The 69209-nt window shown below is 42.8% G+C and overlaps 13 non-coding genes and 35 pseudogenes across 13 annotated transcripts; 1 reads left to right on the plus strand and 47 right to left on the minus strand.

Annotated features, from left to right (window-relative positions):
• Positions 1-11952: 11952 nt before the first annotated feature.
• LOC136722915 (U5 spliceosomal RNA) lies at positions 11953-12067 on the minus strand. The gene has a single exon (XR_010806542.1). It is a non-coding gene; the product is annotated as a U5 spliceosomal RNA (small nuclear RNA).
• A 6459-nt stretch (positions 12068-18526) lies between these two features.
• Positions 18527-18645, minus strand: LOC136722955 (uncharacterized; annotated as a pseudogene).
• Positions 18646-18866: 221 nt separating this feature from the next.
• LOC136722893 (uncharacterized) lies at positions 18867-18985 on the minus strand (annotated as a pseudogene).
• A 209-nt stretch (positions 18986-19194) lies between these two features.
• LOC136722917 (5S ribosomal RNA) lies at positions 19195-19313 on the minus strand. The gene has a single exon (XR_010806544.1). It is a non-coding gene; the product is annotated as a 5S ribosomal RNA (ribosomal RNA).
• Positions 19314-19529: 216 nt separating this feature from the next.
• On the minus strand, positions 19530-19648 carry LOC136722956 (uncharacterized; annotated as a pseudogene).
• Positions 19649-19862: 214 nt separating this feature from the next.
• LOC136722908 (uncharacterized) lies at positions 19863-19981 on the minus strand (annotated as a pseudogene).
• Positions 19982-20197: 216 nt separating this feature from the next.
• Positions 20198-20315, minus strand: LOC136722958 (uncharacterized; annotated as a pseudogene).
• Positions 20316-20536: 221 nt separating this feature from the next.
• Positions 20537-20655, minus strand: LOC136722903 (uncharacterized; annotated as a pseudogene).
• A 221-nt stretch (positions 20656-20876) lies between these two features.
• Positions 20877-20995, minus strand: LOC136722883 (uncharacterized; annotated as a pseudogene).
• A 216-nt stretch (positions 20996-21211) lies between these two features.
• Positions 21212-21330, minus strand: LOC136722920 (5S ribosomal RNA). The gene has a single exon (XR_010806547.1). It is a non-coding gene; the product is annotated as a 5S ribosomal RNA (ribosomal RNA).
• A 215-nt stretch (positions 21331-21545) lies between these two features.
• LOC136722925 (5S ribosomal RNA) lies at positions 21546-21664 on the minus strand. Its single transcript, XR_010806551.1, has one exon. It is a non-coding gene; the product is annotated as a 5S ribosomal RNA (ribosomal RNA).
• A 210-nt stretch (positions 21665-21874) lies between these two features.
• Positions 21875-21993, minus strand: LOC136722945 (uncharacterized; annotated as a pseudogene).
• Positions 21994-22211: 218 nt separating this feature from the next.
• Positions 22212-22330, minus strand: LOC136722904 (uncharacterized; annotated as a pseudogene).
• Positions 22331-22550: 220 nt separating this feature from the next.
• On the minus strand, positions 22551-22669 carry LOC136722929 (5S ribosomal RNA). Its single transcript, XR_010806555.1, has one exon. It is a non-coding gene; the product is annotated as a 5S ribosomal RNA (ribosomal RNA).
• Positions 22670-22889: 220 nt separating this feature from the next.
• LOC136722882 (uncharacterized) lies at positions 22890-23008 on the minus strand (annotated as a pseudogene).
• Positions 23009-23564: 556 nt separating this feature from the next.
• Positions 23565-23683, minus strand: LOC136722947 (uncharacterized; annotated as a pseudogene).
• Positions 23684-23892: 209 nt separating this feature from the next.
• On the minus strand, positions 23893-24011 carry LOC136722935 (uncharacterized; annotated as a pseudogene).
• Positions 24012-24236: 225 nt separating this feature from the next.
• On the minus strand, positions 24237-24355 carry LOC136722937 (uncharacterized; annotated as a pseudogene).
• A 211-nt stretch (positions 24356-24566) lies between these two features.
• Positions 24567-24685, minus strand: LOC136722892 (uncharacterized; annotated as a pseudogene).
• Positions 24686-24894: 209 nt separating this feature from the next.
• Positions 24895-25013, minus strand: LOC136722884 (uncharacterized; annotated as a pseudogene).
• A 227-nt stretch (positions 25014-25240) lies between these two features.
• On the minus strand, positions 25241-25359 carry LOC136722962 (uncharacterized; annotated as a pseudogene).
• A 211-nt stretch (positions 25360-25570) lies between these two features.
• Positions 25571-25689, minus strand: LOC136722881 (uncharacterized; annotated as a pseudogene).
• Positions 25690-25904: 215 nt separating this feature from the next.
• Positions 25905-26023, minus strand: LOC136722909 (uncharacterized; annotated as a pseudogene).
• Positions 26024-26237: 214 nt separating this feature from the next.
• On the minus strand, positions 26238-26356 carry LOC136722964 (uncharacterized; annotated as a pseudogene).
• Positions 26357-26566: 210 nt separating this feature from the next.
• On the minus strand, positions 26567-26685 carry LOC136722931 (5S ribosomal RNA). The gene has a single exon (XR_010806557.1). It is a non-coding gene; the product is annotated as a 5S ribosomal RNA (ribosomal RNA).
• Positions 26686-26904: 219 nt separating this feature from the next.
• LOC136722957 (uncharacterized) lies at positions 26905-27023 on the minus strand (annotated as a pseudogene).
• Positions 27024-27239: 216 nt separating this feature from the next.
• On the minus strand, positions 27240-27358 carry LOC136722871 (5S ribosomal RNA). Its single transcript, XR_010806534.1, has one exon. It is a non-coding gene; the product is annotated as a 5S ribosomal RNA (ribosomal RNA).
• Positions 27359-27573: 215 nt separating this feature from the next.
• LOC136722879 (uncharacterized) lies at positions 27574-27692 on the minus strand (annotated as a pseudogene).
• Positions 27693-27900: 208 nt separating this feature from the next.
• Positions 27901-28019, minus strand: LOC136722896 (uncharacterized; annotated as a pseudogene).
• Positions 28020-28227: 208 nt separating this feature from the next.
• On the minus strand, positions 28228-28346 carry LOC136722918 (5S ribosomal RNA). Its single transcript, XR_010806545.1, has one exon. It is a non-coding gene; the product is annotated as a 5S ribosomal RNA (ribosomal RNA).
• Positions 28347-28571: 225 nt separating this feature from the next.
• On the minus strand, positions 28572-28690 carry LOC136722951 (uncharacterized; annotated as a pseudogene).
• Positions 28691-28899: 209 nt separating this feature from the next.
• Positions 28900-29018, minus strand: LOC136722930 (5S ribosomal RNA). Its single transcript, XR_010806556.1, has one exon. It is a non-coding gene; the product is annotated as a 5S ribosomal RNA (ribosomal RNA).
• A 215-nt stretch (positions 29019-29233) lies between these two features.
• LOC136722963 (uncharacterized) lies at positions 29234-29352 on the minus strand (annotated as a pseudogene).
• A 220-nt stretch (positions 29353-29572) lies between these two features.
• On the minus strand, positions 29573-29691 carry LOC136722939 (uncharacterized; annotated as a pseudogene).
• A 551-nt stretch (positions 29692-30242) lies between these two features.
• LOC136722933 (5S ribosomal RNA) lies at positions 30243-30360 on the minus strand. Its single transcript, XR_010806558.1, has one exon. It is a non-coding gene; the product is annotated as a 5S ribosomal RNA (ribosomal RNA).
• A 220-nt stretch (positions 30361-30580) lies between these two features.
• On the minus strand, positions 30581-30699 carry LOC136722924 (5S ribosomal RNA). Its single transcript, XR_010806550.1, has one exon. It is a non-coding gene; the product is annotated as a 5S ribosomal RNA (ribosomal RNA).
• A 221-nt stretch (positions 30700-30920) lies between these two features.
• Positions 30921-31039, minus strand: LOC136722895 (uncharacterized; annotated as a pseudogene).
• Positions 31040-31581: 542 nt separating this feature from the next.
• Positions 31582-31700, minus strand: LOC136722873 (uncharacterized; annotated as a pseudogene).
• Positions 31701-31910: 210 nt separating this feature from the next.
• On the minus strand, positions 31911-32029 carry LOC136722946 (uncharacterized; annotated as a pseudogene).
• Positions 32030-32238: 209 nt separating this feature from the next.
• On the minus strand, positions 32239-32357 carry LOC136722950 (uncharacterized; annotated as a pseudogene).
• Positions 32358-32585: 228 nt separating this feature from the next.
• On the minus strand, positions 32586-32704 carry LOC136722919 (5S ribosomal RNA). Its single transcript, XR_010806546.1, has one exon. It is a non-coding gene; the product is annotated as a 5S ribosomal RNA (ribosomal RNA).
• A 210-nt stretch (positions 32705-32914) lies between these two features.
• Positions 32915-33033, minus strand: LOC136722966 (uncharacterized; annotated as a pseudogene).
• Positions 33034-33260: 227 nt separating this feature from the next.
• On the minus strand, positions 33261-33379 carry LOC136722949 (uncharacterized; annotated as a pseudogene).
• A 211-nt stretch (positions 33380-33590) lies between these two features.
• On the minus strand, positions 33591-33709 carry LOC136722940 (uncharacterized; annotated as a pseudogene).
• Positions 33710-33934: 225 nt separating this feature from the next.
• Positions 33935-34053, minus strand: LOC136722885 (uncharacterized; annotated as a pseudogene).
• Positions 34054-34270: 217 nt separating this feature from the next.
• On the minus strand, positions 34271-34389 carry LOC136722880 (uncharacterized; annotated as a pseudogene).
• Positions 34390-34599: 210 nt separating this feature from the next.
• LOC136722938 (uncharacterized) lies at positions 34600-34718 on the minus strand (annotated as a pseudogene).
• Positions 34719-65199: 30481 nt separating this feature from the next.
• On the plus strand, positions 65200-65314 carry LOC136722914 (U5 spliceosomal RNA). Its single transcript, XR_010806541.1, has one exon. It is a non-coding gene; the product is annotated as a U5 spliceosomal RNA (small nuclear RNA).
• The last annotated feature ends 3895 nt before the right edge of the window (positions 65315-69209 follow it).

Below are 69209 nucleotides of genomic sequence, written 5' to 3' on the forward strand. Positions count from 1 at the left end.
TACAAAATTAAGTTATTTAAATAGGTCTTACGAATACAGAAGTTAAAAGTAACATGTTAGAAATGGAATTAGAGCCAAATTTAGAAATAGGAATCCGAGGCAACCACAAACATTCGGTGAAGGTTTCTTACATATTGATAAATAGATAACCAGATACTCCAGGAAATTAACGATGTGCTCATTTGGAAGCTATGAGTTCCACAATGAAGAGTTTTTAAATCCCTAGAAATAGATCCCTAAATACAATGTGTAGGTAAGAAATTAACTATTGATCAGTTCAATCTGGATTCGGGAACAGTTCTTCTGAACCTGTACTGGTGTAGATTGGACTTCAATAGGAGGAAGTGACACAATAAAGACATGAGCCGCGCAGGAGGACAGTCTTAGTGCCCACGCAGGTTCTTAGTTGGGGAAATCATTGACTGGACACATTTTTTGAAAATGTGCTTTCCTGAAGTACCTGGACATCATTATTGAGATCAATGAAAAGGCTTATTTTCCAAAGATTAAATACATTCATTAACTACAATAATGTAGTGAAATGTATATAAATAGTAATAATACAAATCGATCAAATATAACTTGCATTTTCTTGTAAGAAATTAGGAATAGGAGAAAGAACAGCTGTTGGGATGCAGTGCGATGTTATCCAAAATTGAAAGCGGTTGAGAAAGGAGAGTTTGTTCTGTGTGAGACAAATGTACTGCCACGAGAGACTCTGATGGTGATTGACTGGAATATGAGGGAAAATAATGAAGTTACTACAGGTATAACTAAAGGTGTAACATAACTAATTTAATGAAACATAGTCATGGCAAGTTATAAAACTGTTTGGAAATAGTCCTTTCACAAACAGAAATACCCTATCAATTAGGAAGAGGGGGGCAGGGGGCAAGGGCCGTATGTGCTCCTCTGCTCCCCCTGTTCGCCTGAGCAGACAAGCAGCCTGAGATGAGAGAGAGAGAGAGAGAGAGAGAGAGAGAGAGAGAGAGAAGTCAGAGACAAGGCAGAGACTGTAAGTACGTGTAAGGGTTCATAACTTATTACAAACAGAGCAAGAGTGTAATGAATGGTAATTTACACTGCTTGTATTAATAATGATAATAATATTGATGTTGATACAGACGAATACATCACATACTAGATGACAACCGCATAAAACTAATAATAATGAAAATAGGAATAATAGGAGTATGGAAATAATTTCAAATTATGGTTTATTGGTAAAAAATGAATTGAGAAACAAAGATTAATAACTGCCATCATTTACCCAACTACTATTAACTATGGTGTTGAAGGAGCTGCTGTAATAGTTATTGTAATGTTCTCAGGTATTTAAGTTAGATAAAAGGACAAAGATAAGCACATTGTTTTGAAACTTTGACAACTCCACACAAAAAGAGTATCTACACTAGGAAGTAAAGCTGATTCAATAAACACAGGAGATATGATGCTGCTGACGACAGCTGAGTGCTGTACTGAAATAATTTGATAAATGAGATAAATTGGAATCAAGATTATTATTATTTTGAATTGTCCCTTTACTAGAAACCTTATAGATTGTGCGAATGTCAACTAATGTGATAGAGATGCCTTTTATAAGGACGATCTCTGATGTTGTGTGAACCACACATTGTGTCTTCAGACTGATTTATTCCACATGGCAGATATGCATATTATGAATCGTGTCCTGAAGGAACCGATGTCTGACCCATATGGAGAAGATGCTGGTGTTCTTGTTGAGACACAGTAGGCCGAGGGCGCGGCTTTAAAGACAGCCTCACAGCAACTTGAACAGACCAATGCTGAGGTCCACTACGCTGAAGTGATGCTTGACTCAGTGGAGAAATAAGTTAAAATACTATAATTAAAGGTTTTCCAGATTATAGGAATCTACAATATATTGTGAAACTGCTCAGATGACGTCCGCAGTAGCACATATTCTTCTATTGATAGTTTAATTTATAATGTACTATTAGTGGAGATGTCACATTATTCAAATGAATAGAATGACAGCCATGAAGTCAGAATCAGTCCATTGCCCTTCACTTAAGATTTGTACAATGTATAATGTTTATAAATCAAAACGCAACAAATATATGTACAATACAGTTTACAAACTGAATTTGTAAAAAAGAATGTTTTGCTGACTTTTGTATTCTCTTTGAAGCAACAAAATGTATGTGTTATGTATGTCGTAACTAGGGTTTGACTTTTATGACCTGGGGCTGGATGAAATTTAATTTGAGATGCACTGTAAAAGCTCCAGGAAATTGCAACTGGCCACTGCACCTTCCATAAGAGAGCTCAAACATTTGCTAATGCATTGGTTGCCTCACAGGCACTCTTTCCCTGGTTTGCCCATGTGGCGCATGGTGTTGGCCACACGGGCAAAGGGGGGATGTGTGCATCAGTCTTTTAAATTGGTTTGCCCCAGGTTTTATAGTAACAGCTTAGCAATATTGTAGAACTTGCCACATTTGTCAAGCTCATAATCCTGCAATATGCAAATAGATTGTGTTCAAAAGCTTAAATGTTGTGGATATGAATATATACTTGTAATAATATATAGGTGTTCTAAATGGGTTGAAGCCTATCCCGTAGGAAGGCTGAAGTAGTAAAAGTAGCAAAAATACAGTTAAGGGATGTTATATGTAGATTTCGCATTCCAGGGAAATTTCCAGTGATAGGAACACTCACTTCACTGGGACAATAGTGCAGGAATTATGCAAAGCCCTGCGAGGTAAACAACATTTTCACTGCCCCATCAGGCTCAGTCAGCTGGAGCAGTGGAGAAACAAAATGGGATATTAAAGAATAAGCTGTCTAATATATGCAAACAAACAGGACTCAAACGTCCAGATCCCCTTCCTATAGTCCTAATGACAATGAAATCGTCAGCAAATTGAGAAAAACAGGTCTTTCTCTGTGTGAGATTATTATGGGATGACTTATGAGACTCTCCATCACTCCTCCATTGTCTGTAAGGGAAATGGACATCCACTTGATGGATGATGCTCTGTTGTCTTTTTGTATGGGACTAACACGTGCTTTCGAAGCTGTCCATTCACAGATGAAAGCCGCCCAGACTGAACCATCCCAGCAGGTTTACCACCCCTTCCAGCAAGGTGACTGTGTATATCAAAGCACACAAGAGAAAGTCCTCCCAACAGCCCAGGTAGACAGGGCCCTACCAGGTGCTCCTGACCACCCACACAGCTGTGAAGTGCCTAGGAACGACGACATGGATCCACTCCTCACACTGCAAACTTGCCAATCGAGGCAAACAGCACAACCCTGGTGGAGAACAGAGGGATAAAGGAATTGTTCTTCCACATCAGATTTGACATTACTGTATGTATGCAGGCCCTTGTAATTGCTTTTCCAATACTGCCAACTGGTTATTGATGATTGATTTCACATTGTGGTACGAGTATCGAGTGAAATGAGTGCTATCCACCTCAACAACACAGCGATAACATGGAGCCGGCACGTGATCCAGGTCACAATAGAGGTCAAGCAGTGGGAGGAGGAAGACGTGGTGGTCAAAGGTGTAGCGTAAGGTACACTTATAAAATTCAATTAAAGAAGTGAATTTATAGTATCACCTTATCACGAATCCTGGAATCTTGTAGAACTCAATTTCTGTAATAATTGGACGCAGACACCAATTCCAAAGATATAAATTGTCAAATTTATTCAAAAACAAAGACTAAATGTAGCACTACACTAATTATACAAAAGGGAAAAACTAATTAAAATTCAACTCTAGATCAACAAATCAAAGACAAATCACTTCCGTGACCAAATCAAAGACCATGGGATCGCATATGATAACACACAAATCATTAAACAAAAAAGGTTATAAACACATTGACTACAATACCGGTTAGTAAGACGAAGGTGAGTCTCTCATTAGTATTGTTAGTCAGACATTCAATAACTATGCAGGTTAGTATTTATGTCAGGTAACTTCTCGTTATATATATATCAGTCTCATTAACGTTTAGGTGGAGAGAAAGATCCTATCATTACTTGTTACCACAATTTCCCTTAACTGATTATTATTCAATGATTAAGGATAGGCAGGGCCACCTATAATCTGGTGTCTATTCACTTGTGTCAATTTCAGACTAAACAGTTAAACAGGAATGAGAAGATATTTCTCGGCGTTGACAGATTTTATTTCTAAAATTATCAACAAAACAGTTGAATGCAACACACATTTATATTTAAGAAAACTAAATGATATTACACATTCTAGAGTTATGAATCACAGATTAACATTTCTAATTGATTTCTCAAATGTCATGAATCACAAACTCCAAACTGTTAAACTTATGTGAACTTCGTCGCAGAGAGGCCTCTCTGGCTTCGGGCTCAGATAACAGCACACGGCACGAGGTCCGTGTGGTTTGGAACAAAGGCAGTCCGGTTCGGCTTTGTCCAAGAACTTCCACTCAGTCGATGCACCTGGAAGTTGGGGTTTCGCGAATGTAGAGTCTTTTCCAAACAGATTTTCCACTGGTTTGAAGGCTCCAAGGTTGTGCACAAAATCTTCTTTGTAAGCAGGGTTCCACCGTAGTTACTTGAAGACAAAGTCTTTGAGGAAAGCAGGGCCCTGTTCGTTCCAAGGGTCAAGTTTCTTAAGACTCAAATAGCTATTTAAATGACTTTCGTATTCAGTCGACTTAGTCAATTGTCCAGCTGGATGGCTGGGCACAGGCGGGCAGCGCAGTCTGTAAAGTTCTTTATTTAATAAAGTCCTTTAAAAGAATTCTTCGTACGGCTCAATCTCCTTCTCCCAGTTTAACCCTTCTGTTGCTGGTAAAGACTTAGTTGGTTTCTGGTTCCGGTTCTGGCAACAGAGATACAAGTTGAGCTGTGGCAGCGAGTTACTGGTTTAGGTGAGAGAGAGAGAGAGATGCCGTGCGTTACCCTTTATACGCCTGTCAGATCAATAGGTGATTGGTTCTTTAGTTTGTGAGATTGGATTTCGGCTTCAGCCCCCAGTGTCCTATTGGAGGGGGGCTTGATGTATGACTGATGTCAATCCATGCCATCTTTTGGAAATGCCGGTTGGCACGGGTTCGTAGCTCTGTGTCGGGATTTCGGCTCTCGTCCATTTCAAAGAGTTTTTATTTCCTACAGGCCCCCTTCCCCAGACATCTCACAGCAGGGATTCCAAGCTATTTGGCCCATTCTTGGTGCCATCCTCCCAAGACTGTCACTTTGATGTAAACCAGTTCACATGCTGATGAGTTAAGGAAATCTGATAAATTTGGGGGGGAGAGGTCTTCTTTAGATCAGTGCTTCAGCTCAGAGCTAAAATGCTCTTATCAGAATACACCCAACATAACGCTACACTGGTTAATTCTGTTCTGGGAAAACCACAATCCTGCAGGTTTAATAAGTCTCTCTACACATCAGTCCCTGAGTACCTTCAACCAATGGTCATTTTGACCAATTAAGCCCAAGAATTGAGTCAATTAAGTTGTCATGGACTACCCAGTGAAGACGTGAACTAACGACTAGGTCACACTGTGAGCTCACCAGAGCAGACATTACACTGAGCTCACTGTGAGCTCACTTAGCGCTTTTCCAGCGACATGGTGCCGGTGCTGGAGCCGGAGCTGCTGCTCGGCCTGGGATCCAGCTGATCTTTTTTGAACCGGCCCGCTTTTCCACCGGTTTTGACGTCACTGGATGTGGGCGTTCCCAAGCATGGAGTAGAAGTGGAGAAACACAGCAATAGTAATCAGCACCGAGGCGACTGCGTCTTTAAACCCCATTTAACATCACAATCAAACTCATTCCGCGTCTATGGCAAATCGTAACCCTAATGTTACAAATGTTCCCTAAACACCTATTTTGCAGGATCAATAAAAAATTATTAGGATTTTTTAAACTTTTACTGACACACATAGTTAATAGCAATGTGTTATAACTTTACCGAAAATAATAATCTGTATATCTTTAATTGTTTAGACGTTATTAAGATATAATGCATCTTTCACATAGGGAACATTTGTAACATGTTAGGAAAAACAAACAAATGATTTGAAAATATTCATAATTACAGCATACAATTTGTCAGGCTTCATAACAATGGTATTTATAACATACTCTGTAAAAATCAAGCAAATAGCATTTGTGGTTCACGAGAAAATATATATATATAATCAAAGCTATCAGACTATAGCAGCCGGTGTATGAAGACACATACGATTATACAGCATTATTTGGCAGCTTCGCAAGACCTAATTTTAAACGTTGTTGGTAAGTTAGATAATTAGTGGGGACCCGCTATTTGCAGTTCTTCCCCTCCATAATTGCTAAAATAAAGTTTTACTGACATTTTATTGACCCTACCACTGCATAGGGCACATCTGTAACATGAACGCTACTGAATGGCACATACATTGAAAACTACGGAGAACTGAGACAAATCCACTTTACACTTCATAAATAATCTTAAAACGTTTCCAACCAAGGCAACACCCACTTGAAATACGTTCATTCTCATTTTTGGTAAACAAAAAGAGAGATTGTTACATATGTTCCCTATGATGCATCTACAGAGAGAGAGAGACAGACAGACACTCTCTCTCTCTCTCTCTCTCTCTCTCTCTCTCTCTCTCTCAGCTGGGAGTGTGTGGGAGGGGTCTGCAGTGAGCGGGAGTGCTGCTGAGAGCTCTGTCCTTTGGCTGCGTTTTTTTGTTGCTTTACTTTTTTCAGTTTGTTTATTTTGTCTTCTGTTTTCAGTGCTTTTCTTATTGTGGGGGAACAGGGGAGGGGAGGGGGGAGTACCGGTAGTTCTTCCCGGGTCGGGGGGTCGGACCCCCTGAATGCGTCTTTTGAAAAACTGACCCGACGCCATGGAGTCAAGATCGCTCCGGTGCAGTTCTGCCCCCTAGAGCAGTGTGTGTTAGCGGTTGGGGAGGTAGCAGGGTGTGAAAATATCAAGTCTGCTGCCATTGTTATCTTCTTAAAAACCACTGATCTGCTCAATCAGCTAGTGGCTAATGGCACAGTGTTAGACGACACTTTCACCCCGGTGTTGCCGCTCGCTGCTCCTGCCCGGAAGGTAACGCTGTCTAACGTCCCTCCGTTCATCCGCACCGGCTCGGGCAGCTGATGTCCGGCATTAAGAGGGTCCCGCTGGGCTGCAAAGCCCCGCAACTGAAACACGTCGTGTCCTTCCGAAGGCAGCTGTATATGATCCTCAATAACATCAATGAGGATCTTAATGTCTCCGAAGTTGGATCTCTCTTGCTGCCACCACCACGAAGATTGCTCTTTAGTAATGTTGGAAAGTCAAAGACAGCAACCGTCAGGGTTCTTGCATATGACGTATTCGTGCTGCACCTCTCTGCAAGGATCCAGGACAGTTTGTCAATGTAAACTCCAGTGCCTGGGAACTTTTCCACCTAAAAGACAATGGTAAATAAAAAACAAGTTTATCCCCAAACTATTCTTATATTATGTTAAGTGGAATACATTATCAGTAAGGCTGTGATTTTGTTACAGAAATGTGTTATTAAAGACCACAGTATGTCTCAATTCTAAGTTTATTAATTTACAGACATAATAAAGTCAGTGAATCTGTGACACCCATAATTCAATTACATTCTTATTATCAACTATAACTATGAATATAACTGATAATGTAGCATCATTAGATTGTTTACAACCAATATTTGTTTTCAATATATATATTTTTACCTTGTCTTTGTAATATTGTAGACCAAGAGTGTTATACCTGTTTTGGTGATTCTTTGTCAGATTCAGAACAATTTGCTGTGGGGCTGTCAGAACCACTTGATGGTGACACACTTTTGTCTTCATTGCTGATAAATGTGGCTTTTGTTACAATTTTTTTCAGATTGTCCAAAAGGTCTGGAATCTCTGGAGAAAAAAACCTTAGTATTAAATGATAATCATTTCTAGTAATATATTTAATGCAAAGTGAAAACAAAACCATCAATGCCTGCAATTATACTTGAGAGACTTGCTCTATGTTATTGGCAAACTGACCTTTTTGTGGGTCATTAACATTAGCTACGAAAAAAATAAAAAAGATAAAATACAAGAATTTCCAGGTCTAATGTAATGCATATAGTCATTAATGTAGGATTATGAAGTTATGTTGAAAAACTTTATTTAATAATCAGTATTATTAAACTATTAGACAGTGCACATTAAGAGTCTGTATTGTGGTTCTAGATTACTTCAGTATGATCAACTATAATACATTACTCTGGAATCTAAATTACTGAAGAATAACATTTATCAAGGTAAGGAATTATTTGCTATAAATAAAAAAACTTACCATCAACCATACGGTTTCGAAGACATTGGTTTTCATTTTTAAGTCTTGTGTTTTCCTTTTCGAGCTGCTTAACGTTTTGCTGTAGCTCAACTTCACTGGACTCTTTAAATGTCTGTAGAATATGACGGGATCTAATTCTTGAAGCTCCATCGGTTTTCTTTCTTATTTTGTGCTGTATTCAGAGAGGAAAAGAGTTTAAAATGAAAATATATATATATATATGAATATGATTAAAAAAAAACAATCCTGCAATACATTTATTTAATATTTGCAGTAATTATCTCACCGGTAACTGTGGTTCATCAAGGTCACTATCATCTGAAATTTGAAGTTTTTTGTTTGGTTTAGGTACTCTCTTCATTTTAGGACAGGGCATTTTTGTTAGGTCATTAAGTTTTCTTCTTAGTTCGCCTTCTTTTCCTAAAATAAAAATAAAATAAATAAAACCCTGCATTATGTCCACAGATATTTGGGGATTATATTTATTTGTCATAAAAATACTGTGCTTTGACCATACAAATTAAGATGAACAGCCAACACTGAATCAAAACTGAAGTTAAATTATATCTGGTTTAATTTATTTTGTGATTTGGGGGATTTTATTGTAAAGCACAACACACAATAAATCGTTCTTACAAATGCCAGTCAAGTATGACGAGTTTTTAGCGCCCTCACCACCACCTACCATGTTATAAGAGTATGTTAGACGTACAACACATTAATAACTTAAACATTCATTTCAAATATACTGTGATTGTATATATCAAATAGCATGTAAAGACTTTAATGTTTTTTTTTTTTAAATAAACATTGTTACCAGTCATAATGATCTGCGCTTCATGGACAGGCCATCCACCTTTTGGAGGTTTGTTCGTGTCTCTCCACTCTGCTCTGAAGTTTCGAGTCGTCTCTTCGTCATCATCAGCAATGCTGAATAAATCAAAATTGCGAAAGCAAGCAGTGGGAATCACGCTGTAAGAGTCTTTGTCGACCCCGCTTTCCCACTTCACCAACGCGTGCATCACCGCCATACTACCTTCACCTTCTCGTCCGTTTTTTCTGCGCCTTTTTCCCCCGACAAGTCACGGCACAAAAAACAGTCCCGCTCTGCATTCTGGTACTTGGCGTTCTTAATAACACCAACAGGGTGTAATCGCATAGACCACTCGAGTATAAAGTACTACATATCCCATCTGTTACAGTTTTTTTTCTTCTTCTGAAACTGCAAGCGCACTACATAAAGTTTGGCAAATGAAGAAATTTGGATGATGAGTTTACAATCTTATAAACAGTATTTAAGTAAACCTAGATATGCAATTCCAAAAAGAACAGCATCGAGATGGAGAAACAGGATACAAAAATAATAATACAATGTTTATACTTTTTGTATTTTAATTACAGTATGTAATTATTGCCTTTTGATTTACATTTACAGAAAAAGAACGGCGGCAAACGTGGACTACCCAACAAGAAGCAACAAAGTTACTAAAATATCAGATTCTCAGGTAAGCTTCATGCAGCCATACATGTATAATTATAAAATCAATCCAAAAAATAGACCTTGTTTACCCTACAACTGATTTGAGTGTTAATTCTATTTAAGATATAAAAAAATATTTTATTTTCTGAACTAATAATCTGTGAACATTCTATTATCTCTATAATTTTAATTAATACATTTATTTTATTATTGGTGGAACATTATGTTTTTCAGCTCAGATGATTTCACGTACCATCAATTTTTCTGTTAATAAATGTGCAAAAACAAATCAGATGGATAGGCCCCTACATATGAACATTAAGTTAAAGGCCTAGAGTGAGTGTTCTTCACTTCCAGTCATGGCGGGCCACAATCCAGCTCTTTGTAACTCATCAACAACCAAAGACCTGGGAAAAGGGTTAAATGGCTTCAGTTAAGCCAATTAGGTAATTAAGAGCTCAACTGGAAAAAAAACAGCAGGCATAGGGGTACTTTAGGACCACAGTCACTGATATAACCTACAATGTTGTTGTAATGAAAATCAGCAGACAGTGGGCCTCCTCCAGGACTAAGGTTGAGAAGCACTGGTCTTGAAGACCACAATAACAATCGACCTCAAGGGCTAGGGATATTCGAGGTGATGCTAAACCAGTCCTGAATGTTTAAATATAATGTTATTTTCTTGTAGTGTGCCGTTGCTGTTAATGCAACCAGTTATATTGAGCCATCAAATACAGAAGCTGACGAAAGACATCAACATGTAAATTTAGTTGTAAATTTAAAGTGTGTGTGAAAAGTATTTTGTATATGGAGATTAACCCATAGTTTCACAGATAAATTGTGGACCAGTGATATTCAGGATCTTCAAAACAAGTCCTGAATGCTCAAACTTAACACTTCTTTTTTTAGAGTGTCGTTGCTGTCAATCCAGCCAGTGATGTGGAGCCATCAGATACAGAAGCTGATGAAAAACAACATGTAAATTTCCTAAATTAATATGGTGCATCAAAATACTTATTTAGCACTTTCAACTGTTTCTTTGTGATTCCTAAAATTACTTTACAGGCTGGGGCTGGGGGAAGACACTGCGCCCGCCTGGAGAAGCCTGTACAAGCCCCCCTCAATAAGAGAGCTGGCAATCTGCAGTGGAGGGTGTTACACACCATTATTGCTGTCAATTCTTTTATTACTGTTCTTAACCCTGCTGTGTCCGACGCCTGCCCATTCTGTGCTCAGAGAGAGACCGTGTTTCACTGTTTCAGCACTTGCTCTCGGTTGTCACCCATTTTTAGTCTTTTAACTCGTCTTTTTACTGATCTTAACCTGATTTTTAACACAAAGGTTTTTATTTTAGGGGCGCGATACACCAGAAGGACCAAACATGTGGACCAGCTGGTAAACTTCTTGCTGGGCCAGGCTAAAATGGCCGTCTATAAGACTAGGAAGAACAGAGTGTGTGGGGAGGGCAGTGAGGATGCAGTGAGAGTGTTTGCCATGCTGGTCAAGTGCAGAGTCAGACTAGAGTTTAACTATTACAGGCTGATGAATGATTTGGAGAGTTTTGAACAGGTCTGGTGTATTAATGATGCCCTTTGTGAATTGTATGACGGGGAGTTGGTTTTTATTATGTAATTCATTTATAGGGTTTAGTATTTGATGGTTGTTTTGTTGTGTGTATTGGGTTGCTTTCTTTAAAAGTGTACAGATCAGTGGCGGAGTTAATGCTTGTTGGGGGGAGACAAACAAAGGGGAACACTATTTTTTATTTATTTATTTATTTTCTTTTGTATGAATTATTGCGTGTTGCAAACAGGCAATGAAGTCTGATAAAAGTCAAAAAGTCTCTCTCTCTCTCACACACACACACACAGCCAGCAAGACACACAGAGCCAGCCAGCTCAGCGATGACATCACAAACATCTCTCTCAGGTGACTCCTATGACATCACAGAGCACGTACATTCCGTTGCTTGCCGTCTGTCAACCACTCAGTCACTGCCAGCCAGACTGGCTGGCTGACTGGATGGTGGGGCTGCTTGCTGCTGCTGCGTACCTTAGCAAGCTTATTTGCTTGACCGGCCTTCCTCCTCCGCCCACATGCCCACCTATGTCCGATCTGCTGTTCACCTGGATCACAGCTCCGCCCCAACAAGGCAGAGCCTCCCAAGAATGGTACAAACTCACCCACGATCCCCTCCACGGAAAGCTATAGCAAAAGGCAAAAGCATTATACGTAATGAAGAGGAACCCGAGTCCAAGACGCATCCGACCAGCCATACATATTTGTGTGTATTAAAGATCACATTTTATTACATTTAGATTTTCTGTACTTTATTACATCTTTTTGTGATTTTTAAATGTATTGTTTCTTTTCCTTATATATGTATGTATGTATGTATGTATGTGTGTGTGTGTCTGTGTGAAAGTGTATGTGTTTGTGTGTCTCTGTGTGAAAGTGAGTGTGTGTGTGTCTGTCTCTGTGTTTGTGTGTCTGTCTCTGTGTGAAAGTGAGTGTGTGTGCGTGTGTCTGTCTGTGAAAGTGTGTGTGTGTGTGTGGGTGTGACAGTGTGTATGAGTGTCTGTCTGTCATGTAACTCGCACATCTGTGAGGGCACCATTTTTGCAGAAAGAGATGTACACATTTTGGAGCAACATATGCTGCCATCCAGACATCGTCTTTTCCAGGGACATCCCTGCATTTTTCAGCAGGATAACGCCAAACCAAATTCTGCCCAGATTACAAGCGCATGGTTGCGTAGGCAGAGAGTGCGGGTGCTAGCATGGCCTGCCTGCAGTCCTGACCTGTCTCCGAATTGAGAATGTGTGGCGCACTATGAAGTGCAAATTAAGACAACGAAGGCCCTGTGCAGTTGCGCAGCTGAGGAAATGCATAATGGATGAATGGGGGGAAATCCCACTTGCTAAACTTAACCAAGTGGTGTCTTCAGTGCCCAAGTGCTTAATAAGTGTTATGAAAAGAAAAGGTGATGTTACATAGTGGTAAACAGTCGACTGTCCCAACTTTCTTGGTTTCTTTTCACTGCTAATGAGATGCTGTAGAGTGAGTTAGTTATATTGCTTTCAGGATCTCTAATCGTATTGATGAGTTCATGCAGCATTTGTAATTGAATTTCAAAAAGAAATCCTTGCTGTCTGGCCTGTGTGTATGAGATGTACTCTGTCAATCTTTGGCTAACAACTGAAACATTGGTAGAACAGAAATGGCAACATAAAAAAGAAAAGTACATTTTAAAAGAGCACATTAAATAGGATGAATATACAGTTTTTTACAATCACTTTGTCACTCATTTCAGAACCTTGATGTCATTTTTCAAAACTCTAGACACAAAACTCAAAACGGTCATCACTTGTAACACAGGCTGTCCAATGTTCAAAACATTGCATTGTGCATTCATATCTTTAAAGAAACCTTGCACTTGCAGACTTGTTGGTTCAAATAATTCATTTATCATGAAATACCATAGTAACATTTATTTAGATCACCCACACAGAAGATACCGATAGATTCACTGTGTAGTTGTTCGTACAATCATTAAATATTGTAGTACAAAATATGTGATACATGTTTCATTATGGTACTACACATAAATACATCACTGTAAAAGGACTAGTAGAGAGAATACTACAGACACAGTGGAATCATTGAACAAAATCTGAAATGTATTGATGCAATACAATCAAATCACACCATAGGTTTCTTTGAAGCCATGCAACAATAATTAGCTACAAAAAAGAACAAAACTACAGTAAAATGTCAACTGCAGTGTTCCTCACCTGGCTTAGTGTAAAACAAAGGATTGATTACTGTACTTCTGAATTTCCATCAGCCCTGTGTTCAGGTTCAGGTTCTCACAACCATTTTTCACAAGAGGCATCTTGAAACTGAACATACCTGAACATACTCAGTCATCAGCTGCTTCACTCTGTCTGCATTTCTTTCAAAAGGCACACTATACTCTGTGCTACACATTGGTATGCAGTATACAGTCATTTGACAATTGAGAGTAGCCTAATGTTTAGTGCATGCTGAAGACTTGCCGCTTCTCAGTACGGAAATTTCTGATGATTGAGGCCACAGTTGATCCTGAGTTGATTCTGAGGTTTGATTGAATCATTGTAGCTGCCTCAGTCATGGTCATGCCATGATTTACAACATGCTCTACAACTATTTCTCGGATTTCACTGGACACTATTTGCTGTTGCTGCCGCTGTCTGGTCCGTGGCCTTGTCCTCTACCACGTTCCCCCAACACCTCTCAAATGAGGCCCATGGCTGCCTCTCTGGTGAGGCCTAAGCCCTCCTCTATGACGAGGCCCACGACCACCTCTCAGAAGGGGTGCATGTCCCCTTCCATTCCTTTGACCACCACGTCTTCCTCCTCCCACTGCTTGACCTCTATTGTGACCTGGATGACTTGCCGGCTCCATGTTATCACTGTGTTGCTGGGGTGGATAGCACTCATTTCACTCGATACTCGTACCACAATGTGAAATCAATCATCAATAACCAGTTGGCAGTATTGGAAAAGCAATTACAAGGGCCTGCATACATACAGTAATGTCAAATCTGATGTGGAAGAACAATCATCTTCAACCAGGTTGGAGCGTTAGTTGCAATGCCTTTAATACACGCAGCGTGGAGAGGAACAGTGACTCAAGTAGATCCCAAAGTCGCTCTGCCTTCATTTTAACAGTCAGAGCTTTTATACACAAAAATCAAAGAGCTGGTTATAATCAGAAAGTCATTACTATGTTATCTTAAAAGTTAGCTAAGCAGAATTTATATCATTATAGGACAGAGTTCATAGATCAACACATGGATTAGGGAGCAGGCACTTCAATCATACTGTTTGACATTGTCTCCAAGATTCTCATCGTAAATAACAAACAGAAATCAAACTACCTTCTGGCCTGACCTTCTAGCTTGACCTTATCTTTCTTAAGTATACAAGAGAGAAAAACAGGTATTAGAGAAAAAATTTCTAACTTTCCTTCCACACTGCAAACATGGTGTGGAAAAGTGCTACATGATGATGAATGATGATGAAATATTACATCCATAGATAATGTAGTCCAACTGGTTCATGCTCCTCGTTTATTGATGTCAATGGATCTCATTATCCTGAAACTTTCATGATCGAAACATGGAATATTGTTTGTCAGTTTCCATAAAATTATGCATTAAGAGTAATGCAACAGTCACTTATCATTTTGAGCAGCTGTATCAATTGATAGTTAGATCTTTGTAATGAAATGAATAGACAGTGATCTCAGATGTAATGTGTGAATTGCATTTTGAAATGGTAATACTTTGATGTTAAGTTGTGTCATTTTAGTTCAATGAACAAATGATCTGAGGTTGATGTGTATTGTATCCAAGCAATTGTAAAAAAGTGTTAGAGTTTTGAAAAATGTGCATTTTGATCATCGGGTGTGAGTTTAGTGTCTAGAGTTTTGAAAAATGACATCAAGGTTCTGAAATGAGTGCCAAAGTGATTGTAAAAAAGTGTAATATCAGGGGACAGTGGCTATTAGTGATCTGGCCTTCCGTGGCCTCTGTATTAATGTAACAGGTCACATTGTATGTGTACACTGATACTTGATAGTATAATATAGTACAAGTAAAAAACATACATAGGTATCATAGAAGTATTTTGCAGAAATGATTATGGATAGTTATCAAAATGGAGAGGAAATGCTAAATCCAGTCTCCCCAGGCTGAGCTTCTATTGCTGCACCTGCTGGCCCCACTATATGGATAGAGCCACACCAAGTACAAGAGTCTCCCCATTGCTATTTATATCTCCCTATCCAGTCTTCTATAGGTGTCAGGGTGGGGTGCCTATTCCCCTGCATGCTTTGAAACCTATAGCACCTGGGACGCACACTTGGGATCCGGTTCCTCTGCCCCTCACATACACATGAGGAATCCTAGGTGCTCAACACGTCATACTGTCTCTTTCATCTCATGTGTAAACTATGGACAAATACATGACTAAACGTGTTTAGTTGCTTTTCCCAGAATGCTTTGCGCCACGATATGCAAATAACGGGGACTATGATTGGCTCCCTGACATTACCCACACTGCGACTGATGCTACCCATTTCACTACCCAACAAAGACCCATAATATGCGTGTGTCTGTCTGTCTGTCTGTCAAAGTATGTGTGTGTGTGTCTGTGTCTGTCTGTCTGTGTGTGAAAGTGTGTGTGTGTCTGTCTGTCTGTCTGTCATGTAACTTGCACATCTGTGAGGGCACCACTAATGCAGAAAGAGATGTACACATATTGTTTATTTTCCATATATATGTATGTATGTATGTATGCATGTCCAATTGCTTTGACAATACAAATGAATTGAATTGAGAGGGAGAGAGAGAGAGTAAGAGAGAGAGAGAGAGACAGACAGACAGACAGACAGAGAGACACACACACACACACACACACACACACAGAGAGCCAGCCAGCCAGCTCAGCGATGACATGACGAGCCTCTCTCAGCTTACTGCTATGACATCACAGAGCACGTACATTCCGTTTAACAAATCGTTAAACAAAAAAGGTTATAAACACATTGACTACAATACCGGTTAGTAAGACGAAGGTGAGTCTCTCGTTAGTATTATTACTACGCAGGTTAGTATTTATGTCAGGTAACTTCTCGTTATATATATATCAGTCTCATTTACGTTTAGGTGCCGAGAAAGATCCTATTTGTTACCACAATTTCCCTTAACTGATTATTATTCAATGATTAAGGATAGGCAGGGCCACCTATAATCTAATGTCTATTAACTTGTGTCAATTTCAGACTAAACAGTTAAACAGGAATGAGAAGATATTTCTCGGCGTTGACAGATTTTATTTCTAAAATTATCAACAAAACAGTTTAATGCAACTCACATTTATATTTAAGAAAACTAAATGATATTACACATTCTAGAGTTATGAATCACAGATTAACATTTCTAATTGATTTCTCAAATGTCATGAATCACAAACTCCAAACTGTTAAACTTATGTGAACTTCGTCGCAGAGAGGCCTCTCTGGCTTCGGGCTCAGATAACAGCACACGGCACGAGGTCCGTGTGGTTTGGAACAAAGGCAGTCCGGTTCGGCTTTGTCCAAGAACTTCCACTCAGTCGATGCACCTGGAAGTTGGGGTTTCGCGAATGTAGAGTCTTTTCCAAACAGATTTTCCATTGGTTTGAAGGCTCCAAGGTTGTGCACAAAATCTTCTTTGTAAGCAGGGTTCCACCATAGTTACTTGAAGACAAAGTCTTTGAGGAAAGCAGGGCCCTGTTTGTTCCAAGGGTCAAGTTTCTTAAGACTCAAATAGCTATTTAAGTGACTGACACTTTCGTATTCAGTCGACTTAGTCAATTGTCCAGCTGTAAAACTCCACTGATCAGGTGGGTCTGTGAAGTTATTTATTTAATAAAGTCCTTTAAAATAATTCTTCGCTCAATCTCCTTCTCCCAGTTTAACTCTTCTGTTGCCGGCAAAGACTTGGTTGGTTTCTGATTCCGGTTCTGGCAACAGAGCTACAGGTTGAGCTGTGGCAGCGAGTTTCTGGTTCAGGTGAGAGAGAGAGAGAGAGAAAGACTGTCCGCTGTTCCTTATAGTCTGTCAGATCAGTAGGTGATTGGTCCCTGAGTTCTTGAGATTGGATTTCGGTTTCAGCCCCCAGTGTCCTATTGGAGGGAGGCTTTATTTATGACTGATGTCAATCCATGCCATCTTTTGGAAATGCCGGTTGGCCTGGGTTCGTAGCTCTATGTCGGGATTTCGGCTCTCATCCACTTCAAAGAGTTTTTATCACCTACAGGCCCCTTTCTCCAGACATCTCATAGCAGAATTCCAAACTATTTGGCCTCTTCTCGGTGCCATCCTCCCCAAAACTGTCACTTTGATGCAAACCAGTTCCAAGCTGATGAGCTAAGGAAATCTGATAACTTTGGGGGGGAGAGGTCTTCTTTAGATCAGTGCTTCAGCTCAGAGCCCAAATGCTCTTATCCAAATACACCCAACATAACGCTACATATGTATGTATGTATGTATATATGTGTAGAAGGAAAATTAGAAATTATTTTCTTACACCTGTTTTTCTCTCTTGTATACTTAAGAAAGATACGGTCAAGCTAGAAGGTCAGCCCAGAAGATAGTTTGATTTCTGTTTGTTATTTACGATGAGAACCTTGGAGACATTGTCAAACGGTACGACCTACGTGCCTGTTCCCTAAAACCATGTGTTGACCTATGGACTCTGTTCTATAATGATATATGTTCTGCTTAGTTAGCCTTTAAGATAACATAGTAATGACTTTCTAGCATGTATGGATGTATGTATGTATATATATATATATATATATATATATATATATATGTATGTATGTATGTATGTCCAATTGCTTTGACAATACAAATGAATTGAATTGAGAGGAAGAGAGAGAGAGAGAGAGAGAGAGAGACAGACAGACAGACAGACAGCTCAGCGATGACATCACGAGCCTCTCTCAGCTGACTGCTATGACATCACAGAGCACGTACATTCCGTTGCTTGTCGTCTGTCAACCACTCAGTCACTGCTAGCCAGACTGTCCCTAAGACAAAGTGTACAATACTTCAATTATATCTCCTCCAGACAGATAAAGAGTATTAAGAGCTACGATGAAGTTACCCAGGAGACGTAAAAAGCTTGCATCACCTGGTATTTCCTGGAGGTCACCCATCCAAGTACTAACCAGGCCCTGGCCCGTTTAGTTTCCAAGGTCTGACGAAATCGGGCACGTTCAGGACGGTGTGGCCGCAAGCCGAGATGCCTGGCTGCATGATGTCTCTTAAAGGCTGGCGGGTATTGACGGAATTTCCAGCAAAAAATAAAAAATAAAAAAATAAAAAAATGGAGGGAAAAATAACAGTGCAGGAAAGGGTGTTGAAAGTAGCCGGGAACGTGTACAATTCTTCAATTATATCTCCTCCAGACAGAAAGAGAGTATTAAGAACTACGATGAAGTTACCCAGGAGACGTAAGAAGCTTGCAGCACCTGGTATTTCTAGGAGATCTCCCATCCAAGTACTGACCAGGCCATGCCCCGTTTAGCTTCCGAGATCTGACGAGACGGGGTGCGTCCAGGACGGTGTAGCCGCAAGCCGAGAGGCCTGGCTGCATGATGTCTCTTAAAGGCTGACGGGTGTTGACGGAACTTCCAGCAAATAAAAAAAGAAAAATGGAGGGAAAAATATCAGTTCAGCAAAGGGTGTTGAAAGTAGCCGGGTACGTGTACATTTCTTCAATTATATCTCCTCCAGACAGAAAGAGAGTATTAAGATCTACGATGATGTTACCCAGGAGACGTATAAAGCTTGCAGCACCTGGTATTTCCAGGAGGTCACCCATCCAAGTACTGACCAGGCCCTGCCCTGTTTAGCTTCCGAGATCTGATGAGATCGGTCGCGTTCAGGACGGCGTGGCCGCAAGCCGAGAGGCCTGGCAGCATGATGTCTCTTAAAGGCGGGCGGGTTTTGACGGACCTTCCAGCAAAAAAAAAAAGAAAAAAGAAAAATGGAGGGAAAAATATCAGTGCAGCAAAGGCTGTTGAAAGTAGCCGGGTACGTGTACAATTCTTCAATTATATCTCCTCCAGACTGAAAGAGAGTATTAAGAGCTACGATGAAGTTACACAGGATAAGTAAAAAGCTTGCATCACCTGGTATTTCCAGGAGGTCACCCATCCAAGTACTAACCAGGCCCTGGCCCATTTAGTTTCCAAGGTCTGACGAGATCGGGCGCGTTCAGGACGGTGTGGCCGCAAGCCAAGAGGCCTGGCTGCATGATGTCTCTAAATGGCTGGAGGGTATTGACAGAACTTCCAGCAAAAAAAAATGAAAAAAGAAAAATGGAGGGAAAAATATCAGTGCAGCAAAGGGTGTTAAAAGTAGCCGGGTACGTGTACAATACTTCAATTATATCTCCTCCAGACAGAAAGAGAGTATAAAGAGCTACGATGAAGTTACCCAGGAGACGTAAAAGCTTGCAGCACCAGGTATTTCTAGGAGGTCTCACATTCAAGTACTGACCAGGTCCTGCCCCGTTTAGCTTCCGAGATCGGATGAGTTCTGGCGCGTTCAGGACAATGTGTCCGCATGCCAAGAGGCCTGGCTGCATGATGTCTCTTAAAGGCTGGAGGGTATTGACGGAACTTCCAGCAAAAAAAAGAAGAAATAATAAAAATGGAGTGGAAAATATCAGTTCAGGAAAGGGTGTTGAAAGTAGCCGGGTACGTGTACAATTCTTCAATTATATCTCCTCCAGACTGAAAGAGAGTATTAAGAGCTACGATGAAGTTACCCAGGAGACGTAAAAAGCTTGCAGCACCTGGTATTTCCAGGAGGTCACCATCTAAGTACTGACCAGGCCCTGCCCCGTTTAGCTTCCGAGATCTGACGAGATCAGGCGCGTTCAGGACGGTGTGGCTGGAAGCCAAGAGGCCTGACTGCATGATGTCTCTTAAAGGCTGGAGGGTATTGATGGAACTTCCAGCAAAAAAAAATAATAAAAAAAATAGAAAAATTGAGGGAAAAATATCAGTGCAGCAAAGGGTGTTGAAAGTAGCCGGGTACGTGTACAATTCTTCAATTATATCTCCTCCAGACTGAATGAGAGTATTAAGAGCTACGCTGAAGTTACCCAGGAGACGTAAAAAGCTTGCAGCACCTGGTATTTCCAGGAGGTCACCCATCCAATTACTGACCAGGCCCTGCCCAGTTTTTCTTCCGAGATCTGACGAGTTCTTTCGTATTCAGGACGGTGTGGCCTCAAGCCAAGAGGCCTGGCTGCATGATGTCTCTTAAAGGCTGGCGGGTATTGACGGAACTTCAAGCAAAAAAAAATAATAAAAAAAATAGAAAAATGGATGGAAAAATATCAGTGCAGGAAAGGGTGTTGAAAGTAGCCAGGTACGTGTACAATTCTTCAATTATATCTCCTCCAGACAGAAAGAGAGTATTAAGAGCTACGATGAAGTTCCCCAGGAGACGTAAAAAGCTTGCAGCACCTGGTATTTCCAGGAGGTCTCCCATCCAAGAACAGACCAGGCCCTGCCCCGTTTAGGTACCGAGATCTGACGAAATCGGGCACGTTCAGGACGGTGTGGCCGCAAACAAAGAGGTCTGGCTGCATGATGTCTCTTAAAGGCTGGCGGGTATTGATGGAACTTCCAGCAAAAAAAATAAGAAATAAGAAAAATGGAGGGAAAAATATCACTGCAGCAAAGAGTGGTGAAAGTAGCCGGGTACGTGTACAATTCTTCAATTATATCTCCTCCAGACAGAAAGAGAGTATTAAGAGCTACGATGAAGTTACCCAAGTGACGAAAAAAGCTTGCAGCACCTGGTATTTCCAGGAGGTCACCCATCCAAGTACTGACCAGGCCCTGCCCCGTTCAGCTTCCGAGATCTGACGAGATCGGGCGCGTTCAGGACGGTGTGGCCGCAAGCCAAGAGGCCTGGATGTATGAAGTCTCTTAAAGGCTGGCGGGTATTGACGGAAGTTCCAGCAAAAAAAAAAGAAATAAGAAAAATGGAGGGAAAAATATCAGTGCAGCAAAGGGTGTTAAATGTAGCTGGGTACGTGTACAATTCTTCAATTATATCTCCTCCAGACAGAAAGCGAGTATTAAGAGCTACGATGAAGTTACCCAAGTGATGTAAAAAGCTTGCAGCACCTGGTATCTCCAGGAGGTCTCCCATCTAAGTACTGACCAGGCCCTGCCCCGTTTAGCTTCCGAGATCTGACGAGATCGGGCGCGTTCAGGATGGTGTGGCCGCAAGCCGAGATGCCTGGCTGCATGATGTCTCTTAAAGGCTGGCGGGTATTGACGGAACTGCCACCAAAAAAAAAAAAGAAAAATAGAGGGAAATATACCAGTGCAGCAAAGGGTGTTGAAAGTAGCCGGGTACGTGTACAATTCTTCAATTATATCTCCTCCAGACAGATAGAGAGTATTAAGAGCTACGATAAAGTTACCCAGGAGACGTAAAAAGCTTGCAGCACCTGGTATTTCTAGGAAGTCTCCCATCCAAGTACTGACCAGGCCCTGCCCCGTTTAGCTTCCGAGATCTGACGAGATCGGGCGCAATCAGGACGGTGTGGCCACAACCCGAAAGGCCTGGCTGCATGATGTCTCTTAAAGGTTGGCGGGTATTGACGGAACTTCCAGCAAAAAAAATAAAAAAAAAATAGAAAAATGGAGGGAAAAATATCAGTGCAGGAAAGGGTGTTGAAAGTAGCCGGGTACGTGTACAATTCTTCAATTATATCTCCTGCAGGCTGAAAGAGAGTATTAAGAGCTACGATAAAGTTACCCAGGAGACGTAAAAGCTTGCAGCACCTGGTATTTCCAGGAGGTCTCACATTCAAGTACTGACCAGGTCCTGCCCCGTTTAGCTTCCGAGATCTGACGATATCATGCGCGTTCAGGACGGTGTGGCCGAAAGCCGAGAGGCCTGGCTGCATGATGTCTCTTTAAGGCTGGCGGGTATTGACGGAACTTCCAGCAAAAAAAAAAAAAAAAAAAAATGGAAAATGGAGGGAAAAATATCAGTGCAGCAAAGGCTGTTGAAAGTAGCCGGGTACGTGTACAATACTTCAATTATATCTCCTCCAGACAGATAGAGAGTATTAAGAGCTACGATGAAGTTTCCCAGGAGACGTAAAAAGCTTGCAGCACCAGGTATTTCCAGGAGGTCTCCCATCCAAGTACTGACCAGGTCCTACCCCGTTTAGCTTCCGAGATCTGACGAGATCGGGCGTGTTCAGGACGGTGTGGACGCAAGCCAAGAGGCCTGGCTGCATGATGTCTCTTAAAGGCTGGCGGGTATTGACGGAACTTCCAGCAAAATATAAAAAATAAATAAATAGAAAAATGGAGGGAAAAATATCAGTGCAGCAATGGGGGTTGACAGTAGCTGGGTACGTGTACAATACTTCAATTATATCTCTTCCAGACAGATAGAGAGTATTAAGAGCTACGATAAAGTTACCCAGGAGACGTAAAAGCTTGCAGCACCAGGTATTTCCAGGAGGTCTCACATTCAAGTACTGACCAGGTCATGCCCCGTTTAGCTTCCGAGATCTGACGAGATCGGGCGCGTTCAGGATGGTGTGGCAGCAAGCCGAGACACCTGGCTGCATGATGTCTCTTAAAGGCTGGCGGGTATCGACGGAACTGCCAGCAAAAAAAAAAAAAGAAAAATAGAGGGAAAAATACCAGTGCAGCAAAGGGTTTTGAAAGTAGCCGGGTACGTGTACAATACTTCAATTATATATTCTCCAGACAGAAAGAGAGTATTAAGAGCTACGATGAAGTTCCCCAGGAGACGTAAAAAGCTGGCAGCACCTGGTATTTCAAGAAGATCTCCCATCCAAGTACTGACCAGGTCCTGCCCCATTTAGTTTCCGAGATCTTCCGAGATCGGGCGCGTTCAGGACTGTGTGTTCGCAAGCCAAGAGACCTGGCTGCATGATGTCTCTTAAAGGCTGGCGGGTATTGACGGAACTTCCAGCAAAAAAAAATAAAAAAATAAAAAGAAAAAGAAAAATGGAGGGAAAAATATCAGTGCAGCAAAGGGTGTTGAAAGTAGAGGGGTACGTGTATAATACTTCAATTATATCTCCTCCCGACAGATAGAGAGTATAAAGAGCAACAATAAAGTTACCCAGGAGACGTAAAAGCTTGCAGCACTAGGTATTTCCAGGAGTTCTCACAATCAAGTACTGACCAGGTCCTGCCCCGTTTAGCTTCCGAGATCTGACGAGATCGGGCGCGTTCAGGATGGTGTGGCCGCAAGCCGAGACGCCTGGCTGCATGATGTCTCTTAAAGGCTGGCGGGTATTGACGGAACTGCCAGCAAAAAAAAAAAGAAAAATAGAGGGAAAAATACCAGTGCAGCAAAGGCTGTTGAAAGTAGCCGGGTACATGTACAATTCCTCAATTATAACACCTCCAGACAGATAGAGAGTATTAAGAGCTACGATGAAGTTTCCCAGGAGACGTTAAAAGCTTGCAGCACCAGGTATTTCCTGGAGGTCTCCCATCCAAGTACTGATCAGGCCCTGCCCCGTTTAGCTTCCGAGATCTGACGAGATCGGGCGCGTTCAGGACAATGTGGCCGCAAGCCAAGAGGCCTGGCTGCATGATGTCTCTTAAAGGCTGACGGGTATTGACGGAACTTCCAGCAAAAAATAAAAAATAAATAAAGAAAAAGAAAAATGGAGGGAAAAATATCAGTGCAGTAATGGGTTTTGAAAGTAGCCGGGTACGTGTACAATTCTTCAATTATATCTCCTCCAGACAGAAAGAGAGTATTAAGAGCTACGATGAAGTTACCCAGGAGACGTAAAAAGCTTGCAGCACCTGGCATTTCCAGGAGGTCACCCATCCAAGTACTGACCAGGCCCTGCCCCGTTTAAATTCCAAGATCTGATGAGATCGGGGGCGTTCAGGACGGTGTGGCTGCAAGCCGAGAGGCCTGGCTGCATGATGTCTCTTAATGGTTGGCGGGTTGTGACGGAACATCCAGCAAATAAAAAAAAAGAGAAATGGTGGTAAAAATATCAGTGCAGCAAAGGGTGTTGAAAGTAGCCAGGTACGTGTACAACTCTTCAATTATATCTCCTCCAGACAGAAAGAGAGAATTAAGAGCTACGATGAAGTTACCCAGGAGACGTAAAAAGTTTGCAGCACCTCGTATTTCCAGAAGGTCACCTATAAAAGTACTGACCAGGCCCTGCCCCGTTTAAATTCCGAGATCTGACGAGATCGGGCGCGTTCAGGACGGTGTGGCCGCAAGCCGAGAGGCCTGGCTGCATGATGTCTCTTAAAGGCTGGCGGGTATTGACGGAACTGCCAGCCAAAAAAAAAAAGAAAAATAGAGGGAAAAATACCAGTGCAGCAAAGGCTGTTGAAAGTAGCCGGGTACATGTACAATTCCTAAATTTAACACCTCCAGACAGATAGAGAGTATTAAGAGCTACGATGAAGTTTCCCAGGAGACGTTAAAAGCTTGCAGTACCAGGTATTTCCTGGAGGTCTCCCATCCAAGTACTGATCAGGCCCTGCCCCGTTTAGCTTCCCAGATCTGACGAGATCGGGCGCGTTCAGGACAATGTGGCCGCAAGCCAAGAGGCCTGGCTGCATGATGTCTCTTAAAGGCTGACGGGTATTGACGGAACTTCCAGCAAAAAAATAAATAAATAAATAAAGAAAAAGAAAAATGGAGGGAAAAATATCAGTGCAGTAATGGGTTTTGAAAGTAGCCGGGTACGTGTACAATTCTTCAATTATATCTCCTCCAGACAGAAAGAGAGTATTAAGAGCTACGATGAAGTTACCCAGGAGACGTAAAAAGCTTGCAGCACCTGGCATTTCCAGGAGGTCACCCATCCAAGTCCTGACCAGGCCCTGCCCCGTTTAAATTCCAAGATCTGATGAGATCGGGGGCGTTCAGGACGGTGTGGCTGCAAGCCGAGAGCCCTGGCTGCATGATGTCTCTTAATGGTTGGCGGGTTGTGACAGAACATCCAGCAAATAAAAAAAAAGAGAAATGGTGGTAAAAATATCAGTGCAGCAAAGGGTGTTGAAAGTAGCCAGGTACGTGTACAACTCTTCAATTATATCTCCTCCAGACTGAAAGAGAGAATTAAGAGCTACGATGAAGTTACCCAGGAGACGTAAAAAGTTTGCAGCACCTCGTATTTCCAGAAGGTCACCCATAAAAGTACTGACCAAGCCCTGCCCCGTTTAAATTCCGAGATCTGACGAGATCGGGCGCGTTCAGGACGGTGTGGCCGCAAGCCGAGAGGCCTGGCTGCATGATGTCTCTTAATGGCTGGCGGGTATTGACGGAACTGCCAGCAACAAAAAAAGAAAAAAGAAAAATGGAGGGAAAAATATCAGTGCAGCAAAGGGTGTTGAAAGTAGCCGGGTATGTGTACAATTCTTCAATTATATCTCTTCCAGACAGAAAGAGAGTATTAAGAGCTACGATGAAGTTACTCAGGAGACGTAAGATGCTTGCAGCACCTTTTATTTCCAGCAGGTCTCCCATGCAAGTACTGAACAGGCACTGCCCCGTTCAGCTTCCGAGGTCTGACGAGATTGAGGGTGTTCAGGGCGGTGTGGCCGCAAGCCGAGAGGCCTGGCTGCATGATGTGTCTTAATGGTTGGCGGGTATTGACGGAGCTTCCAGCAAAAAAAAAAAAAAAAGAAAAATGGAGGGAAAAATATCAGTGCAGCAATGGGTGTTGAAAGTAGCCGGGTACGTGTACAATACTTCAATTATATCTCCTCCAGACAGAAAGAGAGTATTAAGAGCTACGATAAACTTACCCAGCAGACGTAAAAAGCTTGCAGCACCTGGTATTTCCAGGAGGTCTCCCATCCAAGTACTGACCAGGCCCTGCCCCACTCAGTTTCCGAGATCTTACGAGATCGGACGCGTTCAGGACGGTGTGGCCGCAAGCCGAGATGCCTGGCTGCATGATGTCTCTTAAAGGCTGGCGGGTATTGACGGAACTGCCAGCAATAAAAAAAAAGAGAAATGGAGGGAGAAATACCAGTGCAGCAAAGGGTGTTGAAAGTAGCCGGGTACGTGTACAATACTTGAATTATATCTCCTCCAGACAGAAAGAGCGTATTAAGAGCTACGATGAAGTTACCCAGGAGACGTAAAAAGCTTGCAGCACCTGGTATTTCTAGGAGGTCAGCCATCCAAGTACTGACCAGGCCCTGCCCCGTTTACCTTCCGAGATCTGACGAGATCGGGCGCGTTCAGGACGGTGTGGCCGCAAGCCAAGAGGCCTGGCTGCATGATGTCTCTTAAAGGCTGGCGGGTATTGACGGAACTTCCAGCAAAAAAAAAACAAAAAAAAAAGGAAAATGGAGGGAAAAATATCAGTGCAGCAAAGGGTGTTGAAAGTAGCCGGGTACGTGTACAATTCTTCAATTATATCTCCTCCAGACAGATAGAGAGTATAAAGAGCTACGATGAAGTTACCCAGGGGACGTAAAAAGCTTGCAGCACCTGGTATTTCCAGGAGGTCACACATCCAAGTACTGACCAGGCCCTGCCCCGTTTAGCTTCCGAAATCTGATATGATCGGGCGCGTTCAGGACGGTGTGACTACAAGCCAAGAGGCCTGGCTGCATGATGTCTCTTAAAGGCTGGCGGATATTGACGGAACTTCCAGCAAAAAAATAAAATAAAAAGAAAAATGGAGGGAAAAATATCATTGCAGCAAAGGGTGTTGAAAGTAGCCTAGTAAGTGTACAATTCTTCAATTATATCTCCTGGAGACAGAAAGAGAGTATTAAGAGCTACGATGAAGTTACCCAAGAGACGTAAAAGGCTTGCAGCACCTGGTATTTCTAGGAGGTCTCCCATCCAAGTACTGACCAGGCCCTGTCCCGTTTAGCTTCCGAGATCTGACGAGATCGGGCGCATTCAGGACGGTGTGGCCGCAAGCCGAGAGGCCTGGCTGCATGATGTCTCTTAAAGGTTGGCGGGTATTGACGGAACTTCCAGCAAAAAAAAAAAAAAAAAAAAAAAATGGATGGAAAAATATCAGTGCAGCAAAGGGTGTTGACAGTAGCTGGGTACGTGTATAATACTTCAATTATATCTCCTCCAGACAGATAGAGAGTATTAAGAGCTACGATAAAGTTACCCAGGAGACGTAAAAGCTTGCAGCACCAGGTATTTCCAGGAGGTCTCACATTCATGTACTGACCAGGTCCTGCCCCGTTTAGTTTCCGAGATCTGACGAGATCGGGCGCGTTCAGGATGGTGTGGCCGCAAGCCGAGATGCCTGGCTGCATGATGTCTCTTAAAGGCTGGCGGGTATTGACGGAACTGCCAGCAAAAAAAAAAAGAAAAATAGAGGGAAATATACCAGTGCAGCAAAGGGTGTTGAAAGTAGCCGGGTACGTGTACAATACTTCAATTATATCTCCTCCAGACAGAGAGAGAGTATTAAGAGCTACGATAAAGTTACCCAGGAGTCGTAAAAGCTTGCAGCACTAGGTATTTCCAGGAGGTCTCACTTTCATGTACTGACCAGGTCCTGCCCCGTTTAGCTTCCGAGATCTGACGAGATCGGGCGCGTTCAGGATGGTGTGGCCACAAGCCGAGATGCCTGGCTGCATGATGTCTCTTAAAGGCTGGCGGGTATTGACGGAACTGCCAGGAAAAAAAAAAAGAAAAAAAGAGGGAAATATACCAGTGCAGCAAAGGGTGTTGAAAGTAGCCGGGTACGTGTACAATTCTTCAATTATATCTCCTGGAGACAGAAAGAGAGTATTAAGAGCTACGATAAAGTTACCCAGAAGACGTAAAAGCTTGCAGCACCAGGTATTTCTAGGAGGTCTCCCATCCAAGTACTGACCAGGCCCTGCCCCGTTTAGCTTCCGAGATCTGACGAGATCGGGCGCATTCAGGACGGTGTGGCCACAAGCCGAAAGGCCTGGCTGCATGATGCCTCTTAAAGGTTAGCGGGTATTGACGGAACTTCCAGCAAAAAAATAAAAAGAAAAAAAGAAAAAAGAAAAATGGATGGAAAAATATCAGTGCAGCAAAGGGTGTTGACAGTAGCTGGATACGTGTACAATACTTCAATTATATCTCCTCCAGACAGAGAGAGAGTATTAAGAGCTACGATAAAGTTACCCAGGAGACGTAAAAGCTTGCAGCACCTGGTATTTCTAGGAGGTCTCCCATCCAAGTGCTGACCAGGCCCTGCCCCGTTTAGCTTCCGAGATCTGACGAGATCGGCCGCGTTCAGGATGGTGTGGCCGCAAGCCGAGATGCCTGGCTGCATGATGTCTCTTAAAGGCTGGCGGGTATTGACGGAACTGCCAGCAAAAAAAAAAAGAAAAATATAGGGAAATATACCAGTGCAGCAAAGGGTGTTGAAAGTAGCCGGGTACGTGTACAATTCTTCAATTATATCTCCTGGAGACAGAAAGAGAGTATTAAGAGCTACGATGAAGTTACCCAGGAGACGTAAAAAGCTTGCAGCACCTGGTATTTCTAGGAAGTCTCCCATCCAAGTACTGACCAGGCCCTGCCCCGTTTAGCTTCCGAGATCTGACGAGATCGGGCGCATTCAGGACGGTGTGGCCGCAAACCGAAAGGCCTGGCTGCATGATGACTCTTAAAGGTTGGCGGGTATTGACGGAACTTCCAGCAAAAAAAAAAAAAAAAAAGAAAAATGGATGGAAAAATATCAGTGCAGCAAATGGTGTTGACAGTAGCTGGGTACGTGTACAATACTTCAATTATATCTCCTCCAGACAGATAGAGAGTATTAAGAGCTACGATAAAGTTACCCAGAAGACGTAAAAGCTTGCAACACCAGGTATTTCCAGGAGGTCTCACATTCATGTACTGACCAGGTCCTGCCCCGTTTAGCTTCCGAGATCTGACGAGATCGGGCGCGTTCAGGATGGTGTGGCCGCAAGCCGAGATGCATGGCTGCATGATGTCTCTTAAAGGCTGGCGGGTATTGACGGAATTTCCAGCAAAAAGAAAAAAAAAAAAAATAGAAAAATGGAGGGAAAAATATCAGTGCAGGAAAGGGTGTTGAAAGTAGCCGGGTACGTGTACAATTCTTCAATTATATCTCCTGGAGACAGAAAGAGAGTATTAAGAGCTACGATGAAGTTACCCAGGAGACGTAAAAAGCTTGCAGCACCTGGTATTTCTAGGAGGTCTCCCATCCAAGTACTGACCAGGTCCTGCCCCCTTTAGCTTCCGAGATCTGACGAGATCGGGCGCATTCAGGACGGTGTGGCCGCAAGCCGAGAGGCCTGGCTCCATGATGTCTCTTAAAGGTTGGCGGGTATTGACGGAACTTCCAGCAAAAAAAAAAAAAAAAAAGAAAAGTGGATGGAAAAATATCAGTGCAGCAAATGGTGTTGACAGTAGCTGGGTACGTGTACAATACTTCAATTATATCTCCTCCAGACAGATAGAGAGTATTAAGAGCTACGATGAAGTTACCCAGGAGACGTAAAAAGCTTGCAGCACCTGGTATTTCCAGGAGGTCTCACATTCAAGTACTGACCAGGTCCTGCCCCGTTTAGCTTCCGAGATCTGACGATATCATGCGCGTTCAGGACGGTGTGGCTGAAGGCCAAGAGGCCCGGCTGCATGATGTCTCTTTAAGGCTGGCGGGTATTGACGGAACTTCCAGCAAAAAAAAAAAGAAAAAAGAAAAATGGAGGGAAAAATATCAGTGCAGCAAAGGGTTTTGAAAGTAGCCGGGTACGTGTACAATTCTTCAATAATATCTCCTACAGACTGAAAGAGAGTATTAAGAGCTATGATGAAGTTACCCAGGAGACGTAAAAAGCTTGCAGCACCTGGTATTTCCAGGAGGTCACCCATCCAAGTACTGACCAGGCCCTGCCCCGTTAGCTTCCGAGATCTGACGAGATCGGGCGCGTTGAGGACGGTGTGGCCGCAAGCTAAGAGGCCTGGCTGCATGATGTCTCTTAAAGGCTGGCGGGTATTGACGGAACTTCCAGCAAAAAAAAAAAAAAAAAAAAATGGAAAATGGAGGGAAAAATATCAGTGCAGCAATGGCTGTTGAAAATAGCCGGGTACGTGTACAATACTTCAATTATATCTCCTCCAGACAGATAGAGAGTATTAAGAGCTACGATGAAGTTTCCCAGGAGACGTAAAAAGCTTGCAGCACCAGGTATTTCCAGGAGGTCTCCCATCCAAGTACTGACCAGGCCCTGCCCCGTTTAGCTTCCGAGATCTGACGAGATCGGGCGTGTTCAGGACGGTGTGGCCGCAAGCCAAGAGGCCTGGCTGCATGATGTCTCTTAAAGGCTGGCGGGTATTGACGGAACTTCCAGCAAAAAATAAAAAATAAATAAATAGAAAAATGGAGGGAAAAATATCAGTGCAGGACAGGGTGTTGAAAGTAGTCGGGTACATGTACAATTCTTCAATTATATCTCCTCCAGACTGAATGAGAGTATTAAGAGCTACGCTGAAGTTACCCAGGAGATGTAAAAAGCTTGCAGCACCTGGTATTTCCAGGAGGTCACCCATCCAATTACTGACCAGGCCCTGCCCAGTTTTTCTTCCGAGATCTGACGAGATCTTGCGTCTTCAGGACGGTGTGGCCTCAAGCCAAGAGGCCTGGCTGCATGATGTCTCTTAAAGGCTGGCGGGTATCGACGGAACTGCCAGCAAAAAAAAAAAAGAAAAATAGAGGGAAAAATACCAGTGCAGCAAAGGGTTTTGAAAGTAGCCGGGTACGTGTACAATTCTTCAATTATATATTCTCCAGACAGAAAGAGAGTATTAAGAGCTACGATGAGGTTTCCCAGGAGACGTAAAAAGCTGGCAGCACCTGGTATTTCCAGAAGATCTCCCATCCAAGTACTGACCAGGTCCTGCCCCGTTTAGTTTCCGAGATCTTCTGACATCGGGCTCATTCAGAACTGTGTGTCCGCAAACCGAGAGGCCTGGTTGCATGATGTCTCTTAAAGGCTGGCGAATATTGACGGAACTGCCAGCAAAAAAAAAAAAAAAAGAAAAATGGATGGAAAAATATCAGTGCAGCAAAGGGTGTTGACAGTAGCTGGGTACGTGTACAATACTTCAATTATATCTCCTCCAGACAGAAAGAGAGAATTAAGAGCTACGATAAAGTGACCCAGGAGACGTAAAATCTTGCAGCACCAGGTATTTCCAGGAGGTCTCACATTCAAGTACTGACCAGGTCCTGCCCCGTTTAGCTTCCGAGATCTGACGAGATCGGGCGCGTTCAGGATGATGTGGCCGCAAGCCGAGACGTCTGGCTGCATGATGTCTCTTAAAGGCTGGCGGGTATTGACGGAACTGCCAGCAAAAAAAAAAAAGAGAAATGGAGCGAGAAATACCAGTGCAGCAAAGGGTGTTGAAAGTAGCCGGGTACGTGTACAATACTTGAATTATATCTCCTCCAGACAGAAAGAGACTATTAAGAGCTACGATGAAGTTACCCAGGTGACGTAAAAAGCTTGCAGCACCTGGTATTTCCAGGAGGTCTCCCATCCAAGTACTGACCAGGCCCTGCCCCATTCAGTTTCCGAGATCTGACGAGATCGGGCGCGTTCAGGATGGTGTGGCCGCAAGCCGAGATGCCTGGCTGCATGATGTCTCTTAAAGGCTGGCGGGTATTGACGGAACTGCCAGCAAAAATAAAAAGAGAAATGGAGGGAGAAATACCAGTGCAGCAAAGGGTGTTGAAAGTAGCCGGGTACGTGTACAATACTTGAATTATATCTCCTCCAGACAGAAAGAGACTATTAAGAGCTACGATGAAGTTACCCAGGTGACGTAAAAAGCTTGCAGCACCTGGTATTTCTAGGAGGCCTCCCATCCAAGTACTGACCAGGCCCTGCCCCGTTTAGCTTCCGAGATCTGACGAGATCGGGCGCATTCAGGACGGTGTGGCCAAAAGCCGAGAGGCTTGGCTGCATGATGTCTCTTAAAGGTTGGCGGGTATTGACGGAACTTCCAGCAAAAAAAAAAAAAAAAAAAAAAAAGTAAAAGAAAAATGGAGGGAAAAATATCAGTGCAGTAATGGGTTTTGAAAGTAGCCAGGTACGTGTACAATTCTTCAATTATATCTCCTCCAGACAGAAAGAGAGTATTAAGAGCTACGATGAAGTTACCCAGGAGACGTAAAAAGCTTGCAGCACCTGGTATTTCCAGGAGGACACCCATCCAAGTACTGACCAGGCCCTGCCCCGTTTGGCTTCCGAGATCTGACGAGATCGGGCGCGTTCAGGACGGTGTGGCCGCAAGCCAAGAGGCCTGGCTGCATGATGTCTCTTAAAGGCTGGCGGGTATTGACGGAACAGCCAGCAAAAAAAAAAAAGAGAAATGGAGGGAAAAATATCAGTGCAGCAAACGCTGTTGAAAGTAGCCGGGTACGTGTACAATTCTTCAATTATATCTCCTCCAGACAGAAAGAGAGAATTAAGAGCTACGATGAAGTTACCCAGGAGACGTAAAAAGTTTGCAGCACCTCGTATTTCCAGAAGGTCACCCATAAAAGTACTGACCAGGCCCTGCCCCGTTTAAATTCCGAGATCTGACGAGATCGGGCGCGTTCAGGACGGTGTGGCCGCAAGCCGAGAGGCTTGGCTGCATGATGTCTCTTAATGGCTGGCGGGTATTGACAGAACTTCCAGCAAAAAAAAAAAAAAAAAAAAAAAGAAAAAGAAAAATGGAGGGAAAAATATCAGTGCAGCAATGGGTGTTGAAAGTAGCCGGGTACGTGTACAATTCTTCAATTATATCTCCTCCGGACAGAAAGAGAGTATTAAGAGCTACGATGAAGTTACCCAGGAGACGTAAAAAGCTTGCAGCACCTGGCATTTTCAGGAGGTCACCCATCCAAGTACTGACCAGGCCCTGCCCCGTTTAAATTCCAAGATCTGATGAGATCGGGGGCGTTCAGGACAGTGTGGCTGCAAGCCAAGAGGCCTGGCTGCATGATGTCTCTTAATGGTTGGCGGGTTTTGACGGAACATCCAGCAAATAAAAAAAAAGAGAAATGGTGGTAAAAATATCAGTGCAGCAAAGGGTGTTGAAAGTAGCCAGGTACGTGTACAATTCTTCAATTATATCTCCTCCAGACTGAAAGAGAGTATTAAGAGCTACGATGAAGTTACCCAGGAGACGTAAAAAGCTTGCAGCACCTGGTATTTCCAGGAGGACACCCATCCAAGTACTGACCAGGCCTTGCCCCGTTTAGCCTCCGAGATCTGACGAGATCGGGCGCGTTCAGGACGGTGTGGCCGCAAGCCAAGATGCCTGGCTGCATGATGTCTCTTAAAGGTTGGCGGGTATTGACGGAACTTCCAGCAAAAAAAAAAAAAAAAAAAAAAAAAAAGAAAAATGGATGGAAAAATATTAGTGCAGCAAAGGGTGTTGACAGTAGCTGGGTACGTGTACAATACTTCAATTATGTCTCCTCCAGACAGAAAGAGAGTATTAAGAGCTACGATGAAGTTACCCAGGAGACGTAAAAAGCTTGCAGCACCTGGTATTTCTAGGAGGTCTCCCATCCAAGTACTGACCAGGCCCTGCCCCGTTTAGCTTCAGAGATCTGACGATATCGTGCGCGTTCAGGACGGTGTGGCCACAAGCCGAAAGGCCTGGCTGCATGATGTCTCTTAAAGGATGGCGGGTATTGACAGAACTTCCAGCAAAAAAAATAAATAAAAAAAGAAAAATGGATGGAAAAATATCAGTGCAGCAAAGGATGTTGACAGTAGCTGGATACGTGTACAATACTTCAATTATATCTCCTCCAGACAGAGAGAGAGTATTAAGAGCTACGATAAAGTTACCCAGGAGACGTAAAAGCTTGCAGCACTAGGTATTTCCAGGAGGTCTCACATTCATGTACTGACCAGGTCCTGCCCCGTTTAGCTTCCGAGATCTGACGAGATCGGGCGCGTTCAGGATGGTGTGGCCGCAAGCCGAGATGCCTGGCTGCATGATGTCTCTTAAAGGCTGGCGGGTATTGACGGAACTGCCAGCAAAAAAAAAAAAGAAAAATAGAGGGAAATATACCAGTGCAGCAAAGGGTGTTGAAAGTAGCCGTATACGTGTACAATTCTTCAATTATATCTCCTGGAGACAGAAAGAGAGTATTAAGAGCTACGATGAAGTTACCCAGGAGACGTAAAAAGCTTGCAGCACCTGGTATTTCTAGGAGGTCTCCCATCCAAGTACTGACCAGGCCCTGCCCCGTTTAGCTTCCGAGATCTGACGAGATTGGGCGCATTCAGGACGGTGTGGCCACAAGCCAAGAGGCCTGGCTGCATGATGTCTCTTAAAGGCTGACGGGTATTGACGGAACTTCCAGCAAAAAAAAAATGGATAAAGAAAAATGGAGGGAAAAATATCAGTGCAGCAATGGGTGTTGAAAGTAGCCGGGTACGTGTACAATACTTCAATTATATCTCCTCCAGACAGAAAGAGAGTATTAAGAGCTACGATGAACTCACCTAAAGGATTATTAGGAACACCATACTAATACTGTGTTTGACCCCCTTTCGCCTTCAGAACTGTTTTAATTCTACGTGGCATTGCTTCAACAAGGTGCTGAAAGCATTCTTTAGAAATGTTGGCCCATATTGATAGGATAGCATCTTGCAGTTGATGGAGATTTGTGGGATGCACATCCAGGGCACGAAGCTCCCGTTCCACCACATCCCAAAGATGCTCTATTGGGTTGAGATCTGGTGACTGTGGGGGCCAGTTTAGTACAGTGAACTCATTGTCATGTTCAAGAAACCAATTTGAAATGATTCGACCTTTGTGACATGGTGCATTATCCTGCTGGAAGTAGCCATCAGAGGATGGGTACATGGTGGTCAAAAAAGGATGGACATGGTCAGAAACAATGCTCAGGTAGGCCGTAGCATTTAAACGATGCCCAATTGGCACTAAGGGGCCTAAAGTGTGCCAAGAAGACATCCCCCACACCATTACACCACCACCACCAGCCTGCACAGTGGTAACAAGACATGATGGATCCATGTTCTCATTCTGTTTACGCCAAATTCTGACTCTACCATCTGAATGTCTCACCTCTTTTTCCTATTTGTAGTGGAGATGAGTGGTACCCGGTGGGGTCTTCTGCTGTTGTAGCCCATCCGCCTCAAGGTTGTACGTGTTGTGGCTTCACAAATGCTTTGCTGCATACCTCGTTTGTAACGAGTGGTTATTTCAGTCAAAGTTGCTCTTCTATCAGCTTGAATCAGTCACCCCATTCTCCTCTGACCTCTAGCATCAACAAGGCATTTTCGCCCACAGGACTGCCGCATACTGGATGTTTTTCCCTTTTTACACCATTCTTTGTAAACCCTAGAAATGGTTGTGCGTGAAAATCCCAGTAACTGAGCAGATTGTGAAATACTCAGACCGGCCCGTCTGGCACCAACAACCATGCCACGCTCAAAATTGCTTAAATCACCTTTCATTCCCATTCAGACATTCAGTTTGGAGTTCAGGAGATTGTCTTGACCAGGACCACACCCCTAAATGCATTGAAGCAACTGCCATGTGATTGGTTGATTAGATAATTGCATTAATGAGAAATTGAACAGGTATTCCTAATAATCCTTTAGGTGAGTGTATATGTATGTATGTGTATGTATGTCCAATTGCTTTGACAATACAAATGAAATGAATTGAGAGAGAGAGAGAGAGAGAGAGAGAGAGAGAGAGGAATATGAGCTCCTAAAAAACATTTGTTTTTATACATAAGCGGATTTAGTTTGTGATTTACAAATGAATATATAGCACTATAAACATACACAGAAGACATGGAATAGAAATTCAGAAGAAAAAGTATTCAAAAAATAATAATTTTAAGAGAAACACAAAAAGAAGAAAGCAGAGAGACAGTTCAGGAAGAAAAGTCAGAAAAGAAAAGCTGAAGACAAGAATTGGAGGTAAGAGACAAATAATTAAACAAAAAAATATGTATTAATAAAATAAATAAGCATTCTCAGTAGTTGACTCAGCCAATGAAAATGCAGAGCTCCGATTTGAATAGAGTGACAGTAGGAGAGAGCCCAACTGCCACTGAGACTGATAGAAATCTATCGAACAGCAGTCTGACTGCAGAGCTGCCTTTTGAAATCCGATACCCTGAAGACATTCGCTCTGCACAGGCTAAGAAGGACTACAAACAAGCTGTGATGAGAGCATCTCCTTAGACCCTCATCCTAGACTACACCGGTAAAGGAGAAAACAGGGTCAAGAACAATCTACTGTTCTACACCGCCTTTCACAAAACCCTGTGCCAGACATACCCCAATAACAACAAGAGGGGCATTAGCAGAGGCAGGCAGATCTCAGTGCTGGTAGAGAAAGACACAGACAGTGTGATGCTCACTTTTAATGTATACCACAACGGGACCATCATGGTGCAGGGCAGCGAGAGCAGCCTGGACCAATTATCTCTCGGCTTCCACACCTCAAAGCAGCAGACTGAGGTAGAGAAACAAGAGCCAGAGCCGGCCACCCTGCAGTCTGCCCCCAGCCACACGGAGCCAGACAGTGCCCCATCTCCCACAGACTGCCCCCCTGTCTCCCCAAAACTCTCCAGCAACATTAAAACACTAAAGGAATGCCTATCAGTGCTGGAGCTGGAGTTTGCGGAGTTCAGGGAGCAGACCTTGAGCACCCTGGCCCAGACCTCCTTGTGCGATCAGCTCCGGGATGAGATGCACAGACTAAAGATGCAGCACAAGGCTGAGATCCATGAGCTGAGAGCAGCAGTGAGAGACCTGGAGGAGCAGAGCCAAACCCTGAGGACGGAGCTGCGCAGAGCGAGGGAGGAGCTGACCAGGACACCCCAGCACAGCCAGCTAAGGAGCCTGCAGAGCCAGCTGGAGGAGCTAAGAGAGGAGCTACACATCACTGGAGCACAGAGACTGCACTGCACTGACCCCACAACACCTCCAACCCCTGACGCACCCACTGATCCACCCACACTCCCCACCACTCCTGACACACCCACTATCACCAGACCTGCCACTAATACACAACCCCCTGAAACGCCACTCCCCCAAAACACACCCGCTGCCCCCACCACTCCCGACGCAAACCCGAAGAGGCAGGTCAACGCAGAGGTGGTCATTCTGAGCGAATCCAATGGGAAGTTCCTGGTTGAGAGGCGCCTCTTCCCTGGGCGAAAAGTGAAAAAGCTTTGGTGCTCCACAGCACAGAGAGCCCTGGAGCTGCTCTCCAAGAGGAGGCTTTGCCAAGTCAAACACATCCTCATCCACACCGGCACTAACGACCTGAGTGCCCGCAGGGGCGATGTGGCCTCAGCCCTGAGACAGGTAGCAACGAAAGCCACAGAGGAATTCCCAACTGCCAAAATTTCCATCTCCACACTGCTGCCCCGCACAGACGTGCCCCTGCACATCATCCAGGCCATCAACGCAGAAGTGTCCCGAAGATGTGCCCTCCTCCCCAACGTCCACCTGGCACACCACTGAGACATCCAGCCACATCACCTGTATGACCACGTCCACCTCAACAAGACGGGTGTGAGGATCATCTCAAAGGTCCTCAAGGACACAACCCTGGGCCGAAACCCCACACACCCCCACCTCGAGACCAGGAGCAAACCCCCCAGCCCCCGGCCACATCCCCAGCCACCGGCTCCACCCCAGCCCCAGCCCCTGAGACCCCGCGGCCCCATTCCCCACCCCCCCATCCCCAGAGGGCCCGTCCAGCACAGCAGAGCGGACAGCCGGGGACCAGCACAGCCACACAGCCACGCAGCAGCGGCTTCCAGAGCCTGGAGGCCCGATGCTGCCCAGCTGGCCCAGATAAGGCAACTCCTCAGTGTCATCTGTACCACACTGCTGAGTTAACTGAGCCTCAACACACATATATATGGTTGTGGAGATGGAGAGTAAGAAAAAATGTGATTTAATTATTCTGATATTTTGATGCAAAGATAAAATCTTTGTGTGATTATTATGTATATCCATATATAATTATTAATAGTAATATAATATCAGTTGTAGATCACAAATTAAACTTTCTTATGTAGAAGAGACAAGTATAATAAAATATATTAACATGTCCTTTAAAATAAGCAGTTGGAATATGCAGGGTTTACGCTCCTCAACTTTTGGAATGAAGAGCACAGGCCCTGAACTGATCAACACTGTAAATAGTTCAGATGTTTTCATTCTTGTAGAGACTTGGTGCTGTGCAGATATGTCTATACACTGGATGGATACAATGGATACAGGGAGCTGATTGTGCCCTCCTATAAAAAACCCAAAGTCAGGTGTGGCAGGGCCTCGTGGGGGATTATCGTGTGGTACAGGGAGGAGCTCCGAGCAGCCCTATGCCCAGTACAGAGAGGAGACACACACCTGTGGATGAAAATCAGAAAAGACACCCTACAAAATAACACAGATATATACCTATGTGCAATTTATATGCCACCCGCAGACTCCCCCTACTATAATGAGGAAGGCTTTCATGAGCTTCAAAACGAAATCTGCCACTTCCAGACCCTGGGCTCTGTACTGCTGTGTGGCGATCTCAATGCCAGGACTGGCAGAGAGATGGACTACATCAATACAGAGGGGAACACACACCTGTTCGGAGACTCCCCGCTGTGCCACACACACACCTCCACACTGACACAGCCACGACAGCGTGGTAAACAAGAGCAGGAAGCAGGTAGTGCGCCTATGTAAAAGCCTGGGTCTATATATCATCAATGGCAGGACCAGGGGGTACTCTCTGGGGAGATTCACATACTGCTCGGCTCTGGGCAGCAGTGTGGTGGACTACGCCATAACTGACCTGGACCCACAAGCCAACAATGCGTTTATAGTCAGACAACAATCTCCACTATCAGACCACAGCCAAATAACACTTTACCTAAAAAGATCAGCGCAGCCACAAGTCAGAGCCAAACTTCCCACAAAACTGGTCTCCCTGCCACCCAGTTAGAGATGGTCAGAGCCCAGCACAGAGAACTACACAAGAGCCCTGAATAGTGATGAGATTGAAAACATGTTAGACAGATATCAATCCTCACACTATCAAATAAACCAAAACGGAATAAACTCAGCCACCAAAACACTGAATGAAATATTTGAGAGACTGGCTTTAAAATCAAACATTAAAACAATTAAAAACCAAAATATGAAATCGTCTAAAAGAAAAAAAGAACAGTGGTGTGACCAGGAGTGTGAAACTTCTAGGAAACACCTGAGACATCTCTCCAACACTAAACACAGAGAGCCCGACAACCAGGAGGCTCGCCTCAGCTACTGCCAGGCCCTGCGGCACTACAAGCAACTCCTCAGTAAGAAAAAAGACCACTGTATGGGCAGAATAAATACCCCAAAAACAAAAAATGAAATACCAATTCAAAATGGAGAAATCTGGAAAACACACTTTGAAAAACTTTACCAAAATGTTGAAAACAATCCAAAGCCAGAACAGGTTAAAATATTAAAAAACCTAAATAAATTGGAAGAAATCATTAAGAATAGCCAAAATCCCTTAGATAACCCATTTACAATACAGGAACTAAAACATCAACTCAAAATCCTCAAACCCAGGAAAGCCAGCGGCCCCGACAGCATCAGCCCTGAGATGCTGAAGCACAGCAGCCCGCAGCTGCAGGAGGCTCTGCTCAAACTCTTTAACCTGGTGCTGAGAGCCGGGTGTTTCCCTGAGGTCGGGAATCAAGGATTGATCACCCCGATTTTTAAAAGTGGAGACAAATTAGACCCCAATAACTACTGGGGCAGCTGTGTGAGCAGTAACCTGGGGAAGGTGTTCTGCAGTATCATCAACGCCCAGATACTGGCCTTCCTTACCAAGCACAGTGTCCTGAATAAGAGTCAGATTGGCTTCCTACCAAAACACAGCACAACCGATCATATTTACACTCTACACACCCTCATAAATAAATATACCCAAAACAATAAAGGAAAAATATTTGCCTGTTTTGTAGACTTTAGAAAGGCATTTGACTCAATCTGGCACAAGGGATTAGTTTATAAACTTCTACAGAGTGGTGTAGGGGGTAAAGTTTATGACATCATTAAATCAATGTATTCTGAAAACAAATGCGGAGTTCAAATTGGCAACTCAAGAACAGAGTTCTTCACTCAGGGGCGGGGAGTGAGACAGGGCTGCAGTCTGAGTCCAACACTGTTCAACATCTACATCATCGAGTTGGCCACAGTGTTGGAGCAGTCTGACGCCCGCAGCCTAACTCTCCATGACACAGAGATCAAGTTCCTGCTCTACGCAGACGACCTGGTGCTGCTGTCGCCCACAGAGCAGGGGCTTCAGCAGAACCTGGCGCTGCTAGAGCAGTACTGTCAGAAATGGGCCCTGGCAGTCAATCTGGACAAGACCAGAGTTATGGTTTTCCAGAAAAAAGCCCCATCTCAGGGAAACAGGTACCGCTTCACTCTGGGCAGCACTGGATTAGAGCACTGCACCAGATACAACTACCTTGGCCTGACCATCAGTGCGTCAGGGAGCTTCAGCCTGGCTATAAACGCATTAAAAGACAAGGCACGCCGGGCATTTTATGCCATAAAGACACAATTTGGGAAAACAACAATACCAATAACTATTTGGATTAAAATATTAAACTCCATCATCCAACCAATCCTGCTATATGGGAGCGAAGTGTGGGGTCCCCTCATGAACCTCAATAACAACAATTGGGACAAAAGCCCCATGGAAATATTCCACCTAGAATTTAATAAAAACATCTTACACGTACACAGAAACGCCCCCACGGCTCTGAGGCTCACAGAGCCCGAACACACAATGACCAAAACAACAACAATTGGGAAAATTGACATGTACCTGAAAAGCAAATACACAAAAGATTAGAGACACGAATTAGAATTACAAAACAAATTGGAATGCTACCGGGCCCTGAATAGAAACATTACATTGGCTGAATACTTAAAAATCCAAAATATAAAAGAGAGACAAAATCTAACTAAATACAGGCTCAGTGACCACAGCCTCGCCATTGAAAAAGGCCGCTACAGAAAATTCTGGGTTGCCAGAGAAGAGTGGCTGTGCAGCCAGTGTGACCTAGGGGAGGTCGAAACACAGGCGCATTTCCTGCTGTCCTGCCCTAAATACACAAAAATCAGGGAGACATACTTTAAAATATTAAAAATGCATATCCCTGAGTTCAGCATGATCCCCGATTGCTGCAAACTCCCCGTCCTGCTGGGAGAGGAGGAGCGCACTGCCTTCTTAGCAGCGCAATATGTATCCACCTGCCACAGCCTGCGAGACAGTGTGTAGACACCAGCCTGTGGCACTCCATTTGCAAAACAAAATAAAAACAGTGATTTTTCTGATGTCATGACACAAATTTTGATACAAACAACAAATATGGTTTATATCCTACTTAATTTTATTTCAATGTGTACTATATTTGTTCCACTGAATCTTGTATTGCAATGTTTTGTCTTGATTGATAGAACATTTGTATCTGCTTTGGCAATATTGTGATAGATCATGCCAATAAAGAACCTTTGAATTGAATTGAAATGAATTGACAGACAGACAGACACACGCACACACACACACACACACACACACACACACACAGAGCCAGCCAGACAGACAGACAGACAGCTCAGCGATGACATCACAAGCCTCTCTCAGCTGACTGCTATGACATCACAGAGCATGAACATTCCGTTGCTTGCCGTCTATCAACCACTCAGTCACTGCCAGCCAGACTGGCTGGCTGGCTGGATGGGGGGGCTGCTTGCTGCTGCTGTGTACCTTAGCAAGCTTATTTGCTTGACCGGCCTTCCTACTCCTCTGCCCACATGCCCACCTATGCCCGATCTGCTGTTCACCTGGATCACAGCTCCGCCCCAACAAGGCAGATCCTCCCAAAAATGGTACAAACTGATCCACGTTCCCCTCCACAGAAAGCTTTAGCCCAAAATAAGGGACACATTCTGCCCAATATGTCAGCGCCAACCACAGCCTGAGGGACACAGTGACACACGAGCACCGGCTGTAAATATAATGTAAATACTCGTTTGTAATGCATGTCATTGTATTTCAAAAAAGGAATCTGGAAATGGTATACCTATTTTCTTTATTTGTATGTATTAAAGATCACATTTTATTACATTTTCTTTTTCTGTACTTCATTACATCTTATTGTGATTCATAATTCTATTATTTATTTTCCGTGTATATGTATGTATGTATGTATTGTGACAAACCAAGGGGCAGGGTCATACATGGCAGATATGTCAGGCCAGGTCTGCTGCAAGGTGTGTACTCTAGGGTAGAATACCGACCCTAGGCAACTACACTCCCCAGAAACCCTCAGGCAGCCATTCTAGCACCTAATGTGGTCACTTGGTGTTACTTCCTCAATTATTCACCAGGTATATAAGGCGGGCCTGAGAGAGAGAGAAGTGAGAGACAATAGGGTGAGTTATCTGGAAAACAGAGGTAGCTCATAAGGAGAAAGCCAAGACTTATTTATTCCAGACTTTGTTTAAAATAGAATGATTATGTAAGATTAGTTACAACTCCAGTGTGAGTTAGGTTTTGTTTTCAGATTTGTTTTGTTTGAAGTAAACATACAGGCACAGCCCTGTATTTGCAACCTCCTCCCTGGGTCATGACTGGTTTTTACTCCTAAGAAGATCACAGAGAAGACCCGCACATGTGTACAGCCAAGGCGTTTTGTCACATTTGGTGTAGAATGCGGGCAGCACCTCATGAAACACAGACTGGCTGAGTGAATTTTTTTATCCAAAAAAAAAAAACTACAGGCTGTAATAGCCCAACAGGAAGCGACCAGGGTGCAGCAGGTGGCTCACCAGGATGCTATGCGGATGCATCAGGAAGCACTGCAGGTCCAGCATGATACAAATAAAATGTTTAGAGAAGTGCAGGAAAAGGTGACTAAAGAGCTGAAAGAGAGTGTTGAAGCACTTGCAACCAGGATTGGGCCACAGGGGGCTGCAACCCATTCCACTCCCCGCACCAATCACTTTCTGCAGAAAATGACAAAACAGGACGATGTTGAGGCCTTCCTTATGACCTTTGAGAGGACAGCGGAGAGAGGGATGGCCAAAAGATTCCTGGGCAGGGCTTGTGGCACCTTATCTGGCAGGGGATGCACAGAAAGCGTACTTTGATCTGGAGCTGAAGGACGCCCAGGACTATGATAAATTGAAAGCGGAGATAATGACCCGATTGGGCGTGACCACCGCAGTGAGGGCACATCGGTTTCAGCAGTGGGCCTACCAACCAGGACAACCAATCTGAACGCAGATGTTTGATCTGATCCATCTGGCCAGGAAATGGCTACAGCCAGAGGTCCATTCATCAGCCGAGGTGGTGGAGGCCATAGTCCTTGACAACTACCAACGCTGTTTGCCCAAGGACGTTCGACGCTGGGTTGGCCAGAATGAGGTGCTGTCCGCTGACACCTTGGTGGCCAGTGTAGAGCGGTTCTATACAGCCGGAGCAGCAGAGCATGTACCGGAGGTTAAAAACTCGTTCCCCAGGCCATGACGAACCAGCGGACCGGGTAAGATGGTTCCAAAGTACTCTGGGAAACATGACGCGCTGGGTTGGAAGAAAAGAGCAAGACTGGGGGGGGCAAAGGTGGGGCCTAAAGCCGAGACTAAGGGTTATAGGGGGTCACCATCACAACCAATTGTCTGCTACAATTGTGACAAAGTAGGACATATTGCGGCCCACTGCCCAGGTAGAGAGGAACCAATGCAATGTAATGTGTGTGATATGGGGAAAGAGAAACCGGTATTTTATGCCTGCCCTGTTGGGACGGATGTTTTCATAGGCGGAGTACCTAATCCAAAACACATGTGTACAGTGATAGTCGATGAGAAAGAAGTGGCTGCTCTACTCGACTCTGGCAGTATGGTTACACTGGTCACAGAAAAATTAGTAGCGACCAACAAGCTGGATAGACATCAGGAGCTCAGTATCACATGCACACATGGTGACACACGCCCCTATCCCACAGCCCTTGTAAACATACAGACAGAGGCCGGGAAACTAGATTACGAAGTCGGTGTGGTACCCAACATGCCATATGATGTGATACTGGGACGATATTTTCCTAATTTTGGAAAACTAGATAGAAAACATAGTAAATTGGAAATGCACACTGAAAACTGTAAGCCAGAAGTTGCCTCGATCCCACAACTAGAGCTAAAAGTAGACCTGGTTCCAGTTGAGTCGACAGTGAAGGTTTTGGTTGGGGAAAATTAAACTGAAAACATAGGGGTGGAATGTAGTGACGTAGATGACCCTATGGAGGGTGAGGAACCCAGCACTAGCAGGGTGGGTGAGAATCCATTCATAGAGACCCCTGAAGCTGACAATGTAGAAGTGTCAGTGTTAGAGGGACTCCCCACTGATTTTGGCAGCGCACAGGTGCGAGATCTCACTCTACACTATGCTAAAGAAAATGTGAAGGTAGTAAATGGGACCCCTATGACTACTGCAGACCCGCCAACAGCTTATCCTTATTTTATGGTAAAAAATGACCTATTGTACCGTGTAAATAAGATAGGGGTGGACATTGTGGAGCAATTGCTAGTTCCCACCCCATTCAGACGAACAGTTCTCAATCTGGCACATGGGCATATCCTGGGGGGACATCTGGGGATGGACAAAACCAAGGATAGACTCCTGAGGAGGTTTTACTGGCCAGGCGTACATGCAGACGTGACAGAACATTGTAGCTCATGTCCTGAATGTCAACTACATGCTCCTAAACCAGCCTTCAGAAGCCCACTGGTCCCTTTGCCCATCATAGAGACCCCCTTTGCTAGGATAGCTATGGATGTGGTGGGACCTCTCCCGAAATCAGCCAGAGGGCATCAGTATATACTGGTTATTTTGGATTATGCCACCAGGTACCCAGAAGCCATTCCACTGCGGACCATGGCTTCAAAAGGTATTGCAAAAGAGCTAATGTTGATGTGTAGTAGGGTGGGGATACCGAGGGAGATATTAACAGATCAGGGCACACCCTTTATGTCTAAGGTTATGACCGATCTGTGTAAATTGTTGCAGGTTAAGCAGTTGAGAACATCAGTCTACCACCCACAAACAGATGGGTTGGTTGAGAGATTTAATAGGACCCTGAAGTCCATGCTAAGAAAGGTAATCGATAAGGATGGGAAAAATTGGGAATTCATGCTGCCCTACTTGATGTCTGCCATTAGGGAAGTCCCACAGGCTTCCCTGGGCTTTTCGCCTTTTGAACTGTTATATGGGAGGCACCCCAGGGGGATATTAGACATAGCCCGTGAAACGTGGGAACACGATTCCACTCCTTTCCGGAGTGTAGTCGAGCACATCAATGCTATGCAAGAGAGAATAGCCACAGTCACTCCCATTGTGAGAGAGCACCTAAGGCAGGCACAGGAACACCAACAATTCGCCTATAATCGTCAGGCTACACTGAGGGTGTTCCAGCCTGGTGATAGGGTGTTGGTGTTGGTTCCCACTGTAGAATGTAAATTTCTGGCTACGTGGATGGGACCTTATGAGATTATAGAGCGAATACGGGAAGTGAACTATAAGGTTCAGCAACCCGGCCGCCGACCCCCAGAACAAATATATCATGTCAACTTAATAAAAGCCTGGAAGGACAGGGAAGTGTTGATGTTGACTTACCCCCCTCAGCCACTAGGGACACCGAAGGTGAATATTGCAGCTGCCTTGTCACCTGACCAGTTGAAGGAGGTGAACGACTTGATAATACGTAATAGGGAAGTTTTCTCAGGCATACCGGGGCGTACCCATTTAGTCTCTCACAACATTGTGTCTCTCCCAGGAAAGAAGGTAAATATGAGGCCTTACAGGGTACCAGAAGCTCGCAGGAACACTATTAGAAATGAGGTTAAGGAAATGCTGGAGGCAGGGGTTATTGAAGAATCCCACAGTGAGTGGTCCAGCCCTATAGTCATGGTTTCCAAACCTGATGGCTCCTGGAGATTCTGTAATGATTTTAGAAAGGTTAATGAAATTTCAAAGTTTGATGCATACCCAATGCCCCGAGTAGATGAATTGTTAGAGAATATTGGGAATGCTCGCTATATTTCAACTATTGACTTAGCCAAGGGCTACTGGCAGATTCCCTTGACCCCGGGTGCCAAAGAAAAAACAGCCTTTGCAACCCCAGATGGTCTGTTTCACTACACAGTGATGCCCTTTGGCCTGCATGGTGCTCCTGCCACCTTTCAAAGGTTGATGGACCACATACTTAGACCACACAGGACGTATGCGGCAGCATATTTAGATGATGTGGTCATTCACAGTCCAGATTGGGAATCACATTTGTCTCAGCTCCAAGCGGTATTGGATTCAATACATGCAGCAGGCCTGATGGCTAATCCAACCAAATGCAATTTGGGGTTGGAAGAGGCCAAATACTTGGGCTATACAGTAGGGAGGGGTATGGTGAAACCCCAAATATCCAAGGTTGAAGCCATAAACTCTTGGCCTAGGCCTGTCAATAAAAAGCAGGTTAGGGCATTTTTAGGGTTAACTGGGTATTACCGGAGGTTTATTCCCAACTATGCTACCTTAGCGGCCCCTCTGACTGATATGACTAAGGCTACAGAACCCAATATGGTTAGATGGGGTGATACAGCAAACCGGGCTTTCCGGAGCCTACAGGAGGCGCTCTGCCGCAACCCCGTTTTAATGGTACCTGACTTTCAGAAAGAATTTATAGTCCAGACGGACGCCTCTGAGGTGGGGATCGGAGTGGTTTTGTCCCAAAGAATGGGTGATCACGAACACCCGGTGTTGTTCCTTAGCAGAAAGTTGGAATCCAATGAAATAAATTATTTGGTAGTTGAAGAAGAATGTTTGGCAGTGAAGTGGGCTTTGGACAGTCTTCGATACTATTTGTTGGGCAGGCACTTCACCCTGATCACTGACCATGCCCCCCTCACTTGGATGCATCGTTCGAAAGACAGGAATGCCCGTGTGATGAGGTGGTTTTTGAGTCTCCAACATTTTCATTTCACCCTGCAGCACAGGCCAGGGAAGGCCATGGGGAATGTTGATGGGCTGTCCCGGGTGCATGCTTTTTTGCGGCTGTCGCTCGACCTATGGGGTCGCAGCTGGGGGGGAGGATGTGGGACAAACCAAGGGGCAGGGTCATACATGGCAGACATGTCAGGCCAGGTCTGCTGCAAGGTCTGCACTCTAGGGAAGAAAACCGACCCTAGACAACTACACTCCCCAGAAACCCTCAGGCAGCCTAATGTGGTCACTTGGTGCTACTTCCTCAATTATTCACCAAGTATATAAGGCGGAAAGATAGAGTCAAGCTAGAAGGTCAGGCCAGAAGCTAGTTTGATTTCTGTTTGTTATTTACGATGAGAACCTTGGAAACAATGTCAAACGGTATGACCTACGTGCCTGTTCCCTAAAACCATGTGTAGACCTATGGACTCTGTTCTATAATGATATATGTTCTGCTTAGTTAGCCTTTAAGATAACATAGTAATGACTTTCTAGCATGTATGCATGTATGTATGTATATATATATATATATACACTCACCTAAAGGATTATTAGGAACACCTGTTCAATTTCTCATTAATGCAATTATCTAACCAACCAATCACATGGCAGTTGCTTCAATGCATTTAGGGGTGTGGTCCTGGTCAAGACAATCTCCTGAACTCCAAACTGAATGTCTGAATGGGAAAGAAAGGTGATTTAAGCAATTTTGAGCGTGGCATGGTTGTTGGTGCCAGACGGGCCGGTCTGAGTATTTCACAATCTGGGATTTTCACGCACAACCATTTCTAGGGTTTACAAAGAATGGTGTGAAAAGGGAAAAACATCCAGTATGCGGCAGTCCTGTGGGCGAAAATGCCTTGTTGATGCTAGAGGTCAGAGGAGAATGGGCCGACTGATTCAAGCTGATAGAAGAGCAACTTTGACTGAAATAACCACTCGTTACAACCGAGGTATGCAGCAAAGCATTTGTGAAGCCACAACATGTACAACCTTGAGGCGGATGGGCTACAACAGCAGAAGACCCCACCGGGTACCACTCATCTCCACTACAAATAGGAAAAAGAGGCTACAATTTGCACAAGCTCACCAAAATTGGACAGTTGAAGACTGGAAAAATGTTGCCTGGTCTGATGAGTCTCGATTTCTGTTGAGACATTCAGATGGTAGAGTCAGAATTTGGCGTAAACAGAATGAGCACATGGATCCATCATGCCTTGTTACCACTGTGCAGGCTGGTGGTGGTGGTGGTGTAATGGTGTGGGGGATGTTTTCTTGGCACACTTTAGGCCCCTTAGTGCCAATTGGGCATCGTTTAAATGCCACGGCCTACCTGAGCATTGTTTCTGACCATGTCCATCCCTTTATGACCACCATGTACCCATCCTCTGATGGCTACTTCCAGCAGGATAATGCACCATGTCACAAAGGTCGAATCATTTCAAATTGGTTTCTTGAACATGACAATGAGTTCACTGTACTAAACTGGCCCCCACAGTCACCAGATCTCAACCCAATAGAGCATCTTTGGGATGTGGTGGAACGGGAGCTTCGTGCCCTGGATGTGCATCCCACAAATCTCCATCAACTGCAAGATGCTATCCTATCAATATGGGCCAACATTTCTAAAGAATGCTTTCAGCACCTTGTTGAATCAATGCCACGTAGAATTAAGGCAGTTCTGAAGGCGAAAGGGGGTCAAACACAGTATTAGTATGGTGTTCCTAATAATCCTTTAGGTGAGTGTATATATGTATGTATGAATGTATGTATGTCCAATTGCTTTGACAATACAAATGAATTGAATTGAGAGGGAGAGAGAGAGAGAGAGAGAGAGAGAGAGAGAGACAGACAGACTGAAAAACAGACAAACAGACACACACACACACACACAGACATACACACACACACACAGAGCCAGCCAGCCAGCCAGCTCAGCGATGACATCACGAGCCTCTCTCAGCTGACTGCTATGACATCACAGAGCACGTACATTCCGTTGCTTGCCGTCTGACAACCACTCAGTCACCGCCAGCCAGACTGGCTGGCTGGCTGGATGTGGGGGATGCTTGCTGCTGCTGCGTACCTTAGCAAGCTTATTTGCTTGACCGGCCTTCCAACTCCTCTGCCCACATGCCCACCTATGCCCGATCTGCTGTTCACCTGGTCACAGCTCCGCCCCAACAAGGCAGATTCTCCCAAAAATGGTACAAACTGATCCACGTTCCCCTCCACGGAAAGCTTTAGCCCAAAATAAGGGACAAATTCTATAACAACATAATGGATGCCCACCCAACCTGTGACAAAACTGAGAAAAAAGAAAAACGCCAGTCCTCCTGGGGGAGGGACACACAGCCACCCTGGCTGCCCAATATGTCAGCGCCTACCACAGCCTGAGGGACACAGTGACACACGAGCACCGGCTGTAAATATAATGTAAATACTTGTTTGTTATGCATGTCATTGTATTTCAAAAAAGGAATCTGGAAATAGTAAACGTATTTTCTTTATTTGTATGTATTAAAGATCACATTTTTTTACATTTTCATTTTCTGTACTTCATTACATCTTATTGTGATTCATAATTCTATTATTTATTTTCCGTGTAGATGTATGTATGTATGTATGTATGTATATGTATGTATGTCCAATTGCTTTGACAATACAAATGAATTGAATTGAGACGGAGAGAGAGAAAGAGAGAGAGAGAGAGAGAGAGAGGAATATGAGCTCCTAAAAAACATTTGTTTTTATACATAAGCGGATTTAATTTGTCATTTACAAATGAATATATAGCACTATAAACATACACAGAAGACATGGAATAGAAATTCAGAAGAAAAAGTATTCAAAAAATAATAATTTTAAGAGAAACACAAAAAGAAGAAAGCAGAGAGACAGTTCAGGAAGAAAAGTCAGAAAAGAAAAGCTGAAGACAAGAATTGGAGGTAAGACCTTTCACCTATAGAGACAAATAATTAAACAAAAAAATATGTATTAATAAAATAAATAAGCATTCTCAGTAGTTGACTCAGCCAATGAAAATGCAGAGCTCCAATTTGAATAGAGTGACAGTAGGAGAGAGCCCAACTGCCACTGAGACTGATACAAATCTATCGAACAGCAGTCTGACTGCAGAGCTGCCTTTTGAAATCCGATACCCTGAAGACATTCGCTCTGCACAGGCTAAGAAGGACTACAAACAAGCTGTGATGAGAGCATCTCCTGAGACCCTCATCCTAGACTACACCGGTAAAGGAGAAAACAGGGTCAAGAACAATCTACTGTTCTACACCGCCTTTCACAAAACCCTGTGCCAGACATACCCCAATAACAACAAGAGGGGCATTAGCAGAGGCAGGCAGATCTCAGTGCTGGTAGAGAAAGACACAGACAGTGTGATGCTCACTTTTAATGTATACCACAACGGGACCATCATGGTGCAGGACAGCGAGAGCAGCCTGGACCAATTATCTCTCGGCTTCCACACCTCAAAGCAGCAGACTGAGGTAGAGAAACACGAGCCAGAGCCGGCCACCCTGCAGTCTGCCCCCAGCCACACGGAGCCAGACAGTGCCCCATCTCCCACAGACTGCCCCCCTGTCTCCCCAAAACTCTCCAGCAACATTAAAACACTAAAGGAATGCCTATCAGTGCTGGAGCTGAAGTTTGCGGAGTTCAGGGACTAAAGATGCACCACAAGGCTGAGATCCATAAGCTGAGAGCAGCAGTAAGAGACCAGGAGGAGCAGAGCCAAACCCTGAGGACGGAGCTGCACAGAGCGAGGGAGGAGCTGACCAGGACACCCCAGCACAGCCAGCTGAGGAGCCTGCAGAGCCAGCTGGAGAAGCTAAGAGAGGAGCACAGAGACTGCACTGCACTGACCCCACAACACCTACAACCCCTGACGCACCCACTGACGCACCCACTGATCCACCCACACTCCCCACCACTCCTGACACCCCCACTATCACCAGACCTGCCACTAATACACAAACCCCTGAAACGCCACTCCCCTAAAACACACCCGCTGCCCCCACCACTCCCGACGCAAAACCCGGAGTGGCAGGTCAACACAGAGGTGGTCATTCTGAGCGACTCCAATGGGAAGTTCCTGGATGAGAGGCGCCTCTTCCCTGGGCGAAAAGTGAAAAAGCTTTGGTGCCCGACAGCACAGAGAGCCCTGGAGCTGCTCTCCAAGAGGAGGCTGTGCCAGGTCAAACACATCCTCATCCACACCGGCACTAACGACCTGAGTGCCCGCAGGGGCGATGTGGCCTCAGCCCTGAGACAGGTGGCAAAGAAAGCCACAGAGGAATTCCAAACTGCCAAAATCACCATCTCCACACTGCTGCCCCGCACAGACGTGCCCCTGCACATCATCCAGGCCATCAACGCAGAAGTATCCCGAAGATGTGCCCTCCTCCCCAACGTCCACCTGGCACACCACTGAGACATCCAGCCACATCACCTGTATGACCACGTCCACCTCAACAAGACGGGTGTGAGGAAGGTCCGTTTTTAGTGTTTCTCTGAACACATCCAAGCTTACCTAGGCGCTACATATTATTTTCAATTACCCGTAATTCTGATCTGTATTTTGGCTTGTTAATAGAAGTTATTGAAGTTGGACTCCTAATTCAAAATAACCAATATGTATCTCAACGTAATTTACTGACAGACATCACTCTTTATCACTTTCACTTTTGAAGGAACTGCTTTGTATTCTGTGTATTGTTTTATTGTAGTGCTGCTTCCTTTCTTGGCCAGGTTTTACTTGCAAAAGTGATTTTATTCTCAATGTAAGCTCAAAGTCAAATAGTTTAAATAAGAAAACAATGTATTGAAATGAGAACATCATGAACCTGTGTAATTGTGCTGAAGGACAAGCACTGAAAGCAGAGAGAATTTTGTGTTTGGCATTGAATAGCCTTAAAGAAAACTATGCCGTTTTTGGAAACTTTCATATTTAAGTTGAATGTAGGCAAAAACATTCCAGTCACTCTGAAGAGAGAATACAGTTTACTGTTCGAATAAGTAGCCCCTGAATTGAAGATAAAAATCAAAAGTGCTGTTCGTAATTAGTTTACACTTTTACATCAGATGTCTTGTTTTTGCGTTCCAAATTGAGGAGTTGTGGCATATAATGTAAATGAAGTTACTTCACTAGTAGTGCGATTTCTACGTTGTGTATGTGTGTTTGTATATATGAACTCATACATTTTTTAAAGATTGTATTTGGAAAACAAATTCAGGTATAGCACGTGTCCCCCTTTTGAATGGGTTCTATATATAACATTTTAAAACGAATGGTTCTGTGTAGAACGCTATGTTTGGGGGTTCTTCATGTAACCCCTTTGAAGGGGTTCTACATAGAACCATAAAGGGATCCACCAGAGCGATTACTCGAGGAACCCTTTATGGTTCTGTGCAGAACAATTTCTTCTAAGAGTGTGGAGTGTCGCCACACAATTTCTCTCAGAGGGCTTTTGACCAATGGCAATCCAATCCTGAATGACGTCACCACTATCCTGTTGTACTTTATGGGAGAGATGTATTAAGTAGTTTATAATGAGAAGAATAACAATAATCACCTGTTTTTCATAGGTTTTGTATCCATGGTCTCCTTCATATTAGGAAAGGAAGTTGATCCATAGCCTACTCAGAGACAACTGAGAGTTGGTCTCTGAGCAGCAGCACAAAGGGGTCGAGTCTCTCAATGTCCGTGTGTTGGAGATATTCCACCATATTGGTCCCAGCCTTTAAAACAATGTTAAAGAAGATGTTAAAGATATTGTAGAAATATATTGCAGAAGAGCAGAACTACAATCACACTTTTTCAATGCTATTGCTGTTTTCTACCTCCCTGGTGAGGTACCAATGCGGGAAGTTTGAGAGAGTATTTCTAAAATGTGTATGATCCAATACACACAGTTATTTAAAAAGCTGACGTCTTGTACATGCTCACCAGAACCAAGCCTAATTAAATAACACATTTAATATTAAATAAGTACATGTGCAGTAGCCACTTGGACAATTACAGATCCCCAGGTCAAAACACAACAGAAAGACATGGAAGATCGTATTTTCAAATCACATCTGTGGCCCCCATAACTGTAATTTGGTATTAGTGGGTCAAAGGATTTATTTGGTTCAAGTGATAATAAGATCATATTTTGAAATGAAACACTACAGGATGTCATATTTAAAATGACTGTGAGTACCTTTCTTTAGTGACGGTTCTGAGGGGGGCAGGGATTAGTTGAGTGTGCTAATTGGAGCTGTGAAGTGTGCAGAGAAAATACAAATGTTTTCTTTTAATATGAAAACAAAGAACTTTTTTTTAACACCGACCTGGGATTGTGTTTCTTTCCAAGTTTCCTTATTGTTTCTGAGAAGAGACTGTTCACTTGCAAAGTGAACTGGACCCGTGTGACTCGCAGGTAAGGAGAGCCCGTGTTGAACTAAGATGGCTACAGTGAGTTTTCCTGGACAAAGCTCGGGCAAAGGATAGCGCAGAGTGCACCTGCACCTGAGATTGTGTTGAGAAGCTTTGTGATAAGAGCAGGTAAAGAGGGAAAAGAAACACAAGTATTTTCTTTGTTTGAAGAACACATTTTGTTTTAACTGAAACGGGACTACAACTTTTGAAAGGGAAATAGTTGCTAGTGCACTGTATTTTTATTGAGTTTATTAGAAGAAAAAAGCTTATATTTTGGACAGAACGAACTCGTTTGGCATGCAACTAGCAGCAAACGATGTGAAGCAAACAAAACAGTTAGCAAGTTAGCAAGTTAGCAAGTTACAGTCTGTCCTAGGTCCGGGGGTGCTTATGGTTGTTTATGGGTTCCCTTACCTTAGCCAGTGTCATGTACGGGTGTCCGTACCTTACTGGAGTGTTTGTTTTTATTATAATATATATACATAAAATAATATATAATAATGTAATATTTCAGATAAATCGTCACAGTGAGTGACACCAGCATTATTGGTTTTTTGAGAAATAAAAAAACAGAATGTAGAGAAGAAAATGTTGGAAGGAAGTTGGGAGAAAGACTGGTCTCCGAAGGAGCACCGGGACTGGTGGAAGCAACAACAACCAGATAAGACAGAGAAAGGAATTGTGATATTGTGTCAGGTTGGTGAGAATCAAGAAAAGAAAATAACAGAAATGGAAGATCATCATAAACAGTAATGTGAATTGAGAGAAGAAGTTGTGAAAAATACGATAGAATTAATAGAACTACAAGGCAAATTAGAAGGGCAAGAAAAGTGGTCAGAAAAGGTGAAGGTGTAGGTGCGCGATGTGCTGCCGTGTTAGCAGCGCGTCGCGACACAGATCACTCCGAGGACGACAGGCCCGATTGGGATGATTTAGATCGCAAAGCATGGGAATATGAAAAAGGAGGTTTTGCTAGCGCTCCTCCCCCATATAATCCGGAATATAAATCAATCACTGATTTTGGTTATAATAATACATTGTATCCAGATCTGACCGCTCTGAAAACGGTCCCAGCTGCACCCATGCAAGTCAAAACTAGACAGAGTAAAGAGGAAGGTCAATCAATAGTCTATACGACTAAAACCCATGTCCCCTTCTCCCCAGGAGAAAAAGAAATGATATGGGTGTCCCTCCCAAAATTAAAACCAAACCAGGGTAACACAACTTTTTGGGATATTCTAGATGAAAAGATGGTTATTCACCTCCTTCACCCGCACGATGTACACATCATCGTGAAGGCTAAATGTCCGCCCAACATTTGGATACAGTTACTACGAGAATATCAGACCGGGGAGTGGGCTAATGTAGCCTCTACAGATGAGGAGGAAATAACAGAACTTTTTCACAATGGATCAAGAAAACTGAGATAGTGAAATAATGAAATAATCGAGTGGGATTATTTGACATTTTATTCTAAATAATCATAAGCTTAAATAATAAGTTATAAGGGCTGTTTGAGACACTGCAGGGTCAATAAAACATGCCACAGATCGGATATCTGAATTATCTTTAGATATCAATGTGTATGTGCTTTGTGTGTTTATGAATATGTATAGTTTGAAGGTGATATAAGGTAAATGTCTATGTTTTGGCAATCATTTTAGAATTATATTTAAAAATGTAACAACAGATTTATCATATTCATGAGGATCTTTGGCTCTATACAGAGTGCCTCAAGCATCAGAAATCAGAAAGAAAGACTATTATAAGAAAAGTAATCCAAAATATACATTGAATAAACAGATGGATAATAATAGTAATACATAAATAGTCATGGTGTCTCCACAAGAAGAACCAGAATTTGTTTGTTAAACATCATGTTATGGACAAGCTCTGTCAAAAGTCAAATTCAAGGAAACGAAAGGCTAGAAGAGAGCCTGGTGCAGCCCTGACAGCCTGTGAAAGCAGGAGAATGTAAACAGTCTGGTGACATGTTACAGTCTTTCAGAAAATGTTTGGTTATTGGTGCCTAGCATATAATACCTGAAATGAAAGTCAAAGTAGACCATGGTTTTAAGATGAGTGATGTAGGAAAAGGGTAAGATACCGCAGAAGTATAAGATTACAACTATAGAATAAGTAAGCTCAAGTAATATAAAATGCTTTACAGGAGAAAAGTAAGAATGGAAAGGAAGAGTAAAAGAGAAGGTGTCCTAGGATTATGGGAATCATTATTGAGATCAATGGCCTATTGGCTAATATTTTGTTAGGTACATATATGACTTCAATAAACGAATAATGGAGTGACATCTGTATAAATATAAATAAAACATATTGATAAAAAAACCTGAATACATTTCTTGTAAGAAATTAAGAATAGGAGAAAGAATAGCTGTTAGAATGCAGAGCAATGTTAACCAAAGTTGAAGAGGGTTTGAGTAAGTTGACGAGGGTCTGAGTAAGTTGATAAGGCTTGGGAAGCAGGAAAAGGTGAGTTTGATGTGTGTGAGACAAATGTGCTGCCACTTTTAGCACAGAGAGCTTCTGATGGTGATTGAATGAAACGTGGGAAAATAAATAAACTTGATGTAGGATAAATGAATAAATAATTGAATGAGATATGAGCCGCAGAGACCTCCCACATTGGAAAGTGGACTACAGCAGATAATCCTCTCCTCTCCCAGGGCAGGGTGATTAAGTGGGGACGCGTGTGAAGAGTGCAGGTGGACCCAGGTGAGTTGTGAAAGAAAGAAGAAACAAAAATAATAAGGCACGCGTGCAAACAATCAAAATAATACTAAGTGAATAACAAATTAAACAATAAAGTGAAAGATAATCAACACACAAAATAATGGCAATATAGAACCAAACAAAATACACAAGCCATATTGCATAAAGTGAAGTGAAATATAAATATAATAAGTAATGGTGATTAAGGAGCTAATTAACACCGTCCGTGACATTTACATTGGTTGGGTGTGTGGATACCAGTAATAATTTTTGTTTTATTGAAATACAAAATAATTCTATTTTTCCAAAGTGCTGAACTTTAATACAGTCTAGAAAGATTAATATTTTTTGTCTTGGGCTATATTATTATTACCATAGTTTTTCTATTGTATAAGTATCTTGGAGTAGAGGCATAGGTGGGCATGTGGGCAGAGGAGTAGGAAGGCCGGTCAAGCAAATAAGCTTGCTAAGGTACGCAGCAGCAGCAAGCAGCCCCCACATCCAGCCAGCCAGCCAGTCTGGCTGGCAGTGACTGAGTGGTTGACAGACGGCAAGCAACGGAATGTACGTGCTCTGTGATGTCATAGCAGTCAGCTGAGAGAGGCTCGTGATGTCATCGCTGAGCTGGCTGGCTGGCTGGCTGGCTGGCGGGCTGGCTGGCTCTGTGTGTGTGTGTGTTTGTGTGTGTGTCTGTTTTTCTGTTTGTCAGTCTGTCTGTCTGTCTCTCTCTCTCTCTCTCTCTCTCCCTCTCAATTCATTTGTATTGTCAAAAGCAATTGGACATACATACATTCATACATATATATATATATATATATATATATACATGCATACATACATGCTAGAAAGTCATTACTATGTTATCTTAAAGGCTAACTAAGCAGAACATATATCATTATCGAACAGAGTTCATAGGTCTATACATGGTATTAGTGAACAGGCACGTAGGTCATTCTGTTTGACATTGTCTCCAAGGTTCTCATTGTAAATAACAAAGAGAAATCAAACTACCTTATGGCCTCCTGACCTTCTAGCTTGACCTTATCTTTCTTAAGTATACAAGAGAGAAAAACAGTTGTGAGAAAAGAATTTCTAACTTTCCTTCCACACATACATACATACATACATACATACATACATACATACAAACCAGAGGCATGCAAAAAAATATAAAGAGGAAGAAAATGTTGTATAGCACATACAAAAGGGATGGTGATGAAACAAAATACATAGAATATGTTGAGCTGCAAAGAGATCTTAAGAAAGGGATCAGGAAAGCAAAGAGGGAAATAGAAAGAAACATAGCTCTTGGAGCTACAACCAATGCAATGAGCTTTTTTCAAAATTACAACAGCAAGCGGTCAATTAAGGAGGAGGTGAAACAGATAAAGGGCAAAAATGGAGGTATCTTGGAAAATGAACAAGATGTGGCAAATATTCTAAATGAGTATTTCACAGAGGTTTTTACAAAAGAAAAAACAGATGACATGCCACAGGTTGACAATCAATCCAGTCAAACCCTAAGAGAGATCAGGATAAATGAGGAGGAGGTACTAAAGGGACTAGCAGAATTAAAATCAAACAAATCACCTGGGCCAGATGGGATATTTCCAACAGTACTTAAAGAAATGAGGGAAATTATGTATAGGCCGTTAACTCGATTATTTCAAATGACACTTAGAACAGGGGATGTTCCCACTGACTGGAAGACAGCAAATTTCATACCAATCCACAAGAAAGGGGACAAAACTGAGCCAGGAAATTACAGACCAATCAGTCTCACCTGCATCACCTGTAAAATGTTGGAAAAAATGATTAGACAGAAAATAGAGGAGCATCTCAATGAAAACCATATTCTTGGAGATAGTCAACATGGGTTTAGACGAGGCAGATCATGTCTTACTAACTTAATACATTTTTTTGAACATGCAACTGCAGCTGTAGATCACGTGAAAGCATATGATATGATATACTTAGATTTCCAAAAAGCTTTTGATAAGGTTCCACACCAAAGACTGATCCTCAAATTGGAAGCTGTAGGCATTCAGGGTCATGTAAGTAGATGGATTATGAACTGGTTGATGTATAGGAAACAGATTAGAGGAGTCACTTCTAACTGGAGTGAGGTTGTTAGTGGAGTTCCACAGGGATCAGTACTAGGGCCTTTGCTTTTTCTAATCTATATTAATGATCTGGACTCTGGGATACTTAGCAACCTTGTCAAATTTGCAGATGATACTAAAATAGGTGGCTTAGCAGATACAATCTTGGCAGCACATGCTATTCAGAGGAACTTAGATAAATTCAGTTGTGGGCTGACACCTGGCAAATGAAATTCAATGTGGACAAGTGCAAGGTAATACATGCAGTAAAACAAAAATGTCCACTATAATTACACTATGGGAGGTACAGATCTAGATGAAGTAATGCATGAGAAAGACCTAGGAATCTATGTGGATTCACTTTCTCCATCCAAACAATGTGGGGAAGCAATACAAAAGGCATACAGAATGCTAGGGTATATCGTCAAAAGTGTAGAATTTAAGTAATGTTAAGACTGTACAATGCGCTAGACCTCATCTGGAATACTGTGTACAGTTCTGGGCACCACACTTCAAGAAGGATATTGCTGCTTTAGAGACAGTTCAGAGGAGAGCAACCAGACTTATTCCAGGTCTGAAGGGAAAGTCCTACTCGGAGAGACTGAGGGAACTGAACCTTTTCACCCTGGAACAGAGGAGATTACGTGGGGACTTGATCCAAGTCTTCAAAATCATGAAAGGTTCCTCAAACCAGAGGAGCTTTTCCAGATCAGCAGGGACACACGCACCAGGGGACAACAAATGGAAATTGGGCTTCAAGGCATTCAAGATGGAAAGTGGTAGAAGCTGAAAGTTTGGGAACATTTAAAAATAGACTGGATAGGATCCATGGATCACTTAGATATTAATGGACACCAAACGAGCATGATGGGTCGAATGGCCTCCTCTCGTTTGTAAACTTTCTTATGTTCTTATGTTCTTATGAATGTTCCCTAAGCATGTTTCAAATGTTCCCTAATTTATGTTACAAATGTGCCTTAGCACCTCTCTCTCTCTCTCTCTCTCTCTCTCTCTCTCTCTGTCTCAATTCAGTGCATTTGTATTGTCAAAGCAATTGGACATGCATACATACATACATACATACATACATATATATGGAAAATAAACAATATGTGTACATCTCTGCATTAATGGTGCCCTAACAGATGTGCAAGTTACATGACAGACAGACAGACAGACACTCACACACACTTTCACACACACACACACACACACACACACTTTCACAGACAGACAGACAGACAGACACACACACACACACACACACACACACTTGTATACCTGACACGTATAGAAGACTGGATAGGGAGATATAAATAGCAATGGGGAGACTCTTGTACTTGGTGTGGCTCTATCCATATAGTGGGGCCAGCAGCCACTTAGCAGGTGTAGCAATAGAAGCTCAGCCTGGGGAGACTGGATTTAGCATTTCCTCTCCATTTTGATAAGTATCCTTAATCATTTCTGCAAAATACTTCTATGATACCTATGTATGTTTTTTACTTGTACTATATTATACTATCAAGTATCAGTGTACACATACAATGTGACCTGTTACATTAATACAGAGGCCACGGAAGGCCAGATCAGTAACAGCCACTGTCCCCTGATATTACACTTTTTTACAATCACTTTGGCACTCATTTCAGAACCTTGATGTCATTTTTCAAAACTCTAGACACTAAACTCACACCCGATGATCAAAATGCACATTTTTCAATTGCTTGGATACAATACACATCAACCTCAGATCATTTGTTCATTGAACTAAAATGATACAACTTAACGTCAAAGTATTACCATTTCAAAATGCAATTCACACATTACATCTGAGATCACTGTCTATTCATTTCATTACAAAGATCTAACTATCAATTGATACAGCTGCTCAAAATGATAAGTGACTGTTGCATTACTCTTAATTCATAGTTTTATGGAAACTGACGAACAGTATTCCATGTTTCGATCATGAAAGTTTCAGGATAATGAGATCCATTGACACCAATAACCGAGGAGCATGAACCAGTTGAACTACATTATCTATGGATGTAATATTTCATCATCATTCATCATCATGTAGCACTTTTCCACACCATGTTTTCAGTGTGGAAGGAAAGTTAGAAATTCTTTCTCTAATACCTGTTTTTCTCTCTTGTATACTTAAGAAAGATAAGGTCAAGCCAGAAGGTAGTTTGATTTCTGCTTGTTATTTACGATGAGAATCTTGGAGACAATGTCAAACAGTATGATTGAAGTGTCTGCTCCCTAATCCATGTGTTGATCTATGAACTCTGTCCTATAATGATATAAATTCTGCTTAGCTAACTTTTAAGATAACATAGTAATGACTTTCTGATTATAACCAGCTCTTTGATTTTTGTGTATAAAAGCTCTGACTGTTAAAATGAAGGCAGAGCGACTTTGGGATCTTCTTGAGTCACTGTTCCTCTCCACGCTGCGTGTATTAAAGGCATTGCAACTAACGCTCCAACCTGGTTGAAGATGATTGTTCTTCCACATCAGATTTGACATTACTGTATGTATGCAGGCCCTTGTAATTGCTATTCCAATACTGCCAACTGGTTATTGATGATTGATTTCACATTGTGGTACGAGTATCGAGTGAAATGAGTGCTATCCACCCGAGCAACACAGTGATAACATGGAGCCGGCAGGTCATCCAGGTCACAATAGAGGTCAAGCAGTGGGAGGAGGAAGACGTGGTGGTCAAAGGAATGGAAGGGGACATGCACCCCTTCTGAGAGGTGGTCGTGGGCCTCGTCATAGAGGAGGGCTTAGGCCTCACCAGAGAGGCAGCCATGGGCCTCATTTGAGAGGTGTTGGGGGAACGTGGTAGAGGACAAGGCCACGGACCAGACAGCGGCAGCAACAGCAAATAGTGTCCAGTGAAATCCGAGAAATAGTTGTAGAACATGTTGTAAATCATGGCATGACCATGACTGAGGCAGCTACAATGATTCAATCAAACCTCAGAATCAACTCAGGATCAACTGTGGCCTCAATCATCAGAAATGTCCGTACTGAGAAGCGGCAAGTCTTCAGCATGCACTAAACATTAGGCTACTCTCAATTGTCAAATGACTGTATACTGCATACCAATGTGTAGCACAGAGTATAGTGTGCCTTTTGAAAGAAATGCAGACAGAGTGAAGCAGCTGATGACTGAGTATGTTCAGGTATGTTCAGTTTCAAGATGCCTCTTGTGAAAAATGGTTGTGAGAACCTGAACCTGAACACAGGGCTGATGGAAATTTAGAAGTACAGTAATCAATCCTTTGTTTTGCTTTTTACACTAAGCCAGGTGAGGAACACTGCAATTGACATTTTACTGTAGTTTTGTTCGTTTTTGTAGCTAATTATTTTTGCATGGATTCAAAGAAACCTATGGTGTGATTTGATTGTATTGCATCAATACATTTCAGATTTTGTTCAATGATTCCACTGTGTCTGTAGTATTCTCTCTACTAGTCCTTTTACAGTGATGTATTTATGTGTAGTACCATAATGAAACATGTATCACATATTTTGTACTACAATATTTAATGATTGTACGAACAACTACACAGTGAAACTATCGGTATCTTCTGTGTTACTATGTTACTATGGTATTTCATGATAAATGAGTTATTTGAACCAACAAGTCTGCAAGTGCTAGGTTTCTATAAAGATATGAATGCACAATGCAATGTTTTGAACATTGGACAGCCTGTGTTACAAGTGATGACCGTTTTGAGTTTTGTGTCTAGAGTTTTGAAAAATGACATCAAGGTTCTGAAATTAGTGACAAAGTGATTGTAAAAAACTGTATATTCATCCTATTTAATGTGCTCTTTTAAAATGTACTTTTCTTTTTTATGTTGCCATTTCTGTTCTACCAATGTTTCAGTTGTTAGCCAAAGATTGACAGAGTACATCTCATACACACAGGCCAGACAGCAAAGATTTCTTTTTGAAATTCAATTACAAATGCTGCATGAACTCATCAATACGATTAGAGCTCCTGAAAGCAATATAACTAACTCACTCTACAGCATCTCATTAGCAGTGAAAAGAAACCAAGAAAGTTGGGACAGTCGACTGTTTACCACTATGTAACATCACCTTTTCTTTTAATAACACTTATTAAGCACTTGGGCACTGAAGACACCACTTGGTTAAGTTTAGCAAGTGGGATTTCCCCCCATTCATCCATTATGCATTTCCTCAGCTGCGCAACTGCACAGGGCCTTCGTTGTCTTAATTTGCACTTCATAGTGCGCCACACATTCTCAATTCGGAGACAGGTCAGGACTGCAGGCAGGCCATGCTAGCACCCGCACTCTCTGCCTACGCAACCATGCGCTTGTAATCTGGGCAGAATGTGGTTTGGCGTTATCCTGCTGAAAAATGCAGGGACGTCCCTGGAAAAGATGATGTCTGGATGGCAGCATATGTTGCTCCAAAATGTGTACATCTCTTTCTGCAAAAATGGTGCCCTCACAGATGTGCGAGTTACATGACAGACAGACACTCATACACACTGTCACACCCACACACACACACACACTTTCACAGACAGACACACGCACACACACACACACACACACACACACTTTCACAGACACACACACACACACTTTCACACAGAGACAGACACACACACACTTACATACATACATACATACATACATACATACAGTGAGTGAAAAAAGTATTTGATCCCCTGCTGATTTTGTGCGTTTGCCCACTCACAAAGAAATGATCAGTCTATAATTTTAATGGTAGGTGTATTTTAACAGTGAGAGACAGAATAACAGCCAAAAAATCCAGAAAAACGCATTTCAAAAAAGTTATAAATTGATTTGCATGTTAATGAGGGAAATAAGTATTTGATCCCCTATCAATCAGCAAGATTTCTGGCTTCCAGGTGTCTTTCATACAGGTAACGAGCTGAGATTAGGTGCACTCTCTTAAAGGGAGTGCTCCTAATCTCAGCTCGTTACCTGTATAAAAGACACCTGTCCACAGAAGCAATCAATCAATCAGATTCCAAACTCTCCACCATGGCCAAGACCAAAGAGCTGTCCAAGGATGTCAGGGACAAGATTGTAGACCTACACAAGGCTGGAATGGGCTACAAGACCATCACCAAGCAGCTTGGTGAGAAGGTGACAACAGTTGGTGCGATTATTCGCAAATGGAAGAAACACAAAATAACTGTCAGTCTCCCTCAGTCTGGGGCTCCATGCAAGATCTCACCTCGTGGAGTTTCAATGATCATGAGAACGGTGAGGAATCAGCCCAGAACTACATGGGAGGATCTTGTTAATGATCTCAAGGTAGCTGGGACCATAGTCACCAAGAAAACAATTGGTAACACACTACGCCATGAAGGACTGAAATCCTGCAGCGCCCGCAAGGTCCCCCTGCTCAAGAAAGCACATGTACAGGCCCGTCTGAAGTTTGCCAATGAACATCTGAATGATTCAGAGGAGAACTGGGTGAAAGTGGTCTCAGATGAGACCAAAATCAAGCTCTTTGCCATCAACTCAACTCGCCGTGTTTGGAGGAGGAGGAATGACCCCAAGAACACCATTCCCACCATCAAACAAGGAGGTGGAAACATTATGCTTTGGGGCTGTTTTTCTGCTAAGGGGACAGGACAACTGCACCGCATCAAAGGGACGATGGACGGGGCCATGTACCGTCAAATCATGGGTGAGAACCTCCTTCCCTAAGCCAGGGCATTGAAAATGGGTCAAATACTTATTTCCCTCATTAACATGCAAATCAATTTATAACTTTTTTGAAATGCATTTTTCTGGATTTTGTGGCTGTTATTCTGTCTCTCACTGTTAAAATACACCTACCATTAAAATTATAGACTGATCATTTCTTTGTCAGTGGGCAAACGTACAAAATCAGCAGGGGATCAAATACTTTTTTCCCCCACTGTACATACATATATATGGAAAAGAAACATTACAAGTATAAATCACAATAAGATGTAATAAAGTACAGATAAACAAAATGTAATAAAATGTGATCTTTTTGAAAATGCAGGGACGTCACTGGAAAAGATGATGTCTGGATGGCAGCATATGTTGCTCCAAAATGTGTACATCTCTTCTGCAAAAATGGTGCCCTCACAGATGTGCGAGTTACATGACAGACAGACAGACAGACACTCACACCCACACACACACACTTTCACAGACAGACACACACACACACACACACACTCACTTTCACACAGAGACAGACACACACACACACACATACATACATACATACATATGGAAAAGAAACAATACTTTTATAAATCACAATAAGATGTAATAAAGTACAGAAAAACTAAATGTAAGAAAATGTGATCTTTAATACACACAAATATGTATGGCTGGTCGGATGCGTCTTGGACTCGGGTTCCTCTTCATTACGTATAACGCTTTTGCCTTTTGCTAAAGCTTTCCGTGGAGGGGATCGTGGGTGAGTTTGTACCATTTTTGGGAGGATCTGCCTTGTTGGGGCGGAGCTGTGATCCAGGTGAACAGCAGATCGGGCATAGGTGGGCATGTGGGCAGAGGAGTAGGAAGGCCGGTCAAGCAAATAAGCTTGCTAAGGTACGCAGCAGCAGCAAGCAGCCCCCACATCCAGCCAGCCAGCCAGTCTGGCTGGCAGTGACTGAGTGGTTGACAGACGGCAAGCAACGGAATGTACGTGCTCTGTGATGTCATAGCAGTCAGCTGAGAGAGGCTCGTGATGTCATCGCTGAGCTGGCTGGCTGGCTGGCTCTGTGTGTGTGTGTGTGTGTGTGTGTGTGTCTATGTCTGTCTGTTTTTCTGTTTGTCAGTCTGTCTGTCTGTCTGTCTCTCTCTCTCTCTCTCCCTCTCAATTCTATTCATTTGTATTGTCAAAGCAATTGGACATACATACATACATATATATATATATATGTAGCGTAAGGTACACTTTTAAATTTCAATTAAAGAAGTGAATTCATAGTATCACCTTATCACGAATCCTGGAGTCTTGTAGAACTCAATTTCTGTAATCATTGGACGCAGACACCAATTCCAAAGATATAAATTGTCAAATTTATTTAAAAACAAAGACTAAATGTAGCACTACACTAACTATACAAAAGGGAAAAACTAATTAAAATTCAACTCTAGATCAACAAATCAAAGACAAATCACTTCCGTGACCAAATCAAAGACCATGGGATCACATAGGATAACACACAAATCGTTAAACAAAAAAGGTTATAAACACATTGACTACAATACCGGTTAGTAATTCTAGGAATCACTAAGAAACAGTTGAAAGTGCTAAATTGCAGTTTCAGAAGATGAAAAAAAACTGTAACAGATGGGATATGTAGTACTTTATACTCGAGTGGTCTATGCGATTACACCCTGTTGGTGTTATTAAGAACGCCAAGTACCAGAATGCAGAGCGGGACTGTTTTTTGTGCCGTGACTTGTTGGGGGAAAAAGGCGCAGAAAAAACGGACGAGAAGGTGAAGGTAGTATGGCGGTGATGCACGCGTTGGTGAAGTGGGAAAGCGGGGTCGACAAAGACTCTTACAGCGTGATTCCCACTGCTTGCTTTCGCAATTTTGATTTATTCAGCATTGCTGATGATGACGAAGAGACGACTCGAAACTTCAGAGCAGAGTGGAGAGACACGAACAAACCTCCAAAAGGTGGATGGCCTGTCCATGAAGCGCAGATCATTATGACTGGTAACAATGTTTATTTAAAAAAAAAAAAACATTAAAGTCTTTACATGCTATTTGATATATACAATCACAGTATATTTGAAATGAATGTTTAAGTTATTAATGTGTTGTACTTCTAACATACTCTTATAACATGGTAGATGGTGGTGAGGGCGCTAAAACTCGTCATACTTGACTGGCATTTGTAAGAACGATTTATTGTGTGTTGTGCTTTACAATAAAATCCCCCAAATCACAAAATAAATTAAACCAGATATAATTTAACTTCAGTTTTGATTCAGTGTTGGCTGTTCATCTTAATTTGTATGGTCAAAGCACAGTATTTTTATGACAAATAAATATAATCCCCAAATATCTGTGGACATAATGCAGGGTTTTATTTATTTTATTTTTATTTTAGGAAAAGAAGGCGAACTAAGAAGAAAACTTAATGACCTAACAAAAATGCCCTGTCCTAAAATGAAGAGAGTACCTAAACCAAACAAAAAACTTCAAATTTCAGATGATAGTGACCTTGATGAACCACAGTTACCGGTGAGATAATTACTGCAAATATTAAATAAATGTATTGCAGGATTGTTTTTTTTTAAATCATTTTCATATATATATATATATATATATATTCATTTTAAACTCTTTTTCTCTCTGAATACAGCACAAAATAAGAAAGAAAACCGATGGAGCATCAAGAATTAGATCCCGTCATATTCTACAGACATTTAAAGAGTCCAGTGAAGTTGAGCTACAGCAAAACGTTAAGCAGCTCGAAAAGGAAAACACAAGACTTAAAAATGAAAACCAATGTCTTCGAAACCGTATGGTTGATGGTAAGTTTTTTTATTTATAGCAAATAATTCCTTACCTTGATAAATGTTATTCTTCAGTAATTTAGATTCCAGAGTAATGTATTATAGTTGATCATACTGAAGTAATCTAGAACCACAATACAGACTCTTAATGTGCACTGTCTAATAGTTTAATAATACTGATTATTAAATAAAGTTTTTCAACATAACTTCATAATCCTACATTAATGACTATATGCATTACATTAGACCTGGTAATTCTTGTATTTTATCTCTTCTATTTTTTTCGTAGCTAATGTTAATGACCCACAAAAAGGTCAGTTTGCCAATAACATAGAGCAAGTCTCTCAAGTATAATTGCAGGCATTGATGGTTTTGTTTTCACTTTGTATTAAATATATTACTAGAAATGATTATCATTTAATACTAAGGTTTTTTTCTCCAGAGATTCCAGACCTTTTGGACAATCTGAAAAAAATTGTAACAAAAGCCACATTTATCAGCAATGAAGACAAAAGTGTGTCACCATCAAGTGGTTCTGACAGCCCCACAGCAAATTGTTCTGAATCTGACAAAGAATCACCAAAACAGGTATAACACTCTTGGTCTACAATATTACAAAGACAAGGTAAAAATATATATATTGAAAACAAATATTGGTTGTAAACAATCTAATGATGCTACATTATCAGTTATATTCATAGTTATAGTTGATAATAAGAATGTAATTGAATTATGGGTGTCACAGATTCACTGACTTTATTATGTCTGTAAATTAATAAACTTAGAATTGAGACATACTGTGGTCTTTAATAACACATTTCTGTAACAAAATCACAGCCTTACTGATAATGTATTCCACTTAACATAATATAAGAATAGTTTGGGGATAAACTTGTTTTTTATTTACCATTGTCTTTTAGGTGGAAATATTCCCAGGCACTGGAGTTTACATTGACAAACTGTCCTGGATCCTTGCAGAGAGGTGCAGCACGAATACGTCATATGCAAGAACCCTGACGGTTGCTGTCTTTGACTTTCCAACATTACTAAAGAGCAATCTTCGTGGTGGTGGCAGCAAGAGAGATCCAACTTCGGAGACATTAAGATCCTCATTGATGTTATTGAGGATCATATACAGCTGCCTTCGGAAGGACACGACGTGTTTCAGTTGCGGGGCTTTGCAGCCCAGCGGGACCCTCTTAATGCCGGACATCAGCTGCCCGAGCCGGTGCGGATGAACGGAGGGACGTTAGACAGCGTTACCTTCCGGGCAGGAGCAGCGAGCGGCAACACCGGGGTGAAAGTGTCGTCTAACACTGTGCCATTAGCCACTAGCTGATTGAGCAGATCAGTGGTTTTTAAGAAGATAACAATGGCAGCAGACTTGATATTTTCACACCCTGCTACCTCCCCAACCGCTAACACACACTGCTCTAGGGGGCAGAACTGCACCGGAGCGATCTTGACTCCATGGCGTCGGGTCAGTTTTTCAAAAGACGCATTCAGGGGGTCCGACCCCCCGACCCGGGAAGAACTACCGGTACTCCCCCCTCCCCTCCCCTGTTCCCCCACAATAAGAAAAGCACTGAAAACAGAAGACAAAATAAACAAACTGAAAAAAGTAAAGCAACAAAAAAACGCAGCCAAAGGACAGAGCTCTCAGCAGCACTCCCGCTCACTGCAGACCCCTCCCACACACTCCCAGCTGAGAGAGAGAGAGAGAGAGAGAGAGAGAGAGAGTGTTAGTGTCTGTCTCTCTCTCTCTCTCTGTAGATGCATCATAGGGAACATATGTAACAATCTCTCTTTTTGTTTACCAAAAATGAGAATGAACGTATTTCAAGTGGGTGTTGCCTTGGTTGGAAACGTTTTAA

Source organism: Amia ocellicauda, unplaced genomic scaffold (assembly GCF_036373705.1).
Source record: "Amia ocellicauda isolate fAmiCal2 unplaced genomic scaffold, fAmiCal2.hap1 HAP1_SCAFFOLD_147, whole genome shotgun sequence".
In the NCBI taxonomy this organism is placed as follows: Eukaryota; Metazoa; Chordata; class Actinopteri; order Amiiformes; family Amiidae; genus Amia; species Amia ocellicauda.